This window comes from Athene noctua, chromosome 4, assembly GCF_965140245.1.
Source record: "Athene noctua chromosome 4, bAthNoc1.hap1.1, whole genome shotgun sequence".
Taxonomy (NCBI): Eukaryota; Metazoa; Chordata; class Aves; order Strigiformes; family Strigidae; genus Athene; species Athene noctua.
Genome location: NC_134040.1, coordinates 69686161 through 69758249, shown reverse-complemented (window position 1 = coordinate 69758249; position 72089 = coordinate 69686161).

The following is a 72089-nucleotide window of genomic DNA, read 5'->3' as shown; positions in this document are numbered from 1 at the left end:
TTCCCTGTTCTCTTGCATTGCCTCTCAAATTTTGCATTAGTGCACTAACCACTGAGCTGCTGGGCACATAGCAGTATTTTTACAATATAATCAGAATTTTGTGTGAAGGAAAAAACCTAGGCATTGGCTTCTAGGAAAGGAAAAAAAAAAAAAAAAAAAAAAAAGGAGTGTCTAACTGTGTATAAAAGGAGGCATTTACAGATCAGAAAAAAAAAAGATTTAAATATAAATGCTTTATTCAGGCATTTCTTAGGGATAGTTTAAGCATCTGAACCCCTTACAGGCATCTATATCCCTACACTGAACAACTTTACACCAAAGAGTGTAGATTCTGTCAAAAAGACAAGATACTAAAAGTTCTAACATGAAAATTCTTGCAGGCATAGCCATTAGTTCTTCACTTCTTCATGGATGTGGAACACACACAACCTGCGTCATTGAAGTACTCAAGACTACCAATGATATCAAAAGCTCTAAAACTGGTCCATCAGGGCTGACATACACCAGCTTGAATAGGAGGTGTGTCGATGTAATTGAGGAGTACAGCTATAGCTATGCAAATCTGAAAAGTTTCATCTCAGTTTTGAAGATATGAGGCAGCAAAATAAGTCAAATTTGCCACTGTATTATGAAACAAATTACATATTTAGTCCTCATTAGTTTATGTTTTGAAGTATGCACTTATTTCATATGATGCTGTGAATAAGAGAAGTCTTATATAATGAGAATATCAACTATTTGAAGAAGGGTTGTCTCCTTTGAATTGGGCAATTAAGGATTGTCTGGCATTTCTGAGGAACATCATCAAAACTACTTAGGGAAACCTAAATCTCAAAAGCATATGTTAACCCAAATATTTAGGTATTGGATGTGTGTTAACCTAAATATGAAATAGCCATCTCCCATTTGTCAGTATAACATACACTAATTCGATAAATTTGAAAATTATTTTAAATGTCATTACTTTAATAACACAGCTGGGGGGGAGGCGGGGGGGGCAGGGCAGGGCAGGTTGTTAATAGTCCAAATTTGGTGAACTGCTCATAGCCCTCTACTTTTACTAAATTCACCAGCAGTAAAATACTCCAACACGAGTCCTTCCCATGGTCTGCAATTCTTCATGAACTGCTCCAGCGTGGGTCCCCTGTGGGGTCACAAGTCCTGCCAGAAAACTTGCTCCAGCACGGGCTCCTCTCTCCATGGGTCCACAGGTCCTGCCAGGAGCTGGCTCCAGTGTGGTGGGCTTCCCATGGGGACACAGCCTCCTTTGGGCATGCACCTGCTCTGCTGTGGGGTCCTCCACAGGCTGAAGATCTGCTTCACTGTTAACCTCCATGGGTGCAGGGGCACAGCCTGCCTCACCATGGGCTGCACCACAGCTGCAGGGGAATCTCTGCTCCCACACCTAGAGCACCTCCTTCCACCCTTCCGTCCTTCTTCACTGACCTTGGTGTCTACAGGGTTGTTACTCTCACATACTCTCACTCCTCTCTCCTAGCTGCTGTTGCACAGCAATTTTTCCCCTTCTCAAATATTACAGAGGTGCTACCGCTGCTGTCACTCGTGTGACATGGGCTTGGCCATAGCCTGAAGCAGGTCCATCTTGGAGCTGTCTGGCATTGTCTCTGTCAGACATAAGGGAAGATTCCAGTAGCTTCTCACAGAAGCCACCCCTGTAGCCCTTCCTGCCACCAAAACTTTGTCATGCAAACCCAATACAAACAGGAATTTGGCATTAATTCTGAATCTTAATTGTAGACGTGTCTAGAAAGTCATTCCAGAATACATTGCTGTAAGAGACAAACTCTGCCCAGTGTTTCATAAAAACAGTGCTTCTGACACTATTTACACTGTGACATCATGTTCATAGCAACTAATTCTGATATCATGATCAGTGTGTACACTGCTCTCATACCATACCTTGTATTTGTTTCTTTTTTTCTGGCATAGTTAAAACTTAATTCTTAATAACTTTTTTCCCCCTATGGAAAATAACCTCTAGCAAATCTGAAAAACCCCACCATAAACAGCAGCAATAATTCAAATGACATGTCTAACAGTATCCAGTTATGGCATAAATATTCAGTAGCAGTGATCCTGACCACTAGTTACAAATGGGTTTGTTAACTCTGTTGACTTTAAAATAACACCGGGACAAAAGTACTGATACAAAATTAAGAGTAGCCTATATATAACATAATACTTTTCAGTTCCTCAGTTCTGAAGATCGAATAATGCAGCACGGTCAAAGATTTGTATATACCCAAAATAGAATTATATTCTCTCATAACATCTTCTTTGTCATTTAATGTCTATCAGAACGGTATTCACAGATCCTCTCTGGTAATTTAAAACTGGCATTTAGGATTTCACTTTCAGTGCTTTCCTGTACTCTGAACTGCCAGTTATCTTATTTCTCCTTTATCATGTTGATTTCAAGACAGAAGGCTTTTGCTCTTAGTAGCCAGTGTAATTTCACTGAATTCAAATGCTTTTTTTAGAGGTACACAGGCATAATAGACCACAACTTAGCCTATGGCATATTGATTAAAAGTGTGAAGTTATACCAAAGTCACAGTAGTAGAGTGGCATTTCAGATCTGCCTCTATGTTAGTCTTACTTTCACTAATTTCAAATTATCATACGTCCCAAATTAAAAACTCTTGACCAAAAAATGCCATATGACAATTTCCTCCTGACTTCCTGGAGGTTTCTTCTGCCTTTTTCATATGTTAGTCTCTTGGTTTGTGCATTGAGTCACAACCTCTCCTTCCCTATCTCTTTAACCTCCTCTCACAATTTCTCCTTTCTATATAGTGGGGGGGGTTTTACATTCTCAAATTTTAATGTTATATTCCCCACATCATTTTATTTTCATTATGTTATCAGTGTGACATGAGGCAAAAAAATATGTCACATTGTATTCTGTAGTTTTTTCTTCTTTTCTGAATTTACTCCCAGTCAGAAATCATTACTCAAACTGCTCTGCCTACTTATATTATCCATCCTAGTAAATGATTTAGACTATTTAGGTTAGGGTACAAGGTAAAAGGGGAAGTCTTTATATCATGGTATCAACACAATCAGTGCATTGTCTTCTAGTCATTAACAAGGACTGAAGATTTGGACTGCGATGTTAAGCTTCTGCATGGAAATCAAGTGCTCTGTATCTTAAATGATGCTTGGATTGTATGATTTAAACTAAAATATAAATAGTTCCGAAATTATTCTCCTTGATCAAATATACTTTTTTTCATAGGAACAGGCAAGTCTCTGAGACATAAAAATCCTCAGACCTGGCACCCTACACAACATACCAGGAAGTGAAGTGAAGCTTCAGGTTGACTCACACACTAAAACATTTGTCTCAGGAGAGCAGTGAGGCTGCAGAGAAGCACTGTTTGAACTCAGCTGTTGTAAAAGTGTCTAGAACTAAAATCTATACAAGAGGGTCAAGCTGTTGAAAAAGAGTGGGGTAAGTCTGATAAAAAGACTGACTTCAACATGAACAGCTTATCAACTATGGAAAAAAAGCAAGTAAAAAAAGATCATCAACCCAAAAGGGCAAAAGCATGTCAAAGCAGGGGATGTATCAGAGCTCAGGACTCGTCTAGCTGACGCTGTTGAGAAGCTCTTCCTATACATACCTCACAGAGGGCCCTTCCTTACATAAATCACACAACATATACAGCATTAACTGCAGTTACACACTGCAAATTTCTCCAAACATATAACAGAAATATGAACATAAGAATACTCATCAGAACAGAGGCCCTATCTGGAGAACAGCCCATTATGCACTGGCTGGTCCAGTTCTCTGGGTTGATCCTGAGATAATTTCTTCCTTGATGATATAAAGTATAAAGCTATGCTAACATGCTATGAACACATGCCTTTCTGTTTCTTCCTCAAATGCTATGTACCTTTAGAGTAAGAGGAGACAATATTGCTAATGAAAAAGCAGTATCATAGCAAGTAAGCTGCCTTCCTTTAAACTACATGCTGAAAAGGCTCTTTGGGAGTTTTTACATACTTCAGAATCAGTCTGTTAAATCAAGTGATTTTCGCAATGTCCCTGCTGAACAGTGCAGTCAGAACCATAAAAGAATCACATCTTCCTTAGTCCAGCGTGGATTACAAAAATCCAAAGCCTACAGTTCTAGTAGTTAACATTCATTCTTGAATATCATTTAAGCAAAATTGATGAGGTTTGAATAGATTGAGGACAAACCTACTTATGTTAGAATTCAATCCCAGGAGTCTTACTAGGTTATAATCAAGCCATAAAAGGAAAAATTTTTACTTCAGAAATGAACTATATTCTATTCAAAATCTTAAAAACAAACAAACAAACAAAAAAAAAAAAACCCACAACGTAACCTGTGAGAATTCAGAAAAGCAGTTCTTATGTGCCATTTTGCCTTCATTACTGAGCAGAGTTTAGTATTATTTTTTCATCAAATCTAAGATCCAAATTTTGATTAAGAACACACATAAAAATACTGTAAAGAAATAAGATCGAAATATTTCTCAGTGATAAATTGCTTATTTAAAAACAGTTATTACAGTTCCAGTATTGAATAGAAAATGCATAAGCTACTGCAAAAAGATGGAACTTTGCTGATGCAGAGAATTTGTGATTACATTTCTTAAACATCATAGTCACTATTTTGCTATGTAAGACACTGTAAGAGCAAACATGTGAATGGTAAAGCTAGAGAAGATTGCTCTTGAATATAAAAAATGAGCACAATTTTCGCTCACTGAAATCCTGCTGTGAATGGGCATCTGTTCTACCACATGAATCCTGTGCTCACGGTTGCCTTATGGTCTTTTCTCAGTGTTGATTACCAAAGAAATTGCTTTAGGTCAGATCAGAATAAATATAACTTGCCTTGAGCAAGCAAGATGACCAAAGTATAACAAATAAATAACCCTCTTTTTTTTCCATCATTGTTTCTCTTTTCATATATACTCTTGGAGCACATAGTCTGTGATACAAGATTTCTTAGGTCTCCTGTCAGGTTTTAACTGCACAGGAGTTTTAACACAAAATTTTCACAGATGAGGCAACTCATTAAGTATTTCCAAACTAAAGATATCCTAGGATCAAATGATGATGTGGTGAATGGAGTTCAATCCAGTCGACAGCTGGTCACAAGGAGTATTCCCCAGAGCTCAGTACTGAGGCCAGTTCTGCTTAATATCTTTATAGATTACCTGGATGAGTGTATCCTCACTAAGTTTGCAGATGACATTAGGCTGGGCAGGATTGTTGAACTGCTTGAGGGTAGAAATGCTATTCAGTGGGATCTGGACAGGCTGGATCAATGGGTCAAGGCCCACTACATAAGATTCAACAAGTCTAAGTGCTGGGTCCTGCACTCCAGTCACAACAGCCCCATGCAACACTACAGGCTTGAGGAAGAGGGGCTGGAAAGCTGCCTGGCAGAAAAAGACCTGGGGGCATTGGTCAACAGCTGATTGCATGAGCCAGCAGTGTGCCCAGGGGGCCAAGAAGGCCAATGGCATCCTGGCTTGTGTCAGCAATAGCGTGGCCAGCAGGGACAGGGAAGGGATCTGACCCCTGTACTCGGCACTGGTGAGGCCGCCCCTCGATTCCTGTGTTCAGTTTTGGGCCCCTCACCACAAGACAGACACTGAGGTGCTGGAGTGTGTCCAAAGAAGAGCAACGGAGCTGGTGCAGGGTCTGGAGCACAGGTCGTAGGAGGAGCAGCTGAGGGAACTGGGGGTGTTTAGCCTGGAGAAAAGGAGTCTGAGGGGAGACCTTATAGTTCTCTATAACTACCTGAAATGAGGTTGTAGCAAGATGCGTGCCAGTCTCTTCTCCCAAGCAACAAGTGATAGGATGAGAGGAAATGGCCTTAAGTTGCACTAGGGGAGCTTCTTGACAGTGTTAGGCTTACAGTTGGACTCAGTGATCTTAAAGCTCTTTTTCAAACAAAAGGGTTCTATTATTCTATAAATGCACAGCTATGTGTCAATATTTGGTCCATTTCTTTCATCAAAATATGCAGATCTGAATGAGCTGAAAGAATTTTCCTATTGTTACCCAATTCAATAAATTGTTTCAATCAAAAAAAAATTTAAAATTACAAAATTAACAAAAAGATCAAGAAGTTGGAAACTATTCTGTTAGCATTTACAAATTAATTATTTCAACTTTGCATGGCCTTTCATTATAGAACTGTTTCATTTTTGCTTTGTCTGAAAACATGGTCACCAGCTGAAGTGAGATAGTGTGTTCTGAGCTGCACTAAGGGTAAATCAGGTCAACATAAACTTCAGCTGCCTTCTTATAAAAAAAGGAATTTTAGGCAGTAAATGTAGTTTTTGTTTTAATATTTTTGAATTGCAACCACTCACTTGAAACATTCAGGTCTTTAAGTGGTTTTGTTTGGTTGGTTTTTTTTAACTTTGAGGGCTCTGGCATCTCTCAGCTCATCCGTTCTCTTTTTGCATTGTAACTCTACTACACCTTGTATGTATACTGTTTTGTTGGATTAACCCTGGTAGTGTTCTTAGCACAAAATCTCTCATCTACAGTGAGCTCTTTGAGTGCACCCTGGTATACCCAATATGAAATTTAGATAGCACTTTGTCTTTAAATTATGCTGTAGAGAAGTACTCCTGGCACTTCAGATGACTCCCTGCACTAGAAATAATCTTTCAAGACTTACTCCACAAGAAAGTCCAGTATGGCTACCAACACCACTATTACTATCCATGCCCCACTGTCAGAATAGCTTCATGTAGAGCATGTCCCCACAAAAACTTTGTAGCATTGTCATTTATGTAGTCTCTTCACTGGTAACTCTTCAAGGAAAGATATTTTCTGCATTCAGAACATATCCTTCCCAAAACGCTCCACAGGATCACACTATACAAGAGGAAGTTAGTTCAGCAAGATCTTGCCTCTCACCCAAAACTGAAAGCTGTCTGAGAGGTGGAGCCACGTGGCTGCACTCATAGACCCACCAAGATGACATTCCCCTTTGCTTAGGTCCCAGGTCTGACTCTCTCAGCCACCAACTGAGACTTCCATCTGGAAACCAGCAACCTGACCAGAGTTGGGATGACCAAGTCCAGTCAACACTGCTTGCCATACCCATAAATATGTGCCATCTCTTTCTGCAGCCAAATATGTTTGTGGTTACCCTTCTCCCTAGCCGTGGCACCTCTACCTGAAACACCAGTCAGAAGAGTTTGACCTAGATGGTGCCCCTGTGCACCCTTCATGTGACCAATGCTCTCACAGGGCTGTGTAGCCCTGGCTGTGAGCACATGAATAAACACAGAGGAAGGTTTGGATTTGGATTGTCCCAGCACCATCCTTCTGTGCCTTTGGGATGCATAAGGCAGGAGCCTGCAGTCCATGCCCATTACATCCCTATGTATTTACTGTCATCCCCCACCTCCCAGCTTGACTTATGCATGTTGGTCAGCCAATGCAAAGCCCATTTTTCAGGGAGATTTGGGAATGCAGTGCAAAATTGTCTTTCTGTGAGGGATTCCTTAGAGAGAAATGTGTGAGCTGCAGGTGTTTTCTGCACACTCCCACCAGAGGAGAATTGGTTTCCCCTGAGAGGGTCAGTCCAGCCCTCCACCGTCACTAAGACATGACAGTCACAGGCAGGCTCATATTGCTTGACAGTACATAATTTTGCAAAACTTCCTTAGGGACAGTCCCTGCAGCCTGGCGATCCTAAAATAGAGTACCCATTGCCTGCCAAATGTTACCCACCTCCTCTGCGGAGATATCTGCAAGAGCTCATTTAACGGGTTTATCAGCCAGAGCCTGACATTTTGGAAAGAGCAGGAAGAAATCCTGAAAATTAATGTTGCCAGTGGTAAAAGCATGTATTAGCTTATGAGCTATAATAAAACAACCTTTAGAGAAGGTTTGCTGAGGACCTGCTGGGCACCTTCCTGGTTCTCTGGTGAGTCACATTCTGTTCTTCTTAGGATCCCAAGAGTTAAAATATGAATCTGATGGTTATGAGGGAGTGAACAGAAGAAAACAAGTCCCCATAAGGGACTGTTACATTTATAAGCATTTTGCTTACTCTGAGCCTATTTTTTTCCCAAACACGGTCAACTCTCCCCCTCTTTTCTACTTTTCTAAGAGGATTCCAGAACATATTTCAGGACTAATGACCATGAGGGCCATTCCAAAAAGCCTGTGGAATACCAAAGACTCATCATCACTCAGACACCCATTTTATTTACAAAAAAAAATTCCTGTCTGTACCTGGTTGGTCTGTTTCTCCCAAAGAAGTTCTGTTAGGAAGTAGAGACTTCAGTAGTACATGGACTGATAAGCTTCATGACCATGAGAGATTGGTTCAGCAGCATTTTCATGACATGGTAACACCTTCCTTATCTCCAGATGCTGGTTATAACAGCCAACAGATTATACAAAGTTATATCTGCTTTATCCGCACCTTTAACTACAGATCCCTAGGTGCTCTGATATCAGTTTTTAACAGGGGAAGGTGTTCTACTTTGTAGTTTTAGATTGACAAAATTGCCAGCAGGTAACAACACACACCCCTTTTCTGCAGTTTTGGTATTTGACAGCACCAAGGATGACTCAAATGGTTTTTTAATAAGCCAGATAGGAAGTGGTTCATCTCATATCCCCTAAACTGAACTCCATTGTGAACTATTATATAATGTAGGTAATATCTGATGAAGATGCATTTCATGTACACAGCATAGATTTATCTGTAAATACATAGCTCCAATCATGAAGAGAGAATAGCAGACCAGAATGAATGTAAGGTGGAGAGAGATGTTTGTTTTTCTAAGTGCAAATACCTCTGTATTACTTCAGAAGCCATTTTTTTCTTGAGTTGTCTGCAAGAACTACTTAAAATAGCCTCTATTCTTGATGTATGGAACAAAACTTTAATTCCTTAGTATCGGTACTCATGATATATACAATTATTTTTTTAACGATATTTTCTAGCTCTGCATCACCTTCTTATCTCCCTGTTATAATAGTTTTCTGTACCTCTTCAGGTATCTTTCAACAAAATCCTCTTTACTAAAATACTTGACTGCCTAGGGATAATAGTCTGTTTTACGACCTAGAAGATATCATGGTTGTCATACTAGAAACCATCTCTCATTTTGTCTTTGCAGGGCAGGTCTGTTTGCTTGCTTTGTATCATCAGACGGCCAGGTATATAACCAAGCTCTCTAGTCCTACTTGTCAAGTGGTCTGAGAACTTGTATCTCCAAGTACCCAATTTTTTCCTCAGATGCTCTTTTCTGAAAAAGCATGCATTTGCAGCTGAATACGATGATTTCATCCACTCCAGGCTGTTTGCCAGGTGCCTTTTAGCAATGGCAGTAAGTGGCTTATAGTCAGTTTCAGCTAACACTGACCTTCTGTAAATAATGAGAATAAAAATAGTTTGATTTCAGAGACTAAGGCCAAAGACTTTTTTCTCTCTTTACTTTTCCTTAGTGCCAGTGATGCCTAAGCCACACATCTGTAGGGCTGTCTTGTGAGAAAGGATTGTACCAGTAAGTTACTTACAGGCATCTGTAACTACAGAGCTGATGATCTCTGTTTTAATATGACCTGCCAGCTCACTTCGCTGTACAAGATTTTTCAAGTATATTACAATATCTTCATTTCAACTTAATATTTTCTTTAGTATGCTTTCATTTAACAGGTCCCACCTTTTCCACAGCTGCTCAGTGTCTTTAGTTATGCATTTCTACCATCCTTTCATCATATTCAGACATCATCTGCACACTTTAGCTCTTTCTTGGTAAGCCTTAGCATGACTAGTGGTAGCCTGAGGGAAGTGTCTCCTAAAATGCACAGTGAATGACTGTACAAATGGGAGCATTTATCTTCTGGGTGTTTTGGGTTTTTTTTGTTTGGTGGTGGTTTTTTTGGGGGGGGTGGGGGGGGGGTGTTGTTTTTTTTTTCTTTCTAAAGGAATCTGATGGAAACCTGAATATACCTCCAAAATTTTAAAAAATAATTAAAAAAAAAAGAAAACCAGAATCAGACTTCTTGTCTCATTGGTAATAAAGCAACCTCCATTTATCGCACATTTATCTAATTCTTAAGTATGTATTAAAAAAATATTGAAGATTTCCCCAGAGACACAAAGAATGCATCCTATGTGAAAGCTTTACTATACATTATTCCCAGAGCTATCCATGTTTGTGGGGCTGGTGGGGGGGGGGGGGTTGCTTCTTGTTTGGTTGGTTGTTTTTTTAATCTCTGCATAAGGATGAAAAGAACCTTCTTAGGGGCACGAATCACAACTAAACTTTTTCAGATTCTGTGCTATATGCAATTAAGACTTCTTTGTCCACTGGGAGATATCCTCAAACAATTCCTCAATTATTTTGGTTTTTTACTCTCCAGTGAGATTACACATTGATGCATTCTTAACTCATATATTTTTAGCCCTGATACTATTAGAAAATGAACATGTTATAAAATCCTTCAGAACCTGGGAGTCCAAAAGGTGTTCCTGGCTAACACGGGTCATCAGATATCATTTTTTCATTTTACTACAAACTTCCAAACAGACTCAGGCAGCTAATGGGAAGATGTGCCCTTTTATCCTTTTGAAGAAACGTATTAGTGTTTTGCACTTTCTGTGAGTAGCCTAGTACCCAATTTATAATGATTACATACCCCAGGGAATGTGACACATTGCTGTTTGCTGCACATAGCCCGTAGCTCAAGCTAGATACATATTTCTTTGCAAAATCCCCACCATCAGATAGGGATCGTATTTATAGGTTCTGGCATAATAAAAATGAAGGAAAGACACAGTTAATCCACTTAAAATATGAGCAAATTTCAAAATTCTTTCTTTCTTTCTTTCTTTCTTTCTTTCTTTCTTTCTTTCTTTCTTTCTTTCTTTCTTTCTTTCTTTCTTTCTTTCTTTCTTTCTTTCTTTCTTTCTTTCTTTCTTTCTTTCTTTCTTTCTTTCTTTCTTTCTTTCTTTCTTTCTTTCTTTCTTTCTTTCTTTCTTTCTCCAAGTCCAGCATCCACATCTCTAGACAGTTATTTAACCCCTACAGTCAGGGCAGGTCTCAAAGTATAAAACACCATACAGGAGACCTAACCTCATTAACGTAGCTAATGTCATCTCAACCACTAGTATATGAAATACTTTTCATCAGCTTGTTTTGGCTAAAGACAAAATGTACAAAAGACTTTCCTCCCTCAAAGGAACTCTATTACAGCTGTTGGCTGCCTCATACTTTAGTAATAGTATTTGGAGGTGGCCCTTGTTCACACACTATGTTACTGATGGGCTAAGAAGCCTCCTCAGCTCCCTCAGTGGAGATACATCTGGATGCTACCAGCATATTGCAGGTACTGTTGTTACTCAAATGTCCATGCTAGACCTCCTGACACTGCATATACCTGTTGCATAAGAGGGACAGCTAGCTTCTGTAAAAGTAACCTCCACAATACCATTTGAGAGTTTTCCTCAAAATATGGCTTTTGTCTTACTCAAGAACAGAACTTCATATAAATTCAAAAAGGTTTGCATAAAATCCTGTGTAACCTCAAGCTTGTATACAGAAATGCAAACAGATAATGTTTGTTTTACCTGCAAATATATGTGATTTCTAAGAAGTAACAGGATTCATATATTTTCAGAATATCACTAATTCTAATGCAAAAGCAGATCTCCTTAAGACAGAATTTTCTCTCTAGCAGTGAGGCTAAATAAAATGGCCAGACAGGAAGGAAAATAGTCTCTCTCACTTCTATGCCATCAGCATCACTTGGCTTCTGCTTTAGCTAAAGGACAGAAGCAGCAGTAATAATCTTGCTCTGTGGAGGAGAGTGTAAAAGCCTAAGCTGTTGTTGGAAGAAAAGTAGCAAAAAATTTCTGTAAAAAGGATAAGTGTTTTAAGGGGGGAGAAAGCTTTTTTTTTTTTTTCACATACCTGTTTTGGGAAGTTCAGGAAAGGAGTGAAGAATATTCTCAAGACTAGCCTGACTTTCTGGATCTTAGGGGATAAAATAGAACTAATCCAATCTCTGTTCAGACATGAAACAATCTCTCCCTGCAGTCTTCACCTTTGCACACACACATGCAACCTTCTTCCTTCCACTGTTAGTGACAAGAAATTGAGAAACAGGTAAGTGCGTGTTGTGATGACAGGCATCTCTGCCTGGGAAACTGCAGGTGTTGGATACTCTTTCTCCTCCATGTTGCATACCAGTTTGTAGGATATAGCTGTAAACCAAGCTCTTGAAGCAGATTATGAAGCAGGATATGCAGAATTTAATCCAGTTTTCATTTTTAAAGCAAGTTGACCAATAAAGGATGTTACTGCTGGAACAGTTCTGTCAGTTTTTAATACACTAAGAACTTTTCTAAATGCATCTGGAACAGTGTTTGAAGAAGTAGCTTTCAACATGCACTTATGAAAACATACACACACACATATTTATACACACATGTATGACCATGTAATTATCCATGCTCTCTTTCTATAATATAGACAGAACAGCCTATCTTTTTCTTCGTACCTGCAGACAATGAGTCTTATGTGGTGCTGATCCAGATGTATCTGTATTTTTGAAAATGCCAAAGTACCCTGCCAGTCAGATTTCCTCACTGACAATGAAACTTCAGTATCAGCCAAGGTTAAGACAGTTTCAAATATATATGAATATATTGCAACCACACTTCATTTTTCATGAAATAGAAAGAATGTATGTTTATATCTGTCTAGATATCTATTCCATACAGATAAACACAGTCCTCTACACAGTAGATGACTAGTAAGTAAGAACTAGAAACCACATTGATTATGTTAGTTGATAACCTCTTCTTGGCAATGGTAAAAGACAACCTGATCATTCTACCTCCTCTGTTTCTGGATATCTGTGTTAATAACCATAAGACATCTCTGAGATACCTCTGGACCCTAGAGGGAAAGGGCATTGACAGGAACCTGGGAAATCATCTCTCTATCTTGTTGAGAGTATCTGAATAACCACGGTGGGCCAACACTCATCTACCAAAATGTCATTTTCATGAGAAACCCCTGTTCTGCAATGTATGTGCGTGTCAGTTGGACAAGCTGTTATATTTTGTCATGTTAACGATATTGTCTCTATTCTGTGCTGCATAGCTAAAATGGAATAATAATATTTTGTTTCCCTGGTTTATTTTAGAGTACAAATTCTCAGTGGGGTATGATAAACCAAAAATTAGATGGCTTTCAGTGCCTGAGCTTAAACAGTAAAAGCCAGGTTAGATATGCAGTGTAGATAAATCAGTAAATTAGATAGTATTTGCCACAAAAGGACTGTGTGAGTAAAATCACTACCTCATTAGAGTTGGTCCTAAAGCTATAAGTGTTCTCCAGATGCTCTTATTGAATATTCTAGACAAACAAATAAAAAATCTAGTTGTGCTTTGTCTCCTTTTATTTAGTTTTTTAAAAGTCAGTCACAGATCTTGAAACTCACATTTAAAAAAAAAAAAAACAACACAACAACAACAAAAAACCCACCAAAAAAAAAAAAAAAACCACCCCAAAAAAACAACAAAAATAAATTCAGCAACAAACACTATCATATATGGTCAAGACCTTTCCTGCACATTCCATACTAAAATAGCCTTGGGATTTAAATGTGTTATCCTATGCTGATTAAAGTCAACATCTTTAGACAGCAAATGAAAAAAAAACCATGGTGCAATTACTACTCTAAGATCAAGAACAAGCAAAACAAAGAAAAAAAAAAAAAAAACACCTCAAAACATTTTGAAGGAAAAACAGGCATTAGAATTACAATAGCCAACCAAGATCAGTTTTCCATCTGCCAAACACTGTTTCACAATGAAATAAAACCTGCTGAGTTCATCAAAGTGGAAAGTGCTTTACTGCTACATCAGACTCCAGATCTCTGTGAATCTCAACACAAGAAAAATTAAGTAGTATGTAATGAATTAGCTGGGAAAGGGATAACTGGTTCTCATTTCTGTTACTTCTTATAGCATCTTAATCTGAATAAAGTATCACAGAACCCTAGCTGGGCCTAAGATTAGAAGGAAATGTCTATAATGCATAGTTTAGAAAGTCAGACTCAGCTGATAACAGCTAAGATAATTGCATACCAAGGAAAAAGATGAGGAAGAACAAATATCTAGTAGTAGTGCATAGTCAAGCAGCATGATTGTAGTGTTAGTCTCCACAGAGGATAAGCTGATTTGTTACAACTTTAAAACTGGTTTATATACATGCTGGCTCTTTTATTAGGATAAACTGTAATGTTTGTTATTTTTCCATTCTCACTAGCATTGCAGAGACCCTTGTTTACAAGAGGCACTGCTGTTTTCACCCTTTACAAAGGGCGGGAACAAAGCTCTCTTGCAGTAAAAAAGTATTAATTGCAAGTAAAACAAATCTTGCTGTTAATACTATTGCAGGAAGTTGTATAGTCCCATCTAGTGGCCAAGAATTACTTCACTGCATAGAAGAAACAAATACAGCACCTAAGCAATAGTCCCATCAGATCTGTAAATGTTATTATCTGTTTAAGCATTGTACCAGCATTCTCATTGCTAGTATAAGTTCCAGACCCACTATATTTTGTTATACAATATCCTAGGGCAGAGCCATATACAGTGAATGCTCCCTGTCCACAGCTAATTCCTGTGAAAACAGATACAATTGCATCCTCAAAACTGAACTCATCTAAAGAAAGAAGCTATCATTGATTTTATTTTGTAGCTGACTCTGCTCCTTGAAAATATTTTCTTATAGTAAATATCGGTCTCTAATGATATTCTGCAAAGTGGCAACTGACGGTAGCATCATAAACAGCACTTTACAGATATTGTGGATTATATTACTATTGATACAGTCTTAAAACAAAGTAGAATTCCATTTTTCCTGCAGTTGCAACGTCTCTCTCACAGTCTCCGAAAGAAAGTCTGAGTTTTGCTGCTAGAAAGATGTATGCTTTTATTGCCAGCATGTGCATGCTGTATTTACAAATATTTAAAAATCTCTGGAATTTGTTGAAAATTGTCTGGAAATTGTTTTGATAAAGCTCAGAAATACCCTTCCTTAATAAGCTGGTAAGGAAATTAATTTCTACAGTATTCACAGTTTACATGGTAACAGGCTGACATTTTGAAACAACTGGTTGCAATACAGATAGATTTCTGGTAATGGCCTAAATCAAGGGCTAATGTGTAAATTGTACCATCTCGAGAGGGAATGTGAGCAGCAACGAAAGTCTGAGGCAGAGTTGCTTCACTATTTTGGAAAAGTATAGGAAAAAGCTTGGTGATTGTTTACATTAGTAAAGAAATGTGTATCATGGGCTGGGTGAGAGTAATATCTTTTCCTCAGAGTTGCCACAACCACTGCAGTGGCTATCGTCACTGCTGCTAAGGAAAAGGGCCACACATCCAGGGCAATGAGGCTTGAAAGGAGCCCGAAGAGACGAGAGCAGCAAGGGATTAGAAAGTGCTCTTACATATGAAAGTGCACTAGATACCAAAATGTCCTGTTACCATTTTGCAAAGCAAAGGCTACGTTGTCTTACCCCCTCGGCGACACTGCCCACTGCACAGAGCATGGCCAAGGCTCAGTGCATTTTTTCAGCATACACCTGGTCACCCACTCTGAAAAATGAGATCTCATTAACTTTTACAGTCCTGAAAACCCATGTATTGTCCCCAAAATATATTTGTCATCCATTGTGTTGTGTGTGTACATTGTCCCAGTAAAAAATTCTGCAATTATTTTTTAAAAAGGCTTACAAGGAATTTCATTGCAAGTACACCTGATCCCTTTACAACATGCAATACCTGTTCAGTGCCAAACCACTGCAATATTACGTTGGCTGGATGAGTTACACCCAGTCAGCAAGAGATCAGTTCCCAAGCCTGGGATATGAGTCTGCAATATATGGGAAACACAAATGTGTTTCAAAACTCACTCTCTGCCATTTCAGAGCAATGCACTGAAATTTTATTCAGTTGTATTCAGAATACAAAAGTAAGTTTTCAAAAATGAAAGCAATCTACCTGGGAAAAAAAAAATATTTGGGTGCATCAAGAAATCCAGATACCTGTGAAAACCTATGTATCTCAGTTACAGACAAACAGTAGGAGGAATGTTGCAATGCACATTGCAGGATGTTAAAAGCTGACATATGTGGTAAGAAAAAGTCCTGACCTCCTCGTTTATAGTTCTGTACTGCATTAGGGTGGTACTCTCTCTATGTTCACGGGAACAGTGTTGATTGCCTATGTTTTGCTTAGATTTTGAAGATTACATATTTTTCATTCATTTGCAAATAAATGTGTTCTGTCAAGCAGTAATTCTGAAACTGAATGCCTTTCCATTCTATTTTGCTTGTATCTTTTCAATTTAGTGACCATTTGAGGTGGCATAAGATTCCATATCTTTCCTTTTTTTTCCCAAAAGATGATCTTGCTAGTGAAATATGAAATGGCAAAAATTGCTCCTTTCTGATACCTTTGGATCCAAAAATATAGTCTTTTCTACCTTCACCACGTTTTCTATAGTTTTTAAAATGGCAGCACTGAAGAATTCTAGTAAAAAATTAATCAGCTGAACTAACTTAAGTCCTCATTAGCCAATGTTACTGCACTGGTAACATCTATTAACACAGATCTGTGATAAAAATTCAGTGTTTTTACAAGCTTGCTATGCTAGTTTTACCTACTAGAAATTCGAATCCTCTGTACTAGCATGCAAGTAGTTTTAGTAGCACTCCTCGCAACATGCTCTAATCCCACATGCCAGGGCCACTAGCAATAACATTCAATAAAATTATTTTCAAGCTCAGGACTCCAGACTTTCTACTAATAACTGCCTTACAGAATGCTACTTCCTTTTTCAGTGTTACATGTTTCAGCTTCCTTTTAGCTAGTCCATTATCCATACCACAATTCTGCTATATCTTCTCATATTGAAATGTCTTTGAGACACTAAATCAAATTCTTTTCTGAACTCCAGATGTTAGCTCTATCGCATTTTTATTGTCTGTAAATTCAATTGTTATTAAGGAAAGACAACCATGTCATTGTGATATGCCTTCCCCTCTTATAAATCTGTATCATCTTTTTGCCATTTTTCATTTGACTCTACATCTCTAGTTAATCCATCTTCAAAATGTGTCTCAAAGTCTTCTTACAGTTGAACTGTTGTGGCCAATAGTTGTCCATGTCACTTTTCTCCTGCTCTCTTCAACAAGACTTTCTTATTCATATAACTCCCTCTCTTATTGCAATTTCCTGACTGGTATTTAGATGATCTGGTGGACTGTGTCCAAAAACTAAAAAACACATCAGCTGCTTAATCCATTAAAATAGTGCAGAGATCTTATGGAGAAACAGGTGTAATAAGAAAGAAAAAAACAGACCTTCTCATAGCACAATACTGACAATGTGCACAGTGTTATACGAATTCTAGTTGAAGATACCTGTTAAAATAGAAAAGGGTTTTTGAGCTTTTGTGGAATTTCAAATAAACACTGCTCTTGAAAAGTTATGGTAATTGTACAGTAGACTTTAACGGCTCCTTCCCAGATGCTACACGGTACCTGTACAGTAAATCTGTCCTTTGTTAGTTTTTAACGATGGATTTTTGACCTAAACAACAATGTGTAGATGTAAACAACAATGTAAATCACAGTACAAGAACACTGTATGTTGAACATACAATGAACAACACCCCCTTCTGAAATAGTTGAGGTCAAGGAAGATTTAGTTGATTAGGTTGAAAATAAGCATTCAGTACAAAATCAGTCGCTACTCATACCCTATCTTCAGGAATATGCCCCTATTCAAAAGCAATGCATAGGTTTAAGAAAGTGGGTCTTAAAGGTATACTTAAGACACGGGTGCCAAAGAGCTCTCCTAATTAGAAATGGACTTAAAGGCAAGATGCAGTTAATAGGCAATAACTCGTTATTGTACACACTTATCAGACTTAGGATATAGTTTCTCTTGTTCAGTTTCACTGTTTACATAGTTAAATATTTTCTAACAAATCTGCCGCACTGAAAGCAAAACCCAATGCTGTATAAAAATTTGAGATAAACCAAGAAATGTATTCATTCTCAAGGTTTAGATCATTCTATTTAGCTCAATTTAAATGAAACAGTTAACATAATTAGAATTAAAGGAACATACCATGATTAAAGGAATAAAAAAATTTCCTGCTTATTAAAGTTCTTTGAAATTTTATACACACACACAAAATGGAAAGGTTCCTAGCCTCACTGTGAATTTGGCTGTCATGTAATGAGCAGAAAATGTCTGCATAAGTCATTAGAGAGAAAAACAGAAAACAGAAAATATAGGCACAAAAGAATCAACTATACAAATTTCAGTGCTATCTGTTGCCAGGGTAAATAAAAATGGAATTAGGATCAGTTTGCAAGCAAGATGAGTTCTTCAGACATCACGACAGCCTAAACCACAAGATCTTACTAGCCAGAGACCGAAGTCTTGATTTTGGCATAGGCATAGTAAAAAGATAGAATTGCAAAGAGAATTGCAAATATCTCTGACACTAAAATATTTCATGAGGTGGGAGCTGGGAGGGAAAGATGCAGAGGTACTTAATATTTTAACTTTTCATCAGCTTTTCTTCCTCTGAACATCACCTGTAATAACTATATCTTGAATGGGGCACTGAGAATAAAAGAAGGACTTCTTCTCTAAGTAGCCCTGGGACAAGCATTGCTGTGGGAAGTGGGCAGAAGGCAAAATAGCAGTTTTTCTTCTTAGGTCACTAGCTTGGAGGCCACATGGGCCATTTAAAAGACCGACATCAGCAGCAGAGCTCTTTGGCATCAGGAACTCAAGAAGGTTATCTTTCTCTAATTGCTCCCTAAGCATCACCAGAAGGAAGATAGCTTTTCATTACTTCCACTGTCGCTCTGCAGTTAAATGCCAGAGCTAAGACCTTTACTTGTCATTGCATTCCCATTTCATCCTATAATACTTTAACATCCATCCCTTCTGATCTGGTCTTTCTCTCACTTTGCTTTTTATAGATGTGAAACATTTGGGTTGGGAGAGATTCCTGTAACCAATATGTATTTCAGAATATATTAGGTGGGCATGAGTCACCATAGAATCACTAGGTCTTACATTCATTTATTTTTTTTAGAACACCTATGAGACTTGATACTTACCTGAAGGTTCATGTTCTTTACAGACATACTTGTATGTTATATGCTAACATACTGTTCATTTAGAAAGCAAAAAATATCTACATTTCCTGTCTACTACAAAAAGAGCTCAGATACTGAAAGGAAAACACAAAATGTTTTCTTTAAAAACTGAGAATGTAAGACACTATTTAATCTTCAGCACCTTGAGAACTGCAGTCTCTGTTTTGAATTGTCTTGCATATAACGTCCAAAAAAGTAAAGAAAATAATTACCCTAATAAAGAGACATTTATGAGGACATTTTCAGTGTAGATCCCACCGCAGTTTACAAAGATTCGAATGCATGAATGAGCTTATGTGCATAGGTAGTCTTGCTGCCTACACATTTGCAGGATCAAGCTTTTTATCCTAAAGCAACAGCTTGAGAAAACAGATTCCTAAAAACATGAATATATTTTCACTTCATTTATTTACAATATAAACAGTAAGATTTATGAATACAATAAATTTGTCTGTCCAAACAGGAGTTGGAAGCCTCCTCTCTTTTCCTATAATTACTGTAAATACTTTAAAGATTACTTAAGACTGTGAGGCTTGGGAATTTTGTTTTTAGCAAAGTCATCTTCACCAAACATTAGAAAGTTGGTGTTTATGTAATATAAACAGATTATAATTCATAACTAGTTATAAGTAATGTTTGTCACATTTGCTGCTTGTATATGGCAGTCACAAAGACCAGATGAATGGCAATTGTCTGGTGGTTAATACCAGTGCTGCTATTTTATCTATTCTCTCTAAATTCTATCTCCCTCCTTCCCTTACCATACGGTTTCATTTTTATTTCTTTTCACCTTTGTATTTGGTCAGTGATGATCTCAGTAAGTCTTTGGAATCACCCACTTATTCCAGCTGCCCTTTAAAGTCACAAAAGTATACTTCTGTCACATAAATTAATAACTATATAGTACAATTTATTATTGCAGACATCCTCGGTTTCCAGAAGGTCAGTAGAATTAAAAATAATGATAATTAAAATGAATATTTTTATGAAAAAAAAGGTAAAGCTTTATAAAACAAAAGCATTTGGAGGGAATATTAATCTTCATGCCTCAGGGCATAAACAAACCTCTAAGTGACGGGTTGCAGAAAGAAACTTTTTCCTCAGGGCAGATTTTATAATTGGTTACCACATATCTTCTTCCAGTTTTCTTTAAAACATGTTATAGCACTGAGAATCGCTACTAAAAACGGAATGCTAAAGTAGATAGAGTACTGGACTGTTTTTGCATGGTATTTCTTATATTTCTCCCACATTAAATGAAAGCAGTGTTAAAGTAGAGTTACTGGGTCCCAGATTTTACTAAACAGATCCTAAGATGACCCTGTTCTCAGCCAGCTTTTTTCCATTGTATATTTTACTGTATGGTTTATGCAGAGTAAGTTAACTTCAGCTAACTCATTTGCAGTACTTACAGCCTCAGTTATGCCTTTCACCTTATAGCCTCATTCACACATTCTGTTTCACAGCTACTAAGTTCTGTTGTGTTTTGTCTGACAGTCTGTCCTTTCTGGTTTGGTGTCTATCTTTCTTGTGGCTTTTCAAGTCATCCTGCAAGCTTTTCTTCCTTCTGAAAAGAATAGTCGGCATACTAGCACTACTTTGGGAAAAAAAAAAAAAAAAAAAAAAAAAACCTAGAACATAAATTACTGAATTTGGTAGAGGATCCTGGTTTTGTTTCTAGGAGCTGTATTTTCATCATACTCTTATTTTTACAGTGACAAACTGTTTTAATCCATACCAAATTGGTAACAAATTAATTTTAGCTAATAGACATAAAGTCGATTAACACTCAAATCACCGATTTCAAGCTTGTGAGCTAATTAAACCAAAAACTACAAGGAAACACAGATTCTCAAGAGTTCTGTGCCAAGAGTTGTGTGATCTGAAGGGAGAAAAAACAGGACAGTGTAGCCGAAACAAATCAAATATACTTACAGACTGAACTGTATGGTCTGGTTCTGATAACCAGAAGGCCTTTTATTCTTATGAACTGATATTGTGGTATACAAAATTGAATTTGTCTGTAGAAAATAAAACAGGGAACAATGTAAATTGACCCACAGAAAAAGAAATTAAATAGCTTTTTGTTTACTGATATAAATTTTATATGCAGTTTTTTCATCCGGGGCGTTTGCTTTAGGGTACTATTTCAACTAATGACTTTCAGTATTTGTGATAGGTATGGTCCAGTCAGCAGATGGCAAAACATAATGTGTTATAATAAACATAGTTTTTTTCTTTCCACTGCTTTCTAATCTGCCAGTGATTCCTGAGTATCAGTCAGATCTTTACGGGGCTTCTTAGGGTTCTGTATGTTATTCAAGTCTGGACATTGTTCTGTAGGTTTACTTACCTTGGTTATGAGGTTCCCTTTGACCGTTAGATACACAGAGTTTATTACTGAAGCGTACTTTATTCTGTCTATGATTTAGTGCAACTAAATGTGCATAGAACTAAACAAAAAATGATGAAGTTTACTGTCTTTCTGTGATTGTATTCAGACTGGTAGGTGCTGTGAATAGTAAACCCCCCACACATGCAAGAACAAGTGTGAAAGGGCCAGGCTTAAGATACCAGTAATAAAGTAGTTTAAAAATACATTGAGTGAGAATGTTGGACATACTTTTTGAAAATTAATCCACCATTCATCTTTAGCATTCATGTTTCTACTCCTTTTATTTAAAGTAACAGGAAATTATGATTAAACTTTAAAGGTCTCGGATCAGAGACTCAGGAAGGATAAGTATCCCTCTAGTTCAGAAACAGACAAATATTCTTTGCACATAACTAAAATATGGTTGTATGAAAAACTGCTTTTTTGGTGCAGTTAAGAAAAACCACACAACAGATCATCTCAGTTTTTGGGTTTTTTTAATCTTTCCCTGAAATTTTTGTTTAGTTTCTGACTTGTAGGCAAAGCAATGGAAAAGAAGGCTAAAACTCATAAAGCTGCTGGAAGTAGAACTGCTGTCGCAAGACCTCAAGACTTAGACAGTTCATGCAGAGGGAAAGTATCTGAGTTCAGGCTTCCCCAAATACGGGGCACTCAGAGGAAGATGATGCTCTCAGTCTCTTCTTATGACATTATACCAATAATTAAAATGTCCCTAGAATCCTTATCTCTTAATGAATGTCCTAATCATGAAATCAGACATGACCCTCAATCACATTTCTGTACTGTGAATAGCATAGGGCAGCCTCAGTGCATGCTTCCCTCTTTCTCAAGCTCACTCATTTCCAGCCAGAAACTCTGATGAATATTATTATACTAGTGGAGAGCTGGGACTCACCTACCCAGCAGTGCTGAGCTCATACCTCTCAGCAGCATTTACAGTGCAAGCTCAGCTCAGCAATGCGTTGAGCTTGTTCATGGAACTTCCCCTCAGCTTAGAGCAGAAAGAGATCAGAAGACTGTAAAAATAACCTGTCTTGATTCTCCATGCAAACCTTTATAGAAAATGGAACAGGTTTGTCCTCAAAATCTGTTCCAAATCTTTTTGTTTGTTTTTCTCCATCCACAACCCTTCCGTGAGTTGAGAACTTCTTTGACACCTGTGCATATGGCAATTATTTGAAACCTTCCTCCTATGAGGGTAATGGTGCTTGTCCCAGTCCTCTCAAACTCTTTCCACTTACAATTTTCCACCCACTTCCTTTCTGAGCTTTTTTTCTCTTCTGTCAAATTCCGATTCAACTTAATCTCACCCCTGTCAACCATACTGTGAAACCTGAGTAGAAATTTCATGGTTTTAGAATTGAATCCCAAGAGGCAAAAGGAAATAAACCTTCCCTAATAATTCTTTTATTCATCTACTTTAATTGTTATATATCATCCAATAATGCAAAATCAATTGTTTCACAAGTTAAATATAATTCTTCAAATGGCTCCTTTTACTGAATGTATCAACATTTCTGTTATAACTCTGCCTTCTGAATCAATAGTCTGAATCCTTGAGAAATTTACTATATGTTGCTTTCCTACAGTTCACAACTAGGGAAATTAATTTAATTTTGTCCAGACTCAAAGCAAATGTTTGACTAAATACAATTAGTAATTAGTTTACTGGTACCTGAACAAACCTAAACCAGGATTTAATTACATTTACAGAAATTTAATCTAATGGATCAGGTTGATTTTTTTTTTTTTCAAGTATTTAATGGAACTTGCCAGGATCAGTATAAGAAAAGCACCCAAAATAGTAAAATAATTTCTTCTACGCTCCTCTTTGAAGAAGCAACCTGTATAGCTAATCAGAAGAATAGCTCTATAACATTTGTATAATAATATGGAGGAAACCTTTCTTCTTTTTTTTTTTTTTTTCCCCCTAGAATATCATCAAGATTAGGTGCTGTGTAACAATGATAATGTGCTTGTGGAAAATAGCTGTATAATGGACACATCAAGGCAGGATTTGCCACCTTGACTTTCTAATTCAGTGTTCTGCTTCCAACAGTGTCCAGTACTGAATGTAGCAAGTTACAAGAATTATTCTAGCAGATAAGTACATGATAACTTATTCATAGAATATTTCTTTGAATATACTTGACTTACTGTTCTGAATTACAGGGAATTATTTCCAGTCTATCTACAAAGTATAACTATGTTTAACCTTACCACACAAACACATGTATTTTACTCTCTTATCCCAGAGTAAAATTGTAATTTTACTAATATTACATGACAATTAATTAATAATTCTAATATTTTACTGAGAAAACAGATTGTTTCTGGAGCTACATACAAACAGAAGGATATTTTGTACCTGTGCAAGTGACAAATATGTTCCCAAATTTATATCATCTGCAGCATTCACTGTTAACAAACCATGGCCATCCCATGCTCTTGTACTGGTCTCACATCACTGCCTTTTTTTGAACCTTTTTGATGTTTCTAGAAATTTTCATTCTGCCTTAGAGGCGTACCTCTTTATATCAGTTTCTCAGGCTACAATCTTTAAAGTATAGTATTTTGGCTCAAGTCACTTTTTGAACTCCATCATTAAGTACTTTTTTAATGTTAGAATTTCATTTTATCTGTCTGCTCTGATTTCATGACCTCATTGAAGTAGGAAAAAAGCCTCAGTTCTGTACAATTCAAACTTTTCAATCCAACAAATTCCTGGGATTTGAAAATAAAGATCAACGAATTTGCACACTCAAAGTTAATGGGTAAATAACAGATAAAATTATGTTCATGGACAGCAGGGAACCTTGAGAGAGGAAGAGAGATAAAATGTAGTCGTAACAAAAGAAAACTTTAATCCAACATCCTTAATCTAAGATGATAGATTTCTCTTTGGATTTATTGCTATAACATACATAGTTAGACAAACTAATCTTTAATTTGAAAAGTATTTCCCTCACCAGATTTTTTTAGGGTTACATATAACACTTCCATAATAATCCTTTATTATGATAAATGAAAACTCAAGACTATGATCTTGAGGTTCAAACTTATTGTTTCTATAATGAATTGCTATAACAATCAGAATTAGAAATTTAATATTTTATATATTAAATAAGTAAAAAGTAAAATATTTTTTTCTTAAAGTTCTTTTAAAATGCAAATGCAGTTTGAACACTTTTTTAACACAGGTTTCCACTTTTTGGAAACCATTTTTTCTTGTATCACATTTCAAAATATTGTCTAGAAAGACTCTATGTTCCTGCAAGCAGGATATGTTGCAGATCTTTCACTTTTATAATATTAATTATAAAATTGTACATTACAAAGTTGCCTATACTTAAATCTTATTTACATAATATGAATAAAAATATTACCAAGAACATGTAACAATTTTGTTAGCAATTTCTCTTTATTTGAAGGAAAAAGTTGAATTTTATATTCTAGTACTCAGCAATTTGGCTATCACTCAGAGGCACACCAGCTGTGTTGTCACATGAATCACATAACCGCTCAACTTATCAAACACTTACTTGATCTTGATACAATCTATTGTATTTTAGAAGTAAAATAAATTCAGATTTCACTTCTGTTTCCTAAATTCTTTCATCTAAGATGACATCTAAGACTGATTACAAGAAGGAATGATTCACAACATGGTGAACAGCTACAATTCATATTGCTTAGAAGATTTTTTATTTTGTAGGTTTTTTGTCCTGGACTTTCTTTTGGATCAGGTATCATTAGTTCTCTCTAAGGCAACTTAAACCCAGAAAAAAAAACCAACCTGTCATTGATTCTGGCTAAATTGACCAACATATGAATGTGGTTTTAGTTTGATCTACATCAAATTTGTGAATACAGAATATCCAGTATTATTAACGATAAGAGACATATTGCCTACCTGAGAAACACTTGTACAACCACTTGAATACTTCTTGTTTACTTTCAAAAGTTATTCTGAATTTCTTCTTGCCTTTAAACTATTTCAAAGCACTTTCACGTTCTCAGTGAAGTTTTGCTCTGCAAGCAGTTATAAGAAGCAAAGGGCAAGAGGCCAATCTTTTGAAAGATGCGTGAGATGAGGAAGCAGGTGACTGAGGGAAGAAAATGGGTAAAATAATCTGAAAATGTCCTGAATAAGAAAAAAAGAAACAGGAATTATTTTTTTAAAAAAAAGGAGGAAATTGTACGGTCACACATATACCTGTCACATACACACAGGCACAAATATACACAGACATTGCCAGAAAATAACAGAAAAAGTATGCAGCTTGATGGATATTTCATCTTTCTGTCTTTCAGATGTCTTTACTGCTGTCTCAATTGCAAGAATGTTACTATACTTCAGTTTATATCATGTTCCTTTAATTGAGAATTCTCAACACTTTAGAAAAAGTGTTCATACATGATGACATTTTATTTTTGTAGGAAAAAAAAAAAAAAAAAAAGGGAGATGAGGTTTTATAGATCCTCTAACTTCAGTGCTATTTCCTGAGGAAAAAGAATCTCAGTTTATAAGTAAAATCACAAAAGTAATACTAGAGTAATATCCCATTTTTTTCTGATTGTTTCAGAGTATGAATATCCAGGGAATGTTGGCACAAAAGCAGATAAATCAGCTGCACATCTGAGTATCGTCAAAAAACTACAAGAGAAAAGAACCAAATCTCTAAACAATAAATGCTGAGATAATGTTTTTATCTAATTTCTGATAGCTACATGGATACTATCATGTAACACTGAGTCCAAAGCAGCTATACAGAATACTCTGGAAGTAAATGTTAATTGGCTAAAACCAGCCTTAATTAGAAATATTTGTCAGTTATGGCTAACTATGCACTTCTAGGTTGGCTACCACAGTAAGTAATTGTGGATTAACACCAGTTACAAAGCTGTGAAATTTTTATCCATGAACCAGAATAGAACACAAAAAACATTGCTGATGAAATGGTTAAGTGATGCAAAGGTTTGTAGACAGCCCACAGTAGTTGCCAGGAGGCCACACTGGCCTCAGCAAGAGTCGACAGAGGAGAGGGATGATTGAACCGTGTTCTGCCAAACCAGAACGAACCATCCCGATGCCAAGCACACATGAAGGAGGCAGGACCCTCACCAGGTGAAAAAGTTACAGAAACTGATCTTCTGTGTAGGCACAGAGAATGGCACAGAGACCCCAAGAATGACATGTGGGTAAACATATTTGCTTGTTTTGGAAACAGAGAAGAAATAGTCATTTTTAGTTGAAAAATGCCATTTTTTAATGGTAGACTATCTTCATAGGAAGCTCAATTAAAAGCTCTTACAATTGGCTTCAGTCTAGACACTGCACAGACAGAAATTCTTCAACACAAATTAACTTACAACAATTAAAATAACAGCAACCAGGATCTCTGCCCTTTTACCTACGAAGTGCAGGGCCTTCTCCTGAATTCTCTTGCACCAAAGTATTTGAAAAACTGTATGGAACACTGATTAACTTAAGTGAAATTACTTTTCATTAACCCCTTTTGACATTAGAAAATAAAACACTTTAATGAATTGATACTGAAATCAAAGTTAATTGATACCTAGAAGACATCTCATTGAAAAAGATTTTATAGTTTGTTCCAACAGACACCTTTTATTCTAGTTATCAGATCTTTCTTCAGACTGCTTTTTCTCTGTATGAATATGAAAGCGGTTTTTACAAGGAGTTGCTAAACAATTTCTTTATGTGACCATAGCAACATCCCACGATAAAAGCACATTTCCCTGGAAAATAGAATTAAACTGATCCATGTTACTGGTGCTAAATAGCAGTCATTCAAATAAATAGTCTTATTCAAGTCAAAGAGATTACTTTTGTGAGAACCTAATTTTGGTAAATATATACTTTTAAGTTTTATATGCTTTATACCAGAAGCATCATCTTAAATTCAGGACCTCTTAAAATGAAATGGGATTTTACGGTCAGGAAGTGGAAAAAACAGCAGCATGAAAGGTAATGAAAATTACAAAGAGCTAATACAGTGAATCTTGACCCTTTCATGACAATTAGCTGAAATAACTTCAGAAAAAACTGTTGGAATGTAACAAATTCATGAATTAACTTCTTAGTTTACAGGAAAAGCAATAAGATCAGAGTGATTGTACATTATTTAATTATGTCACAGAAAATGCTAATCAATGCACCTAAATATAAGTGAAATATAGAACTAAGATTAGAAAGCCATTTTTCAAAATCACAAACTGCACTGTTAAATCACAAATTTATTCGCAGCTAAGGAGTGCAGTCTTCAACCCAATATATCTAACTACTGACGTTTATTTATGTGCAACATCAATGTGATTTAGACACCTAAATCCAACAGGCACTCTGAACATACCAGCTTGAATTACAAGCTTTTGGAGCAAGATAAGCCCTGATGTAATGCAACCACACTGACAACATCCAGAACTTTACTTTGTATAAGGCATGGCATACATCTGAGCTTAAAGAGAATCAGAGCAGCCACCCGTAAATAATAGTACCCAGACCTGGAACAAGGTGCTTAAAATAGTATTTTAGGAATAAAACACTGAAAACAACTTCCATTGTCATCACGTCTAACCCCTTGTTACCTGAGAAAATCTGTACTGTACAGCCCAATCTATTCCATAGGCACGCTCTAATCCAATTGGTTAGATGGCATAACCAAAGTAGACCTAAAGACAGGCTACTTCAAAAACTCATTCTAAGGCTACCAGTTCCCTACTATTCTAAAATTTGCCATATCTGTTTTCATTGTCCTTGGTCCTTTGTCTCTTGTGCATCTGCTCTTTGACCAGTATGGTTTCTCCATGGCCAGTATTGTTTCTCTTTCTGAAAAATTTCTAGCAAGCAATTATGCAATCTATGAGCTAGATAGAAAAAGACAGGCTCTTTCAGCACTCTGGTAAAATGAGCTACCTGCTCCCTACTTTTCTGATTACTCCAGCAGCCTTTCACTAGGTTTCTTCTTGTTGACTAGAATTGAACAAAGCATTCAAGGTCAAGGCCATAACAGTGAGTTTTGGTTTTGTAATGGTTTCAGTATTTCAGTAGTTGAATGGAGCATTTTCTTTCTATTTCCAGTAAATTCTTGGGATTTATCACATTAAAAAAAGGCAAATCTATGTGTAGCAGCAACATCATTAGCAGAAAAATGACAGTAAGCAGAAAAATTTAATATACCAGACTGCAAGTATACCTTTGTCGAGATGGTTTTCTCTATTTTCAGTTGGTTTCACAGTGAGAAGGTAAGTGTTAACATAACTAACATGTTGTTACGGAGGCTCTCAAATAAACAACCAACCACCAAAAATTAAAAATGTATTGTTAACAAAATTAATTAGCTCTCTGTAAATTACAGGTTCGAATGTCTGTGAGAGGAGAACAGAGCTTCCTCGTGTTTAACAACAACTCAAAACGCAGAACAAAGAACTCTGTAGGGTTTAATGACAACTTGAAACACAGAACAAAGCACCACTCGACAACACAAAATGCTCTATCACTCACCTGACAAGTGAGGACTCTCAACCTCAGCCCTGCTCAGGGCAGCATCCAGACCCAAGGAACCTCAAGGAGTTTCCTTGGGCAGTGTCCTGACCCAAGGGGAGTCCTCAACTTCAGCTGCTGCTCCAGGGGACGAGCTCCAAACGGCTCCCAGGGGACTCCATTGATCCCCAGGACCAATCTGACCTGTAGTCAATAGCGGCTCCTGTTGGCCAAAGGCCCCAACTGCTGTGAAGCCCTGAGAAGTAAGGCAGTCGGGAGCTGCTACACCTCAGCAGCCAAGAAGTTCTACTTTCATCGGGCAGGTGCACCTGCCACACATATCACTTTAGTACAGCCAGTGCCCTGGCAGCCTGCCCCAAAGAGTACCCAGTTCTCCACCAAGTTCTGCTGCTCATTCAAGTTGTTCAGTAGTAACAGCCCCAGAGCTGCTTTGACCTGTCATGCTTTCACCAAAAAACCCCAAACAAACAAAAATATTTTAATTTCACCAGTGCAAAAGATTGCCATTCGTAACTGGATCAAAGAATCTTATGTTCAGATACAGCATCACTTGGCTGATGCCTAAAACCATACATTAAAGACCTGTCCTGCACTCCTAGAAAACACTGGAAGCTTGGCACAGGATAGAGACATGGACCCTGAAACATCTGACTGAAACAAAACAAATTACCATACTGTGCACCACTATAAATTAGAGCTAGAACAGACTTGTTCCTTAATTTTTGCCAAAGTTATTGGCTCACAGGGACAGATGGAGTCCTACCGGTTTTGGATTAAAGAGTGGTGTGACCACTGATGCTGCAGAAAATGAAAAATTTTTGAGATACCACAATGACATTTTGTGTTGTATCTACTGATTCCTTTATGCTTGCAGGAATTAGTTCTCCAGACTGACTTGCACAACTGTCTACCTATAAAGTTAATCAAAGCAAGACTGCCTCTATGTAGCTGAGCATCTCAGGTAGTTAAAAGGGAAAATTATCCTTTCCATTTAGTTGTGATGCATAGAAATCATGAGAATATCTGACATTCTGATGCAGAACTTCCTCCCAAATCACCGCAAAAAAAGGAGAGACGAACCTTAAATATGGTGATAGCTGCTCTTCACACCTCCAGAACATATTAACACAAACAAAAATAGCTGTTTTCTATTCATCCCCAAATCTATATTACCTATTTTATGTATTCTTTAGTATTCTCTTTGAAGATGAAATTATTTACTCCTTGGATGTCTTTTAATATAATCTGAAGGAAGGTTTTATTATTCTCACCTTGAACCCAAGGTCTTTGATTTTGTTGTATTAAGTGTCTATTCTTATGACCTACAGGAAAACTCAAATACATTGTCTCAGAATGGAAATGGATATGCTGAGTACTGTACAAAACCCACCTAAATACACTACATTGGAAAATTTTGTGTCTCAAACTTGATTGTAATAAAACAATGAAAAGAAAAAAGAATCATTCTTCCTTTCTGGGATACCTTCATGTATTAAAGAGAGATTAATACCTTAAAAAAAAAAGAAATTCCAAAATTTGGAATTCTGTTCAATTCAAAACTATTATTTAAAGAGTCTCATTTAATATAGTAATCTCAGAAAAGTTTGCTGTATAAGGTATTAACAAATGCTTTTTCTTTTCACTGTTAATTTATTCATGACCACATTTTTTTAAAAATATTATCTTTCATCAAATAAGACTCTCAGTATGCTCAGATACATGAAAAGGAACAAATCTACTCTGAACAAAGTTTTCTTATTCAAAACATTCTTATAATTATTTAAGCTGGGGAAAATATACAATTAAAAAATCTGAGAAAAAGTACAAAACATTACTGAGAAAGTTACCAAGAAACCACTGTTTGATGCCAAATAAGAATAATATTGTCTATCCTATGTGAGAAAAGTAGGTTTGTTAAATCATAATATACTATCAGATATGAAATTCCAATACAAGATGCAATTTTAATTGTAACTATCAGCAGATGAAACTACAGAAATAACACTAAATGCATGGCATAGTTGCTGGAGGCATTGGAAACAGAGATCATTTTATAGCACAGTCTTTTCCAGAGATGAGCTAATGCAATCAATAATATAGCTGACCTTGCAGTGTCTGTAACATTCGATAAATATCTAGTACAATCTACTAGCATCTGCTTAAAATTAATCTATAACACCTTATTGTCTAGTAAAATGAACGCATCTGACATGACCAGCAATATCACTGCTCCCAAATTTACAAAAGAGAATCCTAAAATAGCTAGTTGAACAATTTCATGTCTGTACTGTTGGTAAATTAGCATAGAAATAGTGCCAGTGTAATTAGTTTGTCTAAGGTCTTTAAAAAAATTAATAGCAATATCAGTACACTCTCTGGTGTTGCTACAGTAACACCAGAGTAAAAGTAGTTTATAATTAATCACTCCTGTAAACATATAAGGAAGGAATACACACACACGACACAGGTTTTTACATTTTTAACCACAGCAGATTTAAGATAGTAGAATAAATATCAATCAGACTTAAAACTATTTTTAGATCCCGTTTTTTTAACTGAATATCTTCCTTCCAGAACAATCATTGGAGCAAAATCTCACAGGAAAAAAAAAAAAACAAAACAAAACACAAAACCAAACCACACATACAAAAATCAACCTATCAGGGTGAGAGACAGCTCTTCTAGTTAAAAAGTAATATATATCCTGCCATGTGTGTGGCTGAATAAGAATGTCTGAAACATTACAAGTGCTATTTATGCTGTTATTTGCAAGCTTCTACATTCTAGCTTTACAAGAACACATTCAGATATGTTTACATAATGTACATGACTTCAGAGGAAAATTTTGCAATATTTCTTACAGTAGCAAGGAAGCATGTGTTAATGAGAAAGAATAAGTTGTTTATGGGCTGCAGAAGCATTCTGACTGCAAAATATATATTAGTATTAATAATAATAGCCAATACTTTAGCTCTGTTCATTGCAGCCAAAATGTGATCTCTTCTGTTTTACCATTGTGCATAACAATCAACTCTCTCTTCCATTAGTATTACCAGCTTTGACTTTTTTCACTTTGGTTTTTTGTTGATATTTTTCAGTAATCCATAATTCTGAAAGGATTCCTTGCAAAGATTGTAAGGACGTAATTTAACCATCACTCAAACTCAATTAATTTTTCATCATTCTATAAAGCTGGTTTAATTCAATGTACAATTATTCATATGATAATTTAAGTAACAAAAATGCTAACATTTGAAAATGTCTCAAAAGAGACATGCCAGTCCTCCTCTTGCTCTATTCACTACAACAGATATCTCAACATCACTTGATTTTCGTAAGAGTTCTGCAGCTGTTTGCACTTACATTTTCAGAACTTGGAATTAAAGAACAAATATGCAAAGGTGATATTCATGTTTCGCTGAATAGATAAAGCCCAAAATGTTTTGGTAGAAGAGGGTCTAGTTTCTTGAATTACAAACATGTTTATGTTCTTTCAACTCAGTATTACTTCTTGCTTGTACTTCCAGCACCTCTGCTATGTTTTATACTATTCCTTGAATCTGTTGCAGACAACACACCCAGAGAGCCAGACTACTCCACCAAACATGCCCTTAAAAAACACTGTTGGTCTGTTTATTTACAGATTGCCACTAAAGTTTTGCTTTTAAAAAGATCATTGTTCCTTTTACTGTTTTAGAATCTGTTATATTTCTAGTCTATCAGTAAAGCTGCATTACTATTACCACCATTTTTCTCTGGTTTTTTGTGTTATCTCATCAAAAATTCTTAAAATATATGCTTCTGAAATCATATGATTAAATAAGACTACAAGACTCACGTTTCTTTTTTTTTCTTTTTTTTTTAATAAATTCTGAAAAGAGAAAACCAGAATTATTTATGAAATAAAACCAACCATGTTTGTATTTACCTTAAATTTCAGGGTATTCATGGCAGCATTACAACTGAGAGGTCTAGATTTGTATGGAGATAGTTGGGGTTTGGGGGAGGAGGTTGTTTCAGTTAGTTGGGGGTGGGTTGGCACTTAAAGTTGATAGTAGCAGTTGCACAGTAGGGTAATATTTTAAAATAATGTTGAATTTTCCTGTATCATATAGATACAACAACATTTTCCAGGTAAGTGAATAATTTTTTATTCCCTCTTCCCTCAGAAAAATCATTCCATATAAGCCTTGTCTCTTGATCTGACATATGGCTTTGGCTGCAAAAAGGCCTTAATGGAAGCCAAGCCTTGCTCTGAAGCCCTGTAGGGAAAAGCACTGAAAGGCACACAATCAGCTAAACACTCACACCTAGATGTCACTGGGAGAGGGGGTAAACAAAACGTCTCAAGACGATTTGAGGACAATGATAAGGGTGAAGAGTGGGAAATTGCTTTCATCAATATTAATGGAAAACACCATACTGAAAACTGAGCTGCTCACATATTCTGAGTAAAAGATTGAACTGCATAGAGGTGACTAACTTAGATCACACTGGTTCTGTTTTGTGTAAGCAAAAGCACTTTAGTTGTTTAGTCAACTTTAGTTGACATGCAAGGCTGACACTATTCAGCAACAATCTCAGCAACTGAGATTGTTGAAATTACCTCTTCCCCAGGAGTTGGAATGGCAATGGGCTATCAGGAAATACAGGCCTTTCAGCATCACAAATCCCGGCTAGCAGGTAACAGAGACACCTATTTTCGCTGCCAGCTCACCACCATTTTCAGGGGACAATATTTACCTCCACTGCATGGAAATTAAAGCCCAAGCAGAGCCTCAACTCAGAAACATATGGAGGTCTAAGCAGCAGGCTGCGGATTCAATCTCTATGAAACATGCACAACATATAGAAATTGGCAGCTGCTCCCTTACTTATGACCAGCTGGGTCATTTGAGATCATCAGGTTGTATTCCTAATGAAAAAATTCAGTTGACACTGGATTTTTGTCTGTCCTAATGAAAGTGCTGGAGTGAGTGAAAAAAAAAAAAAAAAAAAAGTGTTCCATCAATCCTCACATCCATCTGAATTTAAATTCAGATCCTAGGTATAATGCTGGCAGAACTGCACTGGACTACTCATTTGCCAAACCAGGAAAAAATGTGAGTATGAGCCGTGAAGCTAACAATTCAGGGAAGCTGAGCTTAGGCTGCTAGTGAACCCTCTGCAGCAGGGCTCCAGGAACCATGCTCCAACACGCAACACAGCAACTGCCCGGCCAGGAGATGAGAAGGTACAGAGAGGCTGCCCCAGATATGACAAGAGATCGCAGACAGATTTCTTGTCCCAGCAGTCAAGGTCACCTACATGTGTCACTATTTATTAACCCATAGGGCAATACTGAGTTGGAGTTCCTACAATAGTGGTATCTCTTTCTCAGAGAGAAATAATTTTAAAAGATCAGCTCTTTGCTGATACACTGAACATTAAAACTCAGTCCATTCCTTCAGTGGAGCATTTTTCTGAAGACCTCTTCAGAACTTGACTTGCTGTTGTTGCTCATGGAATAGAACACTGCTGTATGTGGAGAGCTCAACAAAAGTAATTAACAATATATTTATGAATGAAATTTATTTTTAGCATGATATCTTAAGTAAGAAAGAGTTGTGCATGTGCAGTCACACTCCACGTGCATGCCCGTCTCTTACCTCTGCGTGTACATCTGGCACTTAGCTCACCTCAAAGCAATTATTTAATCTATTGACTAATTTTAAAAGAATTTGAAATAGGGGTGTGGTCTCAGATTCAGCATCCAAAGAGAGTCTTAATCTTCTTTAATTGCTCTCAAGGGATGCTGTGAGCCATCACATGTAATGAGAAATAGCAGCAGACAACAACATGCACTCAAAGTAATGAGGCACAGAACAACAGGCTTTTACAGCATGACCTACTTTTTTCTTCACTGTTATTCAGGTGTGTTGTCATTTACAGATTTTGGGGTAAATAAGAACACTGCTTTAGTTTTGAAGGCACTGATCACGAAAAAGCATTTTCATCAAGCAAATATTTTTTTGCACTTTATATATGGAGAGTTTTAAAGCATTTAACTAGAAAAAGCTCCCAGTGACCTAGGAAAAACATTCAACCTTAGAGACAGTACAAAAATATGGAGAGCATTGGGTTTTAGGGCTCATAACTTTCGCTCATACCGATGCCACAAAATCCTCACTACATGTATTCATTAGGTAGAGGGACAAAACGACCATATCATTTTGATGCAACATATGTGAAGAGAAGCTCATATGACCTCACAAAATTCTTTCTATCAAGTTTGAGGTAAAAAGTATGATCAAAATTAAGTGTGAAGCATTGCCGTCCAGTAATGAAGATGGAAAAGAGAAATGGAGATAAAAATGGGGGGTGATGTGACTGAATCTTTGATATTCAAACTCTCAACTGGGAAAATTATATTCAAACATAGTCAGAGTAGCATGAATTTAAAAGACCATAAAAATCAATGGTGTAAGTAAAGAACAGGGTTGATTCTACAAGCTTTAAATATTCTTACTAATGGATCATACGCTATCTACTTTCCTACATCAATGATGAGCCAGTTTTACTCCCAAATGGTAACACTGAGTCCACTTAAGACTTTCTGAACCAGAGCTAAGAAAAAAAAAAAAATTTCCCTGAATATTTCTATATTGCCTTCATTAATCACAATGTGCCCCCGTGCCCACCCCACACCCACACCCCCCCCAAAAAAAAAAAAAAAAAAAAAAAGGAAAAAAAATCCTTTTGGAAAACTTTAATTCACAAGTGGAAAATTTCTTGAAAATGTCTATCTTCCAGGAAGTTGGATTCCTAAAAAAAAAAAAGTAAATTGAATATGGAAACAAATCATTACTCTTTACCCATCCAAGAGCACAAGTCTAATATTACTAGGGCAGGTAGAGAGAGAGAACAAACACAAAACAGACAATCCATGAAGTTCTGGTCCTTAGAAAAAAGTTCTGCAGCATCCACATAATTCAAGACTTGCCCTAGGGAAGTTGCAATTAAGGAAAAGGTGAGTGCTAATTACAAAGCCTGAAAGAGGGAAGTAGCAGGCTCTACAAAAGCTCTTACATGAGATGTGTACTAGTTATTGCTGTGAAATTAGTTGACAAAACCCAAAAGGAAAAAAAATACAAAAGAAAATTTTTTTTTTTGAGCAAGAAAGAATAGATGCCTCCAGTCTTTTAAATTGGTGTCAATTATTTTGAGGCAAGTTTCTAAACACAATAGTTCGAAATAAAAATTTAAAACACTCAATTTTATCTTCTTTTGACTTCTCTCTTTCCGCATGAAACCATTCTTCTCAGCCTTCAGGTTACAAACAAAAAGATCATAAATTTCATCCATCCTTCTATTATCTTTTACCAAGAAATGGCATCATTTCAATTTTATTGGAACCTGTCCCACAAACTAATTTTCAGGTATGCTTCATTCTCCTCTTGGTTCTAATCTAAGATTAGAGTGGGAGGCAGAAGTAAAAATCTTTGTGTCATCAATGTACCAAGAACACTAAAGCAAATATGTTATCACATAAATATTAGTGTAACAACAATAAATTAACACATATTCTTTTTCAAAGGAACCCATGTGTTAATTTCCATTGTCTCCTAATTAATTTAGGCAAATGAAGGAATATATTTGTCCTTTGAATAGTATACATACATATATATCTTTGATGGGTTTATTACATGTCCTATGTAAAGCTATATTTGAATTAACAGGTATTTGAATTTATATTTAAATTAATATATATTCAGATATATATTTATAAATCCATTATATATATATATATGAAAAAAAAATGGGAAATGTTCAGTATTAATTTCTGCTAGGAGAAGGATCTTTACCTAAGAACTAAAATGCCAAATCTCACACATGCATGTGGCAGGAAAATACAGGCATTCCTATCTGAACTGACCTTTAGATCAGTGACCTCCTCCTTTTGCCCTAAGCGTCTGTCAGACAGGCACTGTCACAGAACACCATTGCTAACCTTCAACCTTCAATTCTTCTCTCCTACTGTGCACTACAGTTCAGGTTACACCTACCATCCCCCGAGCCATTAAAAAACTCACAGATTTTGCCTGCAGGGTACTTATTGTAGCTCTAACTTTCTTTTCTCTTCAGTATTTCAAAAGCCAGATGGTAAGGCTAACACTCACTTTCTCTCATGTAGTTTTCTTGGATAGAAGTGACTGCCAGTCTACATGGTTTTTAACAGTAAATAATAAATTTATTCAGTGCTACAGACAAACTAGGCTGAGTTTTAGACGGAATCAACAATTTCAAAACCTGCTCAGTTTTAAAACACTTGCAATTCCGCTTGTCAGCAATGAACTACAAATTGCCAGCCTGTCATTTAAGTGAAAAAAAAAATCTTTGACATTCCTGAATAGTGTTAAGGGAAGCTTTTTTCCTTCTTTCTTCTCCTTTCTTCTCGTTTTTGCTAGCTTATCTTGTGATCACTACTTTATTAGAACCTGAGTTTAAAGTTCATCCTGGTACCCATTAAGGATAAAGAGATATATGCAATGGCAACCTCCAGTACACTGCCATCACTGACACTGATGGTACTTTTGCCTAGCAATTTAATCTCATCCTGACCAGCCACCAGGCACCTACATGCAATTAATAAATAAAATAAAAAGTTTTAGATTAGTTTTGTGTCAAACTGCTTTACAAGCAAGGACACAATTTCCTGAGGATTCAGATTTGAGCTTTGTTCACGTAGGAACATCAAAACCCAAATAAAAAAAAATTAAAATGTAGACTCAGACAAAGACTTGTCATAAAGATACAAAATTTTTATCATGTGTGTAGTCAGACTGCAAACAGATATGATATAGGATTTCATGACAAAATTGAAGTGACTTAGACCTAAAGAAGGTGAGGGATTTCGTACAAGCCATGATCTATAAGTAGAGCAGTATTCTAAGACTTCAGGACAGTAATTTTGTTGAACAACTGAATGCTTTCACTTTGGTGCATAGCTTTTATCTAGGGACCTATGTTTTCCTTGTCATTTGGCAACTTTGTGTCAAATCAGCTTACCCGCTATATAAATTAATTGCTATGCCATTTTGAGGTATATTTATATGAATAAAGAAAACTGTTGAATTTATTGGATGTCTGAAAGCACAGGCACACAAAGTGAAATAGATGTGCAGCTGGGGAACAACAAAAAAATGACCATAAATTAAGGATATAAATTTTTCACACAACTTCCTTCACAATCCCCCTGTATGTCTCCCTAATAATACTTAACTAAAATAAACCATATAAAGGTAAATACTTAGGAAATTATTTGTCCTTATTTTGCTCTGATTTTAGCAAACTGGACAGCTGGCATGCAGAGAAACGAATAAAACTTGAGAAGCTGTATAAATTGTGGTAAAATTTGCAGGCTGGCTGACTGGTTATCCATTATCCTTTCTTTGGGGAAAGGACTCTATCAACCTGCATTTCATACTAAGATGAAAGAGCAAGCGTGCTTTGTGCTGTTGTTATAGCCTATGTGTGACAAGTTAGTTTACTTCTGACAGTGTATGAGGGTGTGTTGTCATGTACTAAACCAAAGTGCTTTGCTTGGAAAAGGCAATTTAAACTGTGAGTGGGTACCACTAACCCAAATGGGAGCCTGCTAGCTCTCCATCTGAGCTGCCACATTCATTGGGAGCCCTGGGCGTGCATCTTCCCATTGCCATGGCTCATTACAAATGCCTTTGCTGAACATCTCCAGCAGACAAAGGGCAAGGGGGTGGTTAACACAGGGCTGGTAAGACCAGAGTTAATCACCATAGTTCCTAGGGTCTCCAAGTTTAGTTATAGTAGATAAAGACCATAGGGAAACCACTGAAGAACTGGGCAGCAATGACTAAGCTTGTCTTCTTGTGCTTTGTTCCTTGCAATCTTCTTGGATCCCAAAAGTGGATTTTTAGCAGAGCTGTTTCTTCCTGTACTTTTGATTAAGGGAGGTACTCTGAACACTGCCTCTGAAATAGTTCACTGATAAGGCTAATAAGGCATAGGACTTCAGGGCTTTTAAAAATATTTTTTAAAGTCTAGTTTTCCGGAGGCTGAAAGCACAGCTTCAGTACAGAGAACACCAGAGTAACAGGCTGGGAGAGAATTTTTCAGTCTCTGCATGAAGACTATTCCCCTCTTGCCCGCTGAAGTTCACTTGATTTGAAAATGGAGCAATACAGGATAGTTATTACAAATGCTTCCTAAATGGAGGTTTAAGATAAACAAGAAGTGGAATTTTGTGTACAAGGGTTCTCTCTCAGAGAAATTGAAACCAGCTAAATTGCACAGCATCCAGGATTCTGCTTGGCTTTCTTTTGGGGTTTTTGTCTTTTGTTTTGGGGGTTTTGTTTTAATGTGAAAATCAGCTCAGAAAATATGGCCTTGTGTGAACCAACAAAGTATATAAAGAATAATGCCAGGGGTTTTTGTAAGTATAGTTCATCCCACTGTTATCATTTGCTCTAAACACGTTGGGGTAGTTTGTTCTGCACGTCTCACTTTTCAGCTCAGAGAGGCTGTAGTTTTCTTTCTCTAAGAGGAGTACAATGACTTTCTAACTATCTGAGAGATAGATGAAAATTATTGTAACTGTCCAAGTATACAAATTCATGCCCTAAAGTGTTATTTATCGATTGTTTTTAAAAAATCTGGATTTAAATTTTTAAAAACTTGGACTGTCATGTATAACTCCGTTAATCTTCTGGGGTGGAATGTGAATATGGTTTTGTAGGCACAGCTGCACTTTTATCAAAGATACGATAAGAATGTTCAGAAAAATCATACTTTGCTTTTCTTTTAGACATATATTAGAATTATAATCCCAGCTATTTGCAGAATGGAAGCTTTAAAATACCCATTGTCTGTGTAAAGCAAGGCAAACAGCTTCCTGTTTTGACTTTTTTTGATTATAAACAGTGTTAGTCACAACACTTAGAATTACTTCTAGAACATCTTACAGATTCGCAATTTCCTATGTTACAAAACTCTACATTCAGACAGAATTTTCTCTCTCATAGAATCTATCTAGAAAAGAAAATTCTTCACCAGAACATCCCTGTACCTTATCTTATGATAGTGAAAGTGATGGTTTTGGTCTTGCATTACACTCCAAAAGAGAGACAAATATCAATAATAGTCAAATAAGCAGATGTATGTCTTTCTAAGCAAGTAAACATAATTCTTCAGGACATATTAGTAACACCAAGATAGTATCTTCATAAATGTCCACACAGAAAAATAATATTTTTTACACAATATGCTCTATAGGTTTAAAGTGCAATTTATAGGAGTGAAAAATGCAACTAAGCTTCACGCATAAGACACATTTTAAAGCAAGCCACTGGGAAAACCTATCTAAACTTCACATAGAAAAACAATCCATGATAGCATTTAAGTCAGAATTATATTAGTATTTAGCATATTAGTATATAATAATATTTAGCATATTAGTATATCAGCATATTAGTAGTGTCAGAATGTTAGCTCTGTGAAAATGGCTGTATGTGGTAAGTTTGGCCATATCTTTTTTAAAAAAAAAAAAAATTTAACCTCCAGAACCCTAGTCTACCTAGTATTTAAGAGTAATTAAAAATTTTAACATAAAACCTCCAAAATAAAACTATCTGTAAAATGCTCACAATAAAAAAAGAAACCCACACCATATTTCTATTCATGTCCTAAGATAAACATAGTAAAAAATTAAAACAAGATTAAAACAAAAGTATGCACATTTAGATTATATATGTTTGTATGTGAATTGCGTGAAAAGTTTAAATACACTGCTACAAAACCTATGCTTTCCATGAAAAGTTCTGGAGATATTTTATTGAAATATTTTCCCAGCTCCAGCTACCCAACAGGAAAAATCACAAAGTATCAGCAGACAATTAGCTGCTAATTGCAATAATGGAACTAATACTGAAATCAATTCAACACGATCATTCTTATCTTCTCATGCTCTGTTTTCTTCAAAACGAGAAAAGTTTAAGATTCCGGTTTCTCTACTCATTTTATATCAAACAAATTTAATACAACTCACATGATTGTTTTCTAACTTCAAGTTATATTATTTTTATATTTCAAATAAAGTTCATGCTGCAGGTAGACAAAAAAATGAGCAACAGAAAGAAAAGCAGAAAAATCACTGACCAGTAAAGAAGTGCCTGAACTAGCTTTATAGTTGAAGTTTACAGGGAATTATAAACCTCTCTGGAATTATAATCCTGAAGATGGGTGGAAGAAAGACTAAGAAGAGGCAAGGTTCAAGAGTATAAACTAGACTGAGAATCAGAAGGCATTTATTGAAATCCACAGGTGCAAAACTTTTTCCTATGTAACTGTGACACTTACTGTAAAATCCACCAACTGGACATGAATTTTTCCCATGCAGCATGAAGGGATTAGGAGCAATACTCAGAGATGCTGCATTATTCAATGCCCCTAGAAAGGCTAAATTTTTGCAGGACAATAAGAATATAAACACTATAGTATACAAAGAGAGAGATGAAAGATTCAGACAACTAATCTGGATAACTTGAAAAAATGCCTTAGACAATACTGCCTGCCTACAAACCTGCAGATATGCAGTCTCAGTTGTACTAATGGGCAAAATGCTCTCAGATAGCTCAGCTCTCAATATCATGTTTTCTCCCCAAACCCCAGCTATGCTATCCGATTTCTGGAAGACAAGATTATTGTATTAATTCAGACCTGATTTTTTCAGAATAAATGTGAATTCTACAACCCATGTGCCTGCCCAGAGCTCAACGAAAGGCCCAGGCACAACCCAGAAGTGGGAGCAGCTTGCAAGAATGGATCCTGGCTTCCCTTATAAGTCATTATCCTCTCATCATTTCAAGTAATGAATAAATGAAGTAAAAAAAAAAGTGCCCAAAACTTACTACTAATTAGCACAAATATAAAAAGGAAACAAAAACTTATTAACTGTGCATTTCTAAATCCAATCAAGGCTGAGAAAAATCATTACTTCAATAAGTAGACTTTAAGTACATTTATACATGCACCGTTTCTTTTTGGAAAGGTCAATTAAATGTCAAAGTGTAACTAAAGAATGAGAAATTATTTAACATTCAGCAGTTACAGCTTGCCTGTTGGTATACATTACATCTAATTATGCACTTCACAATCATTTCAGAAAAAAGTTCATAAAACATTTACAAAATATGTTCAGCACATTAGTCATAACTAGATTTTTAAAAGTACTTTCAGAAATACAATTAATTGGAAATTGACTTTACTTAAAGTGTCAGCAGACAAAATATCTGCAAAATCCCTGGAACAGGCATTGTATCTTGTAAGATATTACCATGAAAAAATAAAACAGGCCACCATATATTTATGAGAATTTTTTTTCATCCTTGACTAGTTATATCTGCTGTTAAAGGATTTAAAAAATAATAAATGCATTCCTGTGAAATCTGCCTTATAAAAATGCATATTTTGAAAATTGTGATGCAGCTTCTGGCAAACTAGCAGTAAGCCAGAGAAAATCACAGACCATCAAATGTTTGCTCTACAGTAGTTGGTAACAGTGTCAGTATTAAAAAATATCTCTCCCATGTTTTTCCTACTTGGAAGTATCCCACGAATCATAGACAAAAAGCTAATCATGTATGTTATAAATCATTCTTTTCAAAGTTATACTGTGTACAAAACATATTACTAAGGCTCAGGTTCTCATACCCTCATTCTCACTGGACACCTTCTTTTTGGTCAGTCATGCAACAAGGCGACATTAAAACAAGAGAAAGGGTATTGAAACCTTGCCACCAAAGAACTAAATCAGTGCAGCAGCAAGACAGCACTCCAATGGGCCAGTAGGAATCCAATAAGAATGTAGATACTTATCAATCAGCAAAATAAGTTACACCTGCATCCATTTTACTAATTGCAATTTAATATTCCTGTATTTTTCAGAAGACCAATGTTTCCTTGCTAGCCATTGTGAATATAATTTTTTCAGCTTTTCAGTTTTGTGCTTCTGGAATTAAACTAACCTTACCCTAGAGAAAAACCTCTACTATTTTACAGAAATCTACAGGTAACAAAATGTCTTTAGGTTGTCAGCAAGTAGACTCCTGAACCTCCAAAGCAATGTTAGCTCCTGCAAAATGGCCAAGAGTACAGTGGACCCTCATGTCTCTGAATTCCCCAGGATTGTGACCAGCAGCTCTGTGAATTCATCCCACCATTGCAGAGGGCCCCTGGACTTATTGGAGTGATTGTTCCTAATTCCCTGGAGCACAATATTAATCACAATGAAGAATCTAGTTCTGACTGATCACCTGTACACATATAGAGCCTCTAATCACAGTCTGATTTCTCACATTTCATTGTTCTACCATCCCTTTTACTTCTTCATTTACATCAGAACTGTTACACTGCACTTTTTATTTCCTCTCTCTTCATTCTCTAGTTCTTCATGCATGCCTCCACAATGTTTCCATGACTCTTTTCAGATAAAAACTACTTTCTCTTTGTGACCGTATCCCTCACAAAAATACATATACATTAATATGCAAAAAGGCAAAACTTGATTGATACACAGATGTGAGTATGATTTCACTCTTCTTCCTCACTTGTTTTCATCTCAGATGGATTATTACATTGTTTTTACATCATCACCCTGGGTAGGTCGAAGTGCGGAACGATGTCACTTTCACAGAGGTATTGAAGAACGTGTAGTTGTCTGTGGGCACTATAATAGCAACAAAGGTGTTCCCATTGGTGTGGCACATCGGTTGCTCACTGCATATTAGAGCAAGAGCTGAGCAAAGCGGTCAAAACCTGAACCAAGAATCAGTAATACCTGGGAAAGGATTCTTCAGTGAAGGAAGTGATAATAGTGGTTTGATCATGAATTTTAATTCTGCATACAGTTGAAATCTGTATTCTTCCATATCTATGCTCATGAATATCAATAGGGAAGTGAGTTATTTTGTCAGCCTTGCACACCAGTCAAATCCATGGGCATAAGTCACACATGCAGATTTGGTAGTACTGGGTGCCTGTAGCTCTGAGTTTCCAAAATACCACTGACATTTTTCTATCTTACTGACCATAGCCGCCAAGGAAGCTATTTAGGGCATAGTCTCATGAAGCCTTTAATTTTATTGCTTCTTTGTCTGTGTAAAGGATGGCTTGCTATGAAACTTCAGTATGAATTTTAAAAGGTTTAAAGTTGACAAATCATTAAAATAATGATTCTTGTAGAGCACAGTGGTGAATAGGTATGCCCACAATTGACTGATAACTTGCATACAAGCTAGTGAAATTGAGACTACATTGATTGCATTTTAATTGAGACAAAAGAGAAGGCCTCTGAAGAATGCAGAGTCTAGTATCTTTATATTGGTGGATTTACTGGTGCACATAAATGTAAGAGCAATTAACTGTTAAGTTCAACTTACTGAGTTTGAAGCTGTTTGGTAGCCAGGGAGAAAATTTTGCATTGATTTCACCAAGTAGAAGCAAGGTACCCAGCTTGATGGAAACTTTGACATATTTTAACCTTCAAATCAGCAAGATCAGATTAACTGACCTTTGACACGAAATTAAAACCCGGTAGAAGGACAAGCTGAGCAAGCGTCTCTGTAAAGACTTTCCCTGTAAAGCCTTTTAGAAGTGACTTCTGATCATTGCATTTCCCCTCATAGCATGACTCAGTTTCTACTCTGATACATTACTAGGGTCAGTGCTTAAAGTTCCTTTCATCAGATACTAAGTGTAACAAAGACAGAATTTATAGATGGGGTATTTGATGTGAAAACTTCATCAACAAGACACCATTGGCACGACTTGTAAACTGCAAGTATGCATTGGGTGTATCAAAGCATTAAGATTTCTGACCTTTTGAGATGTACAGCATCAGTGCAGTGTTATGTGAAGCAGACATACTCTGCCCTCAAAATCATCACATACACAGGATTCTACACACATCTGTTAGCTATACAGGTGTAAAAGTTATTCTAATTTTAAAAGTCTTAAAGGTTTTAGACTCTCAGCCTCTTTGGCTGACTCCAAGATGCTCTGTGTTGGAAACAATTGGAAGCTGTTCCTTCCAAACTCCGAAAACAGTGCAAGTTTGCAAACATTATTTTTTATAATAGTTTGGCATCTGCAGTTAGTCCTCATGATCAAAGATAATCTCATCTAGTCACTAGTTTTGGAAAATACTGCAACTAAAAACACTATATGCAGAAGTTTACTTTTGTACATTTTGGGTACGCAGTGCTCTTTATCTAAGAAACCACAGTTAGGTGGCTATAATGGTTTGCCAGCTAATGATCATAATATTATCCAACCACTTTGCAACAATGTTACATGCTTGATTAAAGAGCTGGATGTAATATGTCCTCAGATAATGCATGATTTGACAAATTTGTCTCTTGTATTTCCAAAATATTGTTTTGAAAAACCTTATACCCTCATATGTGTTTTTAACTCAATATTTTTTTCCAGTATGGAAAAAATTTTTCCATGGCTTGGGTTTAAGCAGTTAACCATTCTAAGCATTCACCTTCCCTTACTTCAGGCTCCTGGCTATGTGAGCATTGTCTCTGTTCCCTGAATGGCTATCATTATATTTGTTAGGAGGACAGCTTAAAGCAACATCTGGCTATATTATTTACAGCCTTCTGTTAAAGATTTTAAGCAAGCCTAAGGTGACATGAAATTATAGTTATGTTTCCCATCAAAGAATCCAGAATAAGAAGAATGTCCAATTTCTGTGAGCATCTGCCATTTACTGCCATTATATCCATCTTCCTATTGCCACCATTTTCTGGTATTACTGTTATTATCCCCATTACAAATTTGCTACTATTTTGTAGGTAGTATTCTAATATATCAAAGCCACAGGCACATAGATAGTTAATATGCTGGAAATGTGAGAGATAATGACCAACCATGCAAGCTCCTAAGCCATATGAAAAAGCGTAAGCTGTTTACAAGAGGCTAAGAGCTAGACAGAAGACTATACTTCACAAATTAAGAAGGCAATTTCTGTTCCAGTCCTGGTTCTGCTACATGAACTTGGACAATCACAGCTTCTATATATATTAGTTTTCCTGCTGTGTCATGGTTTTTTGCTGTAGAAAACAGATAGGATTCCTTAATGATTTGCTAGATAAGCAACAAAAAATTCAGATATAACCTCAGTGCTAAGCAAGAAATTAATCTGAGGTGTTTACTGTGCTGGACAGTCACCAGCCCCTAGTATCAGTCATAAGGTAAGACTATTCTGTGCTATAATAATCAGTGATAGAGCTACCTGCCAATACCATCATCTCCCAGGGGCATCAGAAATTTGGATCCCAGAACCAGACCCCATATTCATTAAACAAGATTTGTTGCTGGTGATATTCTAGCCCCATGATATAATTAAAGCAACACAGACAATTTCGGGGGGGGGGGGGGGAAAGCGCTGTTTAATGTTGTCCTTTTCGCTACTGTTAGATTGTCTGCTATTTGACTGACTTTTACTTCACTGTTTATGATTTCCAGTTTAGCAAATATATATGGTGCACAAATTTCAACCTGTGGATTGCTTATAAACGGCTGACTGTAACAACTTTGGTTTAAATAGGTTTTATTCTCATGAATATTCAATCATTTGTTTTTTCATATCACATTGTTTTCTTTCCCTGTCTGGGTGACATAATCATTTGAAATGGTTCTGCTTTCTTTCACATCCAATGCTATTTTACTCATAAAACTTGGATATGTGCCCAAAATGCATTTTCTTGAATAAATTTCCCTGCATAAATATGTAGGAGCAGGGGGGACACTCTAATTAAAAAGCCCATATATGCAGTCAAGCCCAGATTGCATTGGGAAGGCAATTAAATTGCTCCCTTGCTGCACACTGTGATCTAAAAACAGAAACTGCTGTATTACTCAGTTAATGGAACAGGTTACAGTACAATTCAAGAACTTCCTCTCTCATTCAGAAATTACTGTGGCCTGACTTTGAGAAAAGGATTTCTTTCTCCTGAAATGCACATATAGAAAGTGATTTATTCTCTGTTCTCCATTACAAATATGTATGGATCTCACTTTTAAATCTGCCAAATCCTGAGATAATCACAGCGGAAAACACTGGGAGATGGCTGGTTCAGATCCCATCATGTTAATGCAAAACTCAGACTGCATTTCCCAATGGGTCACTTTACATTTGTCTATATTAAATTTTGCCTACTCCTTCATTGTTACCTGGGTCTTGTAAAATCCTTCCATGAGTCTACCCTGCCTGCCCCTGCCCCCCTTACTACCTCAAATAACTCGGTATCATCTGCACAATTTCTCACGCTTCATCCCTAACCAAGACATTCATGTTTCTCTTTCAGCCAACTACTAATCTATGCTACGATCTTTCCTCCTGCCCCACCAACCACTTAAAAGCCCTTGCAGAGGGTTTACTTTTTGGAAACTTCAGTACACTGTTTTAGCAGACTCAATCATCCCATTGATATTCTTGCTGCTGCCTTGAAAGGACTCCGAGAAGCCTTACAAAAGACACAACCTCTGCCAACAAGATGCTGAACTCTGCCACCCCAGAGTCTGACCAACTCTGCCCTTCAGCAGAACTTTTGCTGATCCATCCAGCACAGAATGGCCAACCTGCAGTTCCCCACACTGCTCCCACCAAAACTTTTTTTTTTTTTTTTTAGACGTTACAGTTTCCATTGTCCTGTCTCTGGATATCAGGGCTGCTCCAGAGGGTGCATCAGTAAATCATGCTTAAGAACTTGTATGCAAATATTCTACAACTCTGATCATTTTGTGAGTGTTCCACCTAATTGTACCACAGCTTCTTCTGCAGTCAGTGTGCAGTCAGTGCAGATCCTATGCTGAGCCCTCTCCTCCTCTGTTAGAGCCTTACAGAGTACGAACCTCTTCATTTCTTCTACAATAAACACCAGTGCATAAAATTCATTGAGCTTCCCTGAAATGGCCTCAGGCTGCCTGAGTGCTTCTTCCATAATCTGGCTGTCATGGTATAGGCCCTCTGGTAGGCTTCTTTCCAAATATGCTGGAAAAACTATTTAGTTCTAATTTTGTTTCTTCAGCTAGTTTTTTTCTCACTTTGGCTTGCTGAATAATAGTTTATATTTAAGCTGCCAGAGTTTATGATGTTTACTTTTTGCTATTTATCTTATTTATATTTGTATTTATTTTATTCCTGTTTATCCTATTTCATGGTTGTCAGGCCCAACCATTTATAGAGTCCTTGCCCATGATCATAATGATAATAAATGTAAGGGTCTGTGATAAACTATGCTATATAAAATAATTTTCCTGACCAGTCCTGTAGAATGAAAATTGCATCTTCTTTGTGGTTATTATCATCATCTCAGATAATCACCGTAAGGAGCATCCCTAAGCTTTTTCTTTGTTTCTGTCTACAGAAATATTTTAATCTTTGTCTAGTCTTTCCTCCTATCCAGTCATGGGAGAAGAACTTGACACCATGCAGATTATTCTAGGTAGCCTCACAGAGGGGATAAGTAGCTAAGAAAGCTGGGTCTGCAGTTTTTCTACATAATTTCAGTGAATCAGAAGTTATATATACATAGAAGGAATAATTTAAGAATATTTGCTTACAGTACTTGGAAGACCCTGATACTACTTATTTTTTTGCTGGCAAAGTCTGCAGAGATAAAGATGGCATTTCTCTGAAGTGACAGTCTTTACACTGTTAACGTTTGTAGAGCTCAGTATGATTCCTGACAATTCCTTCGAGATGCTACAGCAGAATCAATAGAGAAGCAGCAAAAATACAGTAAGGAAAGACACCACCTCAAACCTAGTCGGTAACAGAGAAATACTTGCATGCAAGAACTTTCAAAATAACAGTCATGAGATTTGACAAGAAGGTCAAAGAAGAAGAGCTAAATGTGGTCTATTCTACTAGGCTTTACTCAATAATACACTCTTTTGTCACTTTAGTATTTCCACTGGGCTGGTCCAAAGAGCTTCAGATATTACCTGCACATTTACAAAAAGATGAGCATACACATCCTGGATTCTTGTATTTGCTCCAGGAAAATATACATTACTTACAAATAAAGCTATGATAGGTACTCAGGATGGAAATTTGTTTTTGATTGGCAGTTCTTGCATACTTGGTATGTACCAAAAGTGTTTCAAATATCTTATAAATGCAATTCATGCTTTGACAGTTGAGGTTTTTCATGCAAATTATTTTTAGCACTCTGAGGAAAATATTTATTACTTTAATTGTCATAGAAAATAAAAATTTTGGAGTATAAATACTTACATTACAAGGAAACATCCATGGAATATAAAGTCCTGAGTGAGTCTTGACAATAAACATCACATTTTGCTAGGTTTACTTTCTTCTACTGTAATTAAGATAATATCTAATAGCATAATTATGTGTCACAAATAGCCTTTTTAATAATGAAGCAGCTTCAATAGTATTTCTGTAGGAAATAAACCCACTGCTACTGACTTACTTTTAGAGAGTTCATGTTTTCAAGATTTGATGCGAATTTGTGTTGAGAATTATTTTGAAATGTCTTCTAGATTTTTTAAAAAGCAACCTATTCATATATTTTCATCCACCTTACAGAATTTTAATAAGTATGTAGCTTATTCAGTAATTGTTGGACTTGTCTTTGTGTTTCCAGATGAAATAAATACCCAAAATAAGTATCCACCATCATTTAATATTAGACTTAATTAGAGTTTCCAAGGCAACCAGTCACTGTTGTTCTGTGGTATTACATTGACCCAAAAAGGGTACACTTCTACACCCTATTTTGTTTTTCTTGATATACTAATCTGCTTCAGTATTTCTGTTCTAACCTGGAATATTGACTTCTGTTTTATAATGATGTCTCTCAAAAAGATATTGCCCTTTGACAACCTTATCAAGGGTATATATATAACTAAATTCTAGAGAAAGACCTGTCTGCTCTGAAATAGGACAGTCATTTCAAAGCAGGAAAAACCACCGGCCAGTTACACATTCATCTTATATATATAAAGGTGAACTTGGTCCCGCCATTTCCTAATGGAGAGGAGCCCTCTGGAATGCAAAGATAAGGTCCAGGAAAGGAAGGAGCTGAGCAATATTAAATTGTGTTTATTTAGCCTGACTTTTCTCAAAACTAGCTATACAGTCGATCAGACTTTGGCAGCATACTTCCTCTTCTCTATAGTCTATCAAATTTCCTGTAGTTTTATCCACATAAATCCAGGTCACTTATGCTCTGTGGCAAGAAGCCATACTGGCATAGATGGTCATGGATAGATATCTGATTCCTACCAACACAAACAGAAGCATGCCAATTGCTTTAACTAGATTGCCAAAGTTTTGGTATATTTAGGATTCACTGATTTCAGCAGTAGTGCAACTCTTAGCAAAGTCAAGCCATTTATGTAAAGTATCAAGAGAGGTTAAAAAGCCAAAAATATGTATACCAGAATGTTGAAAACCTTTCTTTTTCATGCTTTAAAAGTAATGTAAAACAGATAGGCTTTCCCCATTGAAAGAAAACATTTTCTTGTATGAAAAAGATTAAAGCACCAATTTGTTTCCATAAGACTGTTTCTAGAAAGATATCAGAGATACATCTGAGGCATATTTGGAAATGCACTTGCTATATGTTTATGTGGTCACACCATAAAGGATTCAGTATGCTGTCAGATTTAGCATTGCATATAGAAGCAACTGTCATGATGTCACCCCTCTATTGGGTAAAACATTACCTAAAGGAAAGAGCTGTTCTTATTCATTGGCAAATGTGTCCTTTAATGATAATGCTTTTTATTTCCCAGTTTTGTATAGTATCTTGTGATTTTTTGGTAACTATGGCAACAGTTCCTTTTTGTTCTGAATAGAAGCGTGTTGTAAATCCATGCGACTTGCTGGCATATAAATTAAGGTTGCCTGCTGTAACTAGTATGCCAGAGTTCAGTTTTCCCACTTAGGTTTAAATTGACATGTTCACTGTTGATGAAGAAAGTGCCTGTCTCTGCTAAGGAAAAAAAAAAAAGGTTTGTCCTGAGGAGGCAGGAAAGGTCATTCAGTTCAGTGCACAAAACACAGGTGCTGATGACTACTGACAGACAATTGAGTCAGTCAGGCTGAGCAAAGAAAATATTGGAATTACCTTTAGAAAGTGATGGCATCAATACCAGCCAAGAGGAAAGAAAGAGAAAAAAAAAGAAGGATGAGAGGTTACGCTACAGCTGAAACTTACCTGCATCCTAGAGAGAGCAGCCTAACTTCTAGGTGCAAGAACATGTTTCAGGAGCACCGGCGTAGGCTGCGGTGTGCAGAAACACCAATGTAACACCCTGGTCCCCACTGCTGACTGCCCTGCTGCCATTCTCCAGGCCAGTGTAACTTTGCTCTTTACAAAGCTATCTAATTCCTCCTAAAATAAAGTCCCCAAGCTTTTATTACTACATTTTCAGGACCACATAATTCAATGGATTAAAGCATCTCACCAACATATTTTTCCCTTCTTAACTCACTCCCATCTGTTTCTCCTCTTCTGCTTTCTTAGAAAAGCAGGAGATTTTCATTCAAGTCAGTTAATGCTAAAAGGTACAATTATACTTCTCTCTGTATCGTGGCAGCTGCCTGCATTTCCAGTGTAGCTGAAATTTCAAATACATCCCCTGTTCCGGTCTCTCATCAGTATAACACAGAATCATAGAATAATTCAGGTTGGAAAGGATTTCCAGAGGTCCTCTGTTCCAACCTGCCATTCAGAGGGTGGAGTCAAAATTGATCTCAGACCAAGTTGCTTAATACAGTTTCAGTAGAGTTCTTCCCGAAATGTATGGGTACAGATGAAAGAAGAAACAGCCTGCAGCAAAAGTAATGATTTGATGAAGGGCATTGCAGACAAAGGTTAACATAATAGTCATATTTCTTTTTAATCCAAACAGTAGCTTATTTTGAAATATTATCTCCAGAATTACTTGCAAAATTCCCTAACTTCAATACCAAGTTTCATGACATTACTTCTCCAGATAAAGTTCAGTGTCTGTATAAATTTTATGTGAATTGAAACCTGGAAGATTTATGGCCTTTGATCTTTGCAAGCCATTATTACACCACTATCTTCCCAAGCATTAATTAATAATAAGTGCTTCATTCATCAGGAAGCTAAGCTAAGCATATTTTTTCACATCCTTCCAGCTCTAGGATCCCAATTCTATTAAAAAAGCTTAGCACTAACACATCTTCATTTCCAGATGCTTAAGTCTCTTAACTACAGAATTGATGCAGCAGCATGTTTCAGTATTATTACTTTTCAGATTAAGCTAAAACAAGTATCTCTGGTTTCGTTTTCCCATCTATGATACTACTGTACATTAGCGCTTTATCTGGGAAAAAACAAGCATGGATGTTTTAAGTAAATGTTTTCAACACAGCTAGACAAATCATTAGATCTCACAAATAATAGCAGCAGTTTCCACTCTGTGATGTTGCCATGATGTCTGGTTGAGGCTCCAGAATACTGAAATCATTATTTTCTGAATTTTAGATTCTGGCATAATTGTTCAGTGGAGATGCACTTATAACAGGCCAATGAAAGGTAGATAACACACAAATGAATTTTAGGAAGACGGGTGATGTTGATTAAAGCCAGTTTTAACAGATCTGCCAATCTATGTATCATGCTCTCAGGGAGATCTCTGATTTGAACAGATTTTCTTCAGAGTCAGAGATCACTGCTCCAGTGATTCTGTCTTAACTCTGACAAAGCTTTATGGAAATAATATCAAATCAAAAGTATCATCCCTTGCTCCAATTCACAGGAAAATGCCAAAGCAGGGAGAATTTTGCCCACCAAACACTGAAGTGAGATAAGAACTAAAAACTCCTCTGCATCCCCTTCAGTGGGGCACAGCAACTGATAAAATGCAGTTTCCAGTCACAGGAATTCATCCAAAAGGAAAAGTAAAGACTGGAAAGAGAACATGGAGACATTTTGGAAGGCATAGGGATCCTATGAGCAAAAGGGATTCCTGTCTCCTGTTCCCAAACGTCAAAATGCCTGACCTTGACACCACCTCCAGAAAAGCGTCTTCCCCATGAAGTCTATGTGTGTACATCTACAAATCTAAGATCAATTCCTTATCGTTTTTTGAGAAGCAGCTAGTCAGACAACAGCCCCAGTGACAGCTGAAAACTGGGATTGGTAGTCGAGTCCTACATTCCTATCTTTGGCAGAGGACTGACTACTCCCATCTACCAGATTCCTCTATGAAGTAAAAGCAGCAATGTTTCTTATCAAAAGTATGTCATTTCCAGGACTGAATGCTCAAAAGTCCCTCTCTGTCGTGTATTTTTCTAGAATAAAATTGCCCACTGGAATTTATGCTGATGCATAATTTATGCATAGTAACTATAGAGTTATTTTAAGGGTTTATATTAGTGCTCTGAATACCTTTCTTAACCACCTCGACATACCACACAGGCTATGCTAAATCATATCAGTCATTTCCTTAGTCTAACAAAGTAAGAGAAACAGGAGCCAGATGTGACAGTTACCTGTGCCATTAGTCAAGATACAGCAACATTAGCAGCAGTGGGGCTTTTAAATTTGGAGATCTATAAGAAGTCATCTTAACTGCAGTAGAGAAAAGCATGTCCAAAACCCTAAAACAAGTACAGAGAGAGAAGACAATGAAGGGAAAGTCTGGTTAATAGCTGGTGCAGGGACGAGTTCCTAGAAGACAGCACTAAGCAGGCTTTGGAAATCTTCCTAAAATTCAAAGCTGAAAACTGCAAGCACACACTGAATCAACTTAGTTTTCTAATTTTATCCAGTTAGGACATTGGGTTTACATACTTAACTCAGTACGTTTTCTTCTGAATCTCAATTTCTTTGCTGAACATGAATCTACAGGACAAGAAATAAAGTGAACATGCTTGAACCTTTAGGATTGTAATCTCAAATTACACTAAAACTCCCATTAACGTAAACAAAGGTAAAATGAAACACAGCCTTCAGCACATTTCAACAGCTGCCAGTAGGATTTACAATGCAGGGGGAGAGGAGCTGAAACTAAAACATGATTTAATCAGAAAAGAAAAGCCCAAACTGCAAAAATCTATCATTGACTCATGTCTCAGTAAAAATGCTCCATGATCTTCTGCATCAATATGTGATTGGATCAGTCATTTTATTATTCTGAAGACAGTAAAGAACTATAGGTCAGGAATAAGAATGTTTGCTTTATATTTTCTTGAGAGGTGAAACTTCTTAACGGAATCTTACACTTAATCATTTCTAAATCCCAGGCTATATCTGCTGATCCCTGTTTCGATTTAAAATAAAATTAATTTTCTGGTTTGCTGCATGACTTTTATTTCAGATTTGACTTAGAGATTTATGAATGGGATATAGCTTTTCTTGCTGAACACTTGAACAATCTTGGTCCCTGTGGTGATTTCCACATTACTGCAAGTGGCAAGAAACACTCACTACTATAAAATTACATGACAACCCTACTTCAGAAGCCAAAACAAATTTTTGAAGGCTGAAGTGTTCAGTTGCAGGAGGGATGGAAACCCAAGGGGATCTAGCCCTTGCAGTATTCTGAAAAGTCAATGCCCGTTTTCAATTCATTGCTTCTTAATTAAGAATCAGAGAGAATCTAGGCACACAATAAATCATTGTTGATATGGAAATGGGGTACAGGGGGATTATTGATTGAACTCAGACTTTCCCCTGTAGCCACCAACACTGAAATTTGACTTTGACTCAGAGTAATCTCTCCTGAAGATAACCGCTCTACACTGCACTACACAATCTACCACAAAAGGCACTGTTTACAGCAAACATACTGTAGGGTTCTGAAGACAGGGTTGGACACAACACAGCACACTGGCATGGCCCCTTGCTGCAATGGCATCTCTACTGCCGGTCTTTCTGGTGTAGTGCCTTAAATAACTCTAATTACTTGCACACCCAGACTGTTTGGCACCTCAACCTACAATGCACTTCTTGGTGCAAGTTACAAATACAGAAGAGCTACACTTTTCTACTTGCCCTAGAACCCAAGTACCACTTGAGGGTTGAGGTACAACATAGTCTGGAGCAAAGGCAAAATTCAAAATGTTCAAATTCAAAACTGTAATGCTGAGAAACCCCTTTGTTGCTTGCTTAACCCTGAGGGTCTGTCCTAATGCCTTGAAACATTCCGGTTTTGACAGAGTACAATTTATCCAGTGTCCAGCTCACAGTGACTGTAGGATAAACACACTCAGTGCACCCCATGGGCCTTTTTTCTTCAATGTCCATACCAAGATTTCCATGGTACCAAGCCACAGCTCCATCCCTGCTAACATTCTTGAGTCTCCTTCCAGAGGAAAGCCTCCACAAAAGAAATGTATATACTATGTATAATACATCCATCTAATACACATTGAACTATAGAAATTATGCAGGCATTTGGAGTACAACAAATGCCCATGACTTTGAGGCCACATCACTTTTTTAATGGGATTTGTGAATATATCATGACAACAGTGGGGTAACAGGTCGAGTATTTTGTTTGGTTTTGTGTTTTGATAGTGCCTGAAATCTCTAAGTGAACCAGGTGATTTCTCACTAAAACAACAGACTAGGAGCCTAACATTCAGGCCCTTCAGTGCCATTAGAGATCCCCTGTGTACTTAACACTTTTAGCCTTGGACTCAGACATATAGAAAAGTGACAGAAGGAACAAACTGAGAACTGAAAATTATTCTGTACAAATATATCTGAGGAAAAATTGTCAAATAGATAAGACAGATCTATGGGATTCAGATCTAAGTTTAGTTGGAAAAACACAACCTCAATACCAGGCAGCTCAAAACAGTGGAATCAATGTTCAAAGTAAAAATTCAGATGACATTCTTAATAAATAAGTAACCAAACTACACCTTCACAGATGAACCACTTGAAGGCTACGTATCTTGGAAATAGGTGTACATTAATTTTCAGATATTGTATATTACACAAAAATAAAATGGGACATTAATCACTAATTCACTGATGAATATAACATGCTCACATTTTAAGTAAGCCAGTTGAAAATTTTACCTCTTTTGCAGTTCTGCTTTGCAAAGCACTTCCCAAATAATTAATTTCAAGTAACTTACTTTATTCTACCAGTATCTTCCTGACTATATAGCAATGCTCATATACTCAATTTCAAGAGCTTTTCACTTCAAAATGAGATGAAGTGTAACTCATGTACACCTTAAGAGCACGGAACCATATGGCACTCCCTTCATCACAAAGCACAATCACTATACTGAAGACCTACCTTGCATTATTTCATCTGTTTCATAATATATTAAATTCTTTTTTTTTTTTCCCCACAAAACATAAGTAAGAAAACTAACATAATAGAAAGTATCGCTTATTCAGTGTTTTACATCTTCAAATATTCTACAAGCATTAATCTTCACAAAATCCTTTACAGGTAGAAAGTACTTGATTTCAAATTGAAGAAGACAGCCCTATCAATCTTAGATAGATGTATGCCTCCACAACTTTGAAAGTATTTATTTTGCTTTGTATGTGAAGATGGAATATTGTATTAGTCTTTTTTTACTGCAAAGCACTGAGACATGAGGTCTAGTATTCAACACATTTCAGATTAAGAACCAAGTCAGTCTGGGCTCCCTGTTTAAAATGGAGATAAAATGTTGAGTCCAGAAGACAGTTCACATCCTCAGTTAAATGAGTTGTATTCTGGAAGTGTTATTACCCTCTGTTGATATTAACAGTGATCTATGGCAACTAGAATACTTAGATTAAGTGTTTAAGATCATAGTGGCTGAATTAAAGTCTATGGTGACATGCTGGAACACGTTTGGCAGAAGATGAAAACACGGTTCAGCATTTTTCAAGATAGCATAGCCAGCCCACCTCTAAAGATGGACTTTACAAAAGCATTATGGAAAGTGGTCATTTACACTTCTTTTGAAAACCTCTCTCAGCATGATGGAATTATTCACTAAAGCACACGGGGCAAAAAAATATTTCATCCAGGACTGAACTGTTGAACAGCTTTGCCCTCATAGCTTGCCTGTCCCTCAGACACCAAATAAATGTTAATTCAGAGAACTCAACATTAAGGAATTCCTTTCACATACCACCCTGCTTTACAAAGGCTTCTGACTTCTCTTCAGTATATTTTTGAACATGGAAATGGTAACAACAGTAAATATTCAACCCATTCATAAGTAATTGCCATGTGATTAATATAGGTACTCAAATCCGAATAGGTTAGATGAAAATATCCTGATATTTCTCTCACTTCCTATGACTGCCACTCACTCTGAAAGTTTTTAAATCATTTATAATAATGAACAGGATAGGCCCACTAAAGACTGATACAAAACTGGCGTACATAATTTGATCAAAAAGAGATCTAACAGGTTATATAAAAGACAACAGGCCAAATCTTTGCAGTGCATGAGATAAGTAAAGAAAATATCAGGGGATGGACCAGATAGAAAGGATCAGACACCTTTCTCAATTAATTGGATAAAAATCTGAGATAAGTGCCACTGACATCAGTTTCAAACACACATGTTTTAACTGAGATCAAAATCTGGCCAGTTTCTCAACTTTTGATAGATCTGGTATTCTGTCTGTACTATGTTCCCAGGCAATTTGAATGAATAGTTGTTTCAGGCAGGCATTCATCTCGGTCTGACTGTATGTGAAAAGTCTCAGCAATGCAAGTATGTGTCACATTAAAGGTACAGTAAGTTCTATTAAGCTAAAATTTGAGGTGAAGTAAAAATCATAAAATTATACCATGAAAAACAAAAAGAATTAAAGTGCTGTAATAATGGTAATCACAAACTGTACCAAGCCAAAGACTTTTTATCACTGTATGAAGAACCTCTCTTACTTGAAGAGCCTGACAGTAGAGAAGTGCAAGATAGCAGTGATTATCTGAACCCTGAGTTTGCAGCCCCTAGCAACACATGGCTGATGGAAACAGAACTGAAGATGAATTTTTAAAAATTATCACCAAAAGCACCTCATAAATACAAAGAAAACGCAACTCTATAGAAACTGTATTCTGCTGCTAACGCTGTGGTTCCTGAGGTGGCCTTATTATTTTTCTCTTATACGGTATGAAACCATTAAGCATCAAAAACTTATTACAAAGATTTTTTTTTTTTTTAATTAAGAGAACAAAGATCATACAAAAAATATTTTCCAAGGACAGAGTAGAGATGTATAGTCCTATTTACAGCCATAGTTTAGATTATGTTATATAATACTTAGTGTGTCTCTTAAGAAAAATATTTTTGAGAGTCTAAAGAGAAAACACAAAAACAAAGCAGGATCCAAGATCCAGATAGCATCTGCCCTCAGCACTGTTCATGGGGCAGTCAGATAGCAAGTAGGGCTCCCCAGATGCTCTTTGCATTTCAGTCATATTACAGGTCCTATCACTATGACAATGCACAAGTTTGCCTGAAAGATTATGAACAGCTCACTCAATGACTCTTCTGCATATTATCAGTTAACACAGGTAAATGAACATAGAGTTTAAGAGATTTTTAGGTTCCAGTAATACAAATACAAAGCCTAAGACACCTAAACACTTCACCCAGGGAGTGCCCCTTTTCTTACAGGTTTGTACTAGGCCTGGCACAAAGAGGAGCCATGGCTCCCACGTGCTCTTGGATTACAACTCAACTGCTCAGTAAAAACAAGAGTCATGCAACACAACCCCACCACACCAAGAGCATGTTTCTTGTTTAACAGTAGAATTTCATACTTATGCAGCTTTGTTTCTGACTCCACTGTAAAGGGTAAGCTGAGTTTTGTGCTTAAAACATCAATTCCAGATCTTTACAATGCATCAAGGCATTTTTTTAATCTAGTTTTAAAGTACTTACACTGAGTACCTCTGAATATAAAATGGATATTCTGAGAGTACAGAGTAACTGTTAGAATTAAAATTAGTTTGGAAATGGTTCCTTTAAAGCCCTAACAAATTTCTTATGTAATTTGTATTTATCTTAAATGATCCAAATGCAAGGATTCGAGTTCTCCCTGGCGTGTACCAAAACCAGCTCCAGTGTAGTAGACTGGCATTTATATAGACAGGCTTCAACAACCTAAGAAAAGAAAATTGGTTTAAAAATCGCTGAGATATTTAACTCATATGATCATCTCAACAATCATAGTGCTTACAAGCTACTTGTATTTTACTTTTTGGTGCACAAAAGGTAAATCTGGACTAAAATTACAGAAAATGCAGCTTCTCAGAAGTCCAAATTTGGACAGCTCTCCAGTAAAAGAACATAGATACCACCTTTGTAACAGGAAAACACTGAAGACTTATTTCTAATACTGATTAATGTGTTTTCATTACAATACAATTTCCTTCACAGTTAAGATCATTTTCATTAAGATTCACTAAAATAATTTGAACCATTTACAGTTTTAGTTTACTATGATTTTGTACAAGTGGTTTTCTTCTCCCATCAGTCTCAGGGAATGTTTACCAAATATATTTACTGTCTCTATTTCCTATTCATCATTACCTTGGGGTATGACAGATACTGCCCTGTTTCTCTCCACTGAGACTAATATGAATTAATGTCCATGCTGAAAAAGGGCCAACACTTTGCAAAGTTTCTTCTAAGGAGATAATTGAATTCCTCCTTCATCTACTGAGACCAAAGCTTTCAGTTTTGAAGAAGGGCAGCAAAAGGAATCATCAATCATAAATATTTCTTTGCTTAAGCCATTCTTTTTATCAGACCTAGTCTCCAGAGGTGGTAGAAAGCCAAGAGCAACAGAGGGTGCACAAGTGTGCTGGGAAACGTACAAGAAGGAAGGTAAAGCAAAGGAAACCCTTCAGACATTCCAGTATCCCCACATTTCTCTGATGAGGTTAAAAAGCAAACAGCTTAACTGCAGGTTTATTATGTTTGGTTTGCTCCTGAACAGCAGAAAACAGGCAACGGAACAACTTTCAGACAAATCTGTTTCACCTGCAGATTATTAGATACATCACATGTTAGTATTTTCCTTATTTTGCATTGATTACTGCAAAATCCTTCACTTAAAAATCAAATCAAGTGAAAACAAAGTGATCCCAAATAGATCTTTTTTTTAAATTGAATCTGCCTGTAAGAGGTCCACAGGAAAGACACTTAATTCAGGAAACTACAGGACAAGAAATACAGCACTTGTTTTTTCTGGTGGACAAAAAAAAAGGTAAAAAAGGATATATTCACACAACCATGGAGAGATTAGAACAGTCCCTATGGCCTCCTTCCCCAGTTTCTTTGTAACCGAAAATAAACCACTTTTATTTCTGCAACAATCTCTCACTTACTACATAAAAATTCAGAGGAAAAAAACCCAACTATTTTAATCAAGATACCTGTCTGAGATTTGCAGGCACTGGAACAGCAGAGTTTGCACACATTTCTGAATCTCTGAGGTACTGATTCTCATACTGATTAATCCATAAAGTTTGCATTAATCAACATTTCTGCAGCTGTATGCTGGCACCAGCTAACAATGAAAAAGCTACACTAGAATTCAGGAAAGCTCTAATAAGCAACTGTTCATGTGGAATTCATATGTGAGGTCCTTACCCCAGTGAGCCAACTGATTTCAAATTCTGCTTGCAGATATGTAAACCAATTCTGTATCATGAGTGCTGGTAATTTTTTTTTTTTTAATGATGATCAGAAAAAAATTCTCCAAAAGAGGAGGGAATAAAATATTCCCTTTTCAAACATTTTCATTGCAACTTATTCTTAATTAGAGCGCATTTTCAAAAATTTTCAAAAACACCACTATCCACTCAGGGCTTTAAGAACAACAGCGGGCTGTTCATTCTCCAACTCTCTGTCTGGTGGAGTTAATACATTTGCCCATACATAGGCATATAGTGCCCTTTCAGATGCTTTAGGGCTTTTAGCTTGGCCTTCAGTTGGCACACTAGAAGAGCACCGGTCTCCCATTGGTCTTGTGTCATATTTGCCCATTCTGCACATACGTCTCGGGACACCCTGAGAGCGTCTCATATAGCACCAGACACCTCCACGTAGGCAATGAATTGCAGCCAGCGTGTCAGATTCTGCAGTGCTGAGAGATGTCTGTATTTATGCACGTGTCCCATGTGCCAAGGTGACCAAAATGGATCTAAGTAATTTGCCCTTGGGAGCCAAGAACTGCGAGCAGCTCAAACAGTTAATTGTTCTCTTAGTGACTAGAATAAATGAAATCTTCTTACTCCTCATGCTGAATTCTTTGACTGAAAACCATAAAAACTATTACACATTGCCTTAGGCAAGCCTGAGTCTGTTTAAATCTTCACAGGAGTCTTCATATTCTCAAAATACAGCAATAAGGCTCAAGTAACTTCTTGATCAATTTAAATACAAAGATTTTTTTCTAAAATCAGATTGTTTATTTTAGCAAGTGTAGTGAGAAGCAGGTTGAGAAAAATCAATACTGAACCATGAGATAGAGGTTCACAACAGTCATAAATTAACAGTTTTATTAGGGAAGTAGAGTTGATCTTAATGCACAAGGGTGCTGAGGAGGTTGTCAAATGGAAATGATAAAACTTTAATATCTTGCTAGTGGAAAAGCATAGTGCACTGTAAACTTACCAAAAAATAAGCTGTCTCCCTCAGTTACTTAATATTTGTAGTATGAAGTCTTTTCTTCCTAACACCATTAAAAAAAAAAAAAAAAAAAAAGAAAGAAAAAAGAAAATAGAACAGTGACCCAGCCTCCTGCTGGCATTTTTCTGTTGACATGAACCCAGGATATCATCACACAACTACCTCAAAGATAACAGGGGAAAATACATCATTTTGTCTGTGCTTCTGCACAATGTTCCTCTTCAGCACAGACTCCAGGTTTCTCTTTAACTCAGTGACCTTTTCCATGGGCTTCTGCAAAGAGGTCATTTACAAAGCAGGGAACTTGCCTGATTATGGATTATCTTGCTGTAGATTGGGAATAAACTCACTTTTCCCCTTTGCAGTGTTTTGAAATCTAAGAGTCATACCATAAGCTTTTTTAAGAGTTTTCTCCTTTCCTTCTATTGGTCAGCACCAGTAGAAACTGCAGCAGCTTAAGCACACTCAGCCTTGTGCATTTCTTCTTAACTTCTGAATTTTATTCATTAACACAAAATTTCTGAGTAGCTGTCAATAGACTATATATATTGTTTTTAATGGACACTTTAAAAAGACTAACTTGATTTTGATTAACCTCTCATCTCTAGCTGAATATTGACTTTGTTCAGATTTCAAAAATAATGAGCACATAACCACATAGCTATCATTGAAGTACAGATTCTATTAATTTTATTTTCAGTATACTTTGTACTAATGAAGGATGTTGGAAGAGTCTCTAAGAGTGCAGAAATCTTATACTGTTAAAAACCATGTACCAGAAAAACAAGACCATTTCAAATTTTAGAAGTCAGTTTGACATATTTGAGTAAGTTTTAATGGCTCTGCTATCTCCACTCTTTTCTCCTATGAATCTTAGTACAATAAAATAAAAGACAAAATCAGTGGCAAAGATTGAATAAAACTATGTACTTAGCAGGTGCAAAACAAATTCTCAAATGAGAATAATTTTTTTAAAAAGTTAGGACTGCTGTGATGTTGCTTTAAGTGCCACTTTTTCATTTAGAAAATAAGAAAATTGGATGTTGAAAATTAATTGCATAAATTCTGTTCCTTTAAAAGCAACAACTAAACAGTACACACTACCTGAGTTCTTCCTATGCTAACTGAAAATAATGGATAGAAAAATTATATGTATTCTAATTAGGAAGTAACAAGAACTTTATATGAGATATTAGAAAGATAAGCAGAAGGCCTATGAAAGCCTAAGCTTTACAGTTGAATATTATTTTGAAATACACTGTATACCTACTTTATGAAAAAGAAATCATTATTTTGTTCTGAGGAGGCAGAAAATACCTTATGATTAAGAGTATCAAAAAATTCCAACTAACAAAACAAGTGACAGGTGTGCACTACTAAAGAGGTATTTAGGGTTAAGTTATATGAAATAGAGATTACATTGCAAATGCATAGGTAGACTACTTGACTGGTCATAGCTGTCAGTTATGACACTGCAGATAAATGTAGCATCTGTCAGAGACTGCAGAGAATTGTTTATTTTGCTCAATAAACCATTTTATATGCACGGCAACACATACTACAGAGTATGCATTCATCAGCCAGCACACTTCCAGCTCTCACAAAACAATTTAACAGAATGCTGCCAACTTGAAATATTAAGAATCTGAAGTCCTGCTTCCACATCCCCTCCAAGAAAAACAAACAAAAAAAAAAAATCCAAAACCAACCACAACTTAGTTCTAAAAACTACTTTCAGGTGTAACACCTGCTCCTGCCGATTTTTTCTAATTTTGTAATCATATTTTCCAACCAAAGAAAATTTTTTCATTTTCCTGTTGCTGTGTGCTAGATCCACTCATTGCCAAACTGGCTGCATTAGCAAAGCTAAATCCAAGCAGCTACCAAACCCTTTCCGTTTCTGTTGGGCTCCTTTTAGTAATAGTTAGCAATGAAATTGGAATATGTAGCATATTACAACATTTCCATTTTTATTCCATTACCCTAATAACAACCATAGGTTTGACAAAAAATTTCAAGGTTAAAATAAAATAATTTATATCTTTCAGTATATTTAAAATATTCGGTGTAAGTTATTCTGAGATATTACAGTTGAAAACCATGTACAAGACAATTACAGGTTTGTAAGAACTACTTTTTCGGTTGAGTTATGCTTTTAACAACCATTTTGTAACTTTTTTTCTTACTAATATTACCATTTTTATTGGCCAATTTTTGCTGTGGTCCACAAAATTCAAATCACCTCAGAATCATATTTCACACTCAGCTAATTTAGAACATCTAAAAATTTCACAGATGTGAGCAGCACCCAGAAGCAGACATTTTTATAGGTGTTCTCAAGCCTTCCACCACCCAGCCATCAGGTCACACACTCCACCACCACCCCCTCTTCAACTTTTCATTTCTTGTGAAAATCCAGTGGCACATCTATGGAAACATGGCAGTTGTGAACTTAGACAAATATGTCATTATAATATTTTTCTTTCTTGGTCTATTAATACCATTACAGCTAGAAACACTGTGCAGTCAGCAGGACAGGGGAGAGGCTGCAGCGTCCAGAGCTGCTGTCAGGACTCTCATGAGTCATTACCAAAACGAGTGATTTGAACAATGCTGACTGCACCCATGGTGCTGAGCCTTGTCCCTGGCTTCAAACTCCCCTGCAGCACAGCTCTCTCCTCCTGTTCCCAGGATGAAATCTGCAGCAGAAGATATCACCGCTACGTATAAAAAACACAAACACTACAATTTTTGCTAATGGTTTTGACCACAAACCTAAGAGGATGTATTCTGTAAATATGAAGTTATGAGTTTATCACAACCTCAAAAGTAGCCATCCTTCACAAAGCCAGATCTCCATGGGTTAATTTACTATTGGATAGAGCAATTGGTATCACTATGTGATCTTCTCTAAAATTGCCTAAAAATACAAATCAGATTGCAGAAGAGGTCAGACAATATATTTCACAGACATCTTTAAGACACCTGAAAATTAAATTATTGATGTTTCTATTCATCTTAGTTTAATGTAATTTAAAAGTATAATTTATTCTTTGCTTAATACAATAACTGTAGCCAGAACATATATTTGGTTAAGTCTAGCTAAACATTAATTCAAAGAAAAAACGTGGGCTACAGTTAACAAGTACCTTCAATTCATGAGATAATGAACAATAATATAATACTTTTCTGTTTACCAGACTATTGTCAAAACTGTCTCCTGTACAATGATTATCATCATTCAATCAGAAAATCATAGTGTACCAGACTCTCACATTTAACGGTTAAATGAGTTATTTATGGTTTTACACCTCATATTCATCTCAAAAATGTCACTACACTGAAACTCCAAAGATGAAGGAAAGAGAAGGAAAATTAACATGTAAGAGGTTTCTCTAGCTTGTATCAAGTAACTATAACCCTTAACTTCTTCATGTATCTTATTAGGATAAAAAAATGAAATCTTTACTTGAACAGAGAAATCTTCAATTTCTGAATCTGGTACTCAGGTTAATCATATGTCCTGTAATTTGCCTCATGCATCATCCGGCCTTTCTTCTCCCCCGAGTTTCTTTACTGAGCTTTCCCCATGCTCCTCGGAGGCACAGGGGTGCAACCTTTCTTCAGCTCCCAGCCCTCTGCCTCCAGGGTAACTTAAAATGTTCATCATTACAATCGATCTCAGCTGCACCAAGCTGAGGAGGGCGGCAGGGGAGGGAGAATTACTCAGAAGAGATCTGTGTTGAATTTTACATGATTTCCTATCATCTGCTTTCTGATAAACTTCTTGTTTGCCAGGCCTTTGTCAGATACTCTGTATTTATAGTCACAAGGGACATCCATCCTAACTCAGTTCTTATGGCAAATTTAGAAGAAAACTTATGCCTGACATTTATTTATACATAATGCTAACATTTATGTCCTATCATTATTGTATTCTTTTTGGGCTTCTTTCTATTAAATCAGCATTACAAAATGCAGAGTTGGGAGTTCTTTTAACCTAATTTACTTTATGTGCTTTTCCCCTAAATTGAATATATGTGACTGCAGACAATTTTCAGAATGGAAGTAAAGATTATACAATATAATTCATACTGCAGTAGCAAGGGCTAAAATTTGAAGATAAGCTATCCCTTCATCTTGTGATTTGTGAAAACACTACATCATTTCAGACATATATTATGTCATCATCACAATGTGTCTTGCATGGAGTCTGTGTTATCATCATTCTAAATGGATCTAGCAAACAGAAGAATTTTTAGGTAATCTAATTTTATTCCCCAACACCAGAAATACATTAATAAAAACACCTGTCAGGCCAGGATGCTCTGGCATAATTCAAATAAAAAGTCCTCAAGTTTCTCCTGAAATAATATATTACCTATACATATTGGGGTAGAGAGAGAATTTAACTTATTCCTAGCACTTTTCTCTACAGAAATTACAGGCAGTATCTTTATGCTCAGAAACATCTTAGGATATGGTCCTGTGTTGTAATTTCTCCAACACCAAAGCAATTTTAAGAAAATACCTGCTCTCTCCAGACCCAAGTCATGCACCTGCCATTATGCAGTGAGACAACTTAATGGTGTGGGTGGTTTGTTGTTTACATCAAATTGCTCTGGAGTGTGACTCCACACAGAATCTCAGTGGCGCGATTAATGGACGGTCAAACTGAGGCAAGCAGGAAAGTGTTTGAATGGGAAGAGTTTTACCACTGGAGAAGCCTGATATGGGCTCCATCCTTTGTCCATGAGAAACAGTCCTTCAGGGATTTGTTGATGACAGCATAGTAGGTGAGCATATAAATTACTGGTAGTGTTTTCAAAGGAGGCTGTATGTATGGGAGTGCAGGTACAAAGGCCAGTAAAAGCCGGACATGCAACACTTCCAGCTGCTGTGGAAATTCCAGCACTAGTGAGAAATACCTGCCTTATGCTCATGCAGGTAACTTGAGATTCCATTTGTCTCATCCCTAGGCAAAGTATTAAAAAAAAATAAAGGAACTGTAGAGAGTGAAAAATGAGAACAAGAGAATACCCAGGACTTAGACAGTCAAAGTCAGCTTCAGGCAGAGGGGAGGCAGGAGGGGAACTGCAGTCGTAAGACTGAGTCAGACCTACTGAAGCAGCTGTTGCCAATGAAGAAGAGGAGGAGGAAGGAGGAAAGGTTTTAAATCCTTCTCAGTAAGATTTGGCAATTTCCCTGCAATATAGAAATGTCTAAACTAATTTTTAAGTGGTCAGTATAGCTTGTCAGCACAATGCTCAGTCGGGGTTAATTTACCCTGCTTCTCAGCCTCTATGATAGTAGACATACCTGAAAGGCATGAACACACACAATTTTAAATATAGTCCATAGAACCATGGAACAGTTTGGGTTGGAAGGAACCTTAAAGATCATCTAGTTCCAACACCCCTGCCATGGGCAGGGACACCTTCCACTAGCCCAGGTTGCTCAAAGCCCCGTCCAACCTGGCCTTGAACACTGCCAGGGAGCGGACAGCTACAACCTCTCTGGGCAACCTGTGCCAGTGTCTCATCACCCTCACTGTAAAAAATTTCTTCCTTATATCTAAACTAAATCTTCCCTCTTCTGGTTTAAAGCCATTATCCCTGATCCTATCCCTACACTACCTGATAAAGAGTCCCTCCCCTTAGATGTGAGATATGACATGGTTTAAATAAACCTTGACAGACTTATAAAGCACACCACTGTGAGGTTATAGGCTAAAATCCTACATGTCCAGTTATCATAAATCAACTAGCAACAAAAAAAAAAACACAAAAAAAAAACTAGTGTAAAACATTTAAATTTTTAATATCGATTCACAATTAATAGATTTCAGAGCTTTTTCTGTGTTTTTTACTTATCCACATTGTCAGCTGGATTCTTTGCAACTATGGAAGGAAAGTATTGCTAATTAACTTGACTCTCACTCCAGACTCTTACCTAGACTCTCATTCTGATTTTAGAATGGCAATTTCAAGGCTCACAGCAGAATACAAATGTTGAAGGGAAATGCAAGGGTTGTATTTTCCTTTCTATAATAATAATGTTTCTGGTAATTTATTCATTGGAGAATTTCCTTACAAATAACCAGCTGTAGCACAGCCAGATGCCCAGGGTGGTAGCTAGGAAGTTAACATGCACAGATACTTCTGAAAGAAATTACTGAGCAATTCAAATAGTGAAATCAAACTGCAACATCCACTTGAGACAATCTTTGCAGAGATGCTCCTTTGTTAGCTACTAGTTGGAAGATAGATTTGGTTTATATTGTAAAGCTGTTCACTTTCACAGATCCAGAAGGGACCCATTTGTGTCTCAGCTGTAAAACAAAGCAGGATGCGTACAGCAAGGCAATAACCAAATGCAAATCTGTTAAATGTCTGGGTGTGCTGTAGTGACTGGCCACCAGTAAGCTCACAGATAAAATACAGGTGAATGAGCTTGGGAACACTATCATTATTTACTTATCACATCTTACGAAATATCTTTTTCCTTTTCATATTAAAGTGATAGATTATAAAGTGGAGGATTACATATATAATTATGCTATTTCACCTATAATGTATTCAGTATATAATAAACAAAAAGAAGATGGAAAGACTGTTCTTATAACAACATTGATTTTAGACATTAGAACTTGAGGCCATACCTGAGATTCTGATTTAGATTAAATATGTGTCAAAATCTTACAACTTCATCTGATCTCGTAAGATCATCTCTACTTGGATTAATTTGGAAGAACGAACACTCCTGCAAGGAATGTTGAATGCAGGCTCTTTCTAGCTAGAATAACAATATGTTTTATCTGGAAGAATACAAAGCTAATGCCACATTGCTCATACTCAAAATCCAAAAGGATTTTAAATTTATCTAATTCAGAACTATTTTATTTTTAAAAAAATAAACATTCACATTTTTGAGTCTGAGAAGTACCAAAGGAAAAAAAAAAAAAAGTAACACAAAGCAGTTGATCTTGTTGATGAAACTAGGCCTTGATAATAAGGAGCAAAAAAGCAATGAAATGATGAAGGGTCAGGAACAGAGACTTCCAGTAGAACCATTTGAATGATTCATCATCGAATGTTTATCAAAGTAGGAAACTACTGACCATCAGTCATCAGTTTTGCTGAATTCTCAGAGAAAAAAAAAAAAAATTACCTCTTGGTTCAAGCTGCAAGCATTAAGCACCCAATTACCGACACTGAAGGGAATAGCATCAAAATGCAGACTCAAATTTAACTAAAAAAATTTAAAGCTAGTTTTAATTAGACAATTGCATCACATGTCAGCTCAGGTTTTGAAATATATTTTCTTCCTTTACTGGGACAAAACCAAAGACTTTCAAATATTATTGCAGTATGTCCCAGGGTCCAAAGTCCAAACAGAAGAATTCAGATTTGGAAACTGTTTTGGTTTTATTTAATATTTCTTTTCCTCCAATTCTCTTTCTTTTTGTCTGGTCAAAAGTAACTGAAGAACTCTGAAGTCTCAGAAATACTCAGATGTCATCAGAATTAACCCATATCCTTGAAACAGCATATTTTGAAGACAATACATGCAATCAAAACTTTTTAACCAGCACTCCAGTGTCTTAATTTTCCACTACCATCTACCTGTTCAGGTCCATATAAGTGTATACAAGAAAAGATCAAAACAGCTAAGGAGATCAGTGCATACTTAAATTAAACAAGCATTGACAAGCATTTCATCAACTTTGGTTGACAATCCCATTGAGTGGAAAGGGATTTCTGAGAGGGTTCTCATTTAAATCCCTCTTACAAGCCTCAGTTTAAAAGTACAGAGCATTTTTTTCTTCTTTTAAAACAGTTCACCTATCCTTAAAGAAGCATATAATAATTCAGTAATGCTTGTTATAGTAAGTGTTACCACTTACTAGTTGAGGGACAATGTTAAGGTCCAAGCTCAGGAGCACACATTCTATTGAATAGGTTAGGCACAGACACAACCATCAGATAACGTCATGTTAAGAAAACACCTGTGATTTGAGCCAATGAACAGTTTTAGGTGACACTAGACTTGTTAGATGTATTTCTGTAAAGAAAGTTTGGCTTCAGCCTGTAACTGAGCTCCATGTATGGAGACTTGCAGGATTCTGTCTCTCACAGGAACACCAGCTGACAGTGTGCACAGAGCTTCCTTAGGAGATTCACAAGGCCATTGACATCCTTCGAAAATTTCACACACAGCAAACCATCATTATTCCTCATAGTTTGAGATAGAAATGTAACCTATTCAGAATGGTGCAAAATAATCTAAAACTAATCAATACAAGCAGGTTTTACGGAAATTTCTTGAAGAACTTAGGAATTTGATTATAGAATCATATCTATCTCAGTAAAATGCCCTTCATAGCAAAATGTGGAACATCTTCAAATCACAGTAAGTATATAACGGAACCTGGTTTATGACCTGAGATTTTCTGAAACCATTGTCTTTGGACATGAATCAAAGTGATGGTCTATCAGTATCTGCATATTTTATCAGTTTTCTTCATAAGTATTTAAGAAAAGGATAAAGAAGATATATATACTTGCTTCTCTTGGTAATTTCAGAGGGCTTACTTTACAAATTTTACATTTCAGGGAAGGCAGCATTTGGGATACATCTTTAACAGTATTTGTTCAGTTTTAGGATAATTCTGTCTAGCTAGAGACAACCTTATGAAATCAGTGTCAGTATGACATTAGAGTACATCCTGAAAATGGTAATTACCTTAAAGATGGATAAAATTCTTTTCAAAGTGACATTTCAATGAAACACTTCTATCAAAAACCTTTAATTAATATTATCTTGTCCATCATCTTTGTATGTACGTCATGTTGTACATACAACAAAATTCTGTGCCAGTTCCTATTTTTTTTCCATTAGTATCAGGAGCAAAAGTCATGGTAGTTCCTTAAAGTAATGGCAATCATGTAATCATCTATTAAACCTGCCTCTGAAAACTGCTTCTTCTGTATGACTGTCAGAATCTACCAATGCTCCTATTTTTGATGTAGTGTGATAGTGCTAAGCTGACAGCAGAAGACAAAGAAATATTGTACAATATGCATTTATTCCCAGGAAGTACTTTTAAATGTATAGCAGTATGATTTAACAGTAAAATAATCTCATTCCTATTAATGCAGCAATCCCAGTTGCAGTATCTCAATTTATGAGACTTAATCATTCTCATCCATCAAGTTGCTAAGTCTTTAATCACAACAGTGTTTTCTAAAAGAGATGTATTCAGAGTCATTTTAAATTTTAATGCCAAAACATATTGTATTAGAAACTCCTCCAAATATAACATTTGCTTCTCAGTCAGTCTAAAATTGTTTACTCGTTCCACATTTTACTTTGTTTAGCACAATCCACAAAACATTTCTACTGTCACATTCAACTTGCACGCTACAGAAACCCACAATGACTCTAACGCTATTGTTTTATTGAAGAGCTATTAGGGATATTTGTTAGTCTCAGACATGCAGAACATATAGTTATAAGTGTCACATGTTTAAAAAAATATCATTTGCATTGTTTTCCAGAATAGGAAAATTACAATATTCAGAAGGACATGTGCTTTGCTCATGACAAGAACACTTTTTTAAAAAATGTTTTTCTGGTGAACATTGTGGAACACATACAGCTCAAAATTGTGCTTCTTGCTCTTAATCCACAGAGCTGGTGATATATACCCCCATTTGTAAAGCATTTAAGGACATGTTTTCCTTGTGTATGCACAAAAGGCACTTTCCTAGGTTGGAATTAAGGGCGTTCATAAAAGTGAAAACATTCCTTGGGTGAGGTGTAAGAAAGTTAGGGACTATACTGCTAAACTGCAGTCAACACAAGCACGTGTTAAAAGTAATAGATTTAAACACATTGTTAAATCAGAGCCTGAAGTACAATTGCAGAGCCAAACTCCATCTCCTCAGCATTACAATTGATACTGTCAGCCAGCAAGGACTTACTAGAGGGCCTGTAATCTCTTTATTAGGAGCATTTAGTGTGGTCCATTGCTCATGCTCAAGTGATAGAAGTAGTCATTGAACTTAACAGAATATCACATATACCATCATATACCATCACTGCACCAAGCCCAAACAGCTGTACAAACACCTCGAAGCAATTTGTGCTAGTGTACAGCCATGTCAGCATGCAAAAGATGCAGAAATTTAAA